The sequence below is a fragment of the Coregonus clupeaformis genome, chromosome 18 (genome assembly GCF_020615455.1).
Source record: "Coregonus clupeaformis isolate EN_2021a chromosome 18, ASM2061545v1, whole genome shotgun sequence".
Classification (NCBI taxonomy): Eukaryota; Metazoa; Chordata; class Actinopteri; order Salmoniformes; family Salmonidae; genus Coregonus; species Coregonus clupeaformis.
Genome location: NC_059209.1, coordinates 46744464 through 46816552, shown reverse-complemented (window position 1 = coordinate 46816552; position 72089 = coordinate 46744464). Strand labels below are relative to the sequence as shown.

The 72089-nt window shown below is 43.0% G+C and overlaps 1 protein-coding gene across 1 annotated transcript; it reads right to left on the bottom strand.

Annotated features, from left to right (window-relative positions):
• Positions 1-49114: 49114 nt before the first annotated feature.
• Positions 49115-65153, bottom strand: LOC121530838 (zinc finger and BTB domain-containing protein 34-like). The gene is made up of 2 exons (XM_041836109.1): positions 65075-65153; positions 49115-50940 (listed from the first exon to the last, which is right to left on the bottom strand). The coding sequence occupies exon 2, from the start codon at positions 50905-50907 to the stop codon at positions 49375-49377; it is 1533 nt and encodes a 510-aa protein (XP_041692043.1). The 5' UTR covers positions 50908-50940; positions 65075-65153; the 3' UTR covers positions 49115-49374.
• Positions 65154-72089: the final 6936 nt, after the last annotated feature.

The window sequence follows — 72089 nt, the reverse complement described above, 5'->3', positions numbered from 1 at the left end:
TAAAACTCTATTCCACATCAAGTAACTCATGCAAGCAGTAAAATCTGATTGAAAAACCCCCAGATAAAAACACACCTTATGGAACAGCGGGGACTGTGAAGAGACACACACACAGGCACACGCATGCACACACACATGATAACATACGCACTATACACACACATACACATGGATTTTGTGTTGTAGATATGTGGTAGTAGAGTAGTGGCCTGCAGACACACACTTAATGTGTTGTGAAATCTGTTGTGAAATGTAATGTAATGTTTTTAATTGTATATATCTGCCTTAATTTTGCTGGACCCCAGGAAGAGTAGCTGCTGCCTTAGCAGCAGCTAATGGGGATCCATAATAAATGCAAATACAAATGTTGCTCCACAGACAAAGACATGCACCAGCACAGCTGTATGCTTGATTCTCTCCCTTTAAATGTTATTCAAATGTGTATGTTTACTTTACACTGAGTAAGATGTACTGCTGCCTTAGAACTGATGGAACGGTGTTATTCATGTGGGATAAAACTAAGTTAAAAACAAAAAGAGGAGAGTATGTCAGTTCACAGTACTTACACTAAGTAGCTTGGGATAGCAATCTTATATTGTAGTCTGTATGTGTTATAATGCAATATATATTTTTATGAGAATGAAGATGACACAGGACATTATATCCAGTGACTAGCCTTAATTTGTTTAAAGCAAGTTCTTCAGGTGAGTAATTTAAAGGAAACAATAATCACATTTCTTAAACCTTGGTACAGGTACTCTTATTATGTAGGCCTGCAATTCATTAGCCATTAGCCATCATCTTTGTCAAGATATACAATCTAATGTCTACCACTGATGTAAAAGGAGGCACAGATACAATGGTCTGGTACTGTCAACAGTCAACACCTGATATCTGTCTTACAAACTCACAGTAAACGATGATGTATACCATTCAACTATGCATAATGCTTGTGTGGCACAGTGCAAGGTACAGGGTGCAATAAAACCCAAGTACAATGACAACTGACTTGATCATAAGTCCAGATGGTAGAGTGATATTTTATAAAATATAATGGTTACATGCAGCTGTATTGCTTTATAACATGAAACCTCAATTTTATGTCCAGGTATTCATTTGCTTGCAACCAAGGAACAACGTATGTACTGTTTAATTAAATGTATTGTTGGTGTAAAATGACTCAACACATTTTGTCTGTACATAAAATATATGTGTAATATAATGTAACAAAGCTAATGTATCACTATACAGTTGCAATAAATGATGTGCAGCTTCTTTGCTTTTCTTTTTGAGTTCTTGCTTTATGTACAGACACAACTGTACATTCTGTTGTATGATGTTGTATATGTTCATGTGTCTCGGATATTGTATTACAGGCCATACACATACATACAGAGAGAGAGAGAGAGAGAGAGAGAGAGACAGAGAGAGAGAGAGAGAGAGAGAGAGAGAGAGAGACAGAGACAGAGAGAGAGATAGAGAGACAGAGAGAGAGAGAGAGAGAGAGAGACAGAGACAGAGAGAGAGAGAGAGAGAGAGAGAGAGAGAGAGAGAGAGAGAGAGAGAGAGAGAGAGAGAGAGAGAGAGAGAGAGACAGAGACGAGAGAGAGAGAGAGAGAGAGAGAGAGAGAGAGAGAGAGAGAGAGAGAGAGAGAGAATGTCAGTGAGGCCGAGCCAGACAGGGCAAGGCTCCACAGGAGCCATGGAGATTAGGCTAATTACAGGCAGTCCGCTCTCCTCTCCTGTGGACAATATTAGGCCACGTGTGACAGAGGAGACAGAACCACTGTCTCTGTCTCTGATGTAGCATTCATCAACCACAGGGCCAGTGGAACATGGGATGACAAATGAAACCTGACAGCCTGTAAAACGCCCGGCATGCTACAGTCCCTTACCCTCAGAGCAGACAGCGCTTTTATTTGACTGCACCAGGGATTTCCAAATCAGGGTGGAAAATGACGAGAGAGAGAGAGAGAGAGAGAGAGAGAGAGAGAGAGAGAGAGAGAGAGAGAGAGAGAGAGAGAGAGAGAGAGAGAGAGAGAGAGAGAGAGAGAGAGAGAGAGAGAGAGAGAGAGAGAGAGAGAGAGAGACAAACACGTTCATGGGCTAATGGCATACTGTTAAGCACGCCATTTGAAAATGCAGTCTGAAAATATTTCCCTTTAGGAGAGATATGACAGGACATTCATGCATTAAGAAACTATAACGGTATATCAAAACTTAGTAGATGGATATCGCCCGTCTCTAGAGAAAGGAAAAGCATGTTTACACTGCAATTAATGGAGTTTCATCCAATGTTTTTCATCTGAACATCCTTTTGCAACCATCCAATGAAATGTATGAAAAATAACCAGCCCACTGGGCAAAAACCGATTGAATGGTTGTTTCCATGTAATTTCAACACCCAAATTCTATGTGATGACGTTGAATCAATGTGGAAAACTAATTGGATTTGCAAAAAGTCATCAACGTAATGGCATTTCGTCTTTTTTTTCACTCACATTTCTACCTAAATCCAATGACAGTGCTTTTTTTTTGTGAATTCACGTTAGTTGTCAACTCAACCAAAAGTAAATCAAAACTAGACGTTCAACTGACATCTGTGCCCAGTGGGATCTGTTAACCAATGAGATGTGTCCAAGCGAATAATAAACTGAGCAAAATAAAAGCTTGTTGAGCGTGTTTATTCATAACAGCTCTTAAGAATCAAATCATCTAAAAGACTTTAGGACTGCCCGCTAGCATGGCTGTGCTTTTCTCCTGACAAGAAGACAGACCATGAAAAAAGAAAAGGATTCAGGAGAGTCACTGAACTGACTCACAAATCAGCAGCTTTGTTGCCTTATTCCCAGAGAAAAATAGGCTTTGGATGAGAATGAGATGAAGGAAGGCCTCCATCTCCAGTACTGTCACTGCTGTCAGCTGTGTGTTCACAGGAAATTAATGGGACAGTAAACCACTTCCCGTAGGGGGCTTCAGGGCCGGCCGTAGCCTTTAGGGGGCCCTAAGTGAGATTTAGTAGCCCCCCTCTTAAAGGCGGAGAGAAAAATGTAAAGGGCCAGTGAAGTAAAAAACGCATATTTCCACAATATGAGGTTGGAATATTACTGTGAAATTGTGAAAATTATGATAATGCCCTTTTAGTGTAAGAGCTGTTTGAACAGACCGCCTGAAATTTCAGCCTGTTTAGGCAGGATGGAGTTTTGGCCTGCCTGGTGACATCCCTGATCCAAGATGGCGTAGCAGTGCGGTTGTGTTCTTTGTTGTGTGTCCGTGTAAATAGCCTGTTTTTTATATGACCAGTTGTTGTCTTAGCTCTCTCTAATAACACCTGTGATTGCTTTATGCCTCTCTCCCATGTCAATATGCCTTGCCTATTGCTGTTCCAGTTAGTTCTTATTATACAATTTCAATATAGAACCCCAAGTCATTCTCAAACTGCCTCAAATAGCTCCTTTGTTCCACCCCCCATGCACGCCGAGACCGGCTAAATCGGTGCCTCCAGTGATGCTATCTCTTTCATTGTTACCCAACGCTTAGGTTTAACTCCACTGTACTCATATCCTTCCATATCCTTGTCTGTACATAATGCCCTGAATCTATTCTACAACGCCCGGAAATCGGCCCCCTTTATTCTCTGTACCCAACGCACTAGAATCCCAGTTCTTAAAGCCTTTAGCCGTATCCTTATTCTAGTCCTCCTCTGTTCCTCTGGTGATGTAGAGGCTAACCCAGGCCCTGCAGCCCCCAGTATCACTCCTACTCCCCGGGAGTTATCATTTGTTGACTTCTGTAACCGTAAAAGCCTTGGTTTTCTGCACGTTAACATCAGAAGCCTCCTTCCTAAGTTTGAGTTATTCACTGCGTTAGCACACTCCGCCAACCCTGATGTTCTAGCAGTGTCTGAATCCTGGCTTAGGAAGGCCACCAAAAACACCAACTACAACATTTTCCGTCTAGATAGAACTGCCAAAGGGGGTGGAGTTGCAATCTACTGTAGAGATAGCCTGCAGAGCTCTATCATACTATCCAGGTCTGTACCCAAACAGTTTGAGCTCCTACTTCCTAAATCCACCTTTCCAGAAATAAGTCTCTCACTGTTGCCGCTTGCTACAGACCACCCTCAGCCCCTAGCTGTGCCCTGGACACCATATGTGAATTGATTGCCCCCCATCTATCCTCAGAGTTCGTACTGCTTGGTAACCTAAACTGGGATATGCTTAACACCCCGGCCATCCTACAGTCCAAACTAGATGCCCTCAATCTCACACAAATTATCAAGGAACCTACCAGGTACAACCCTAAATCCGTAAACATGGGCACCCTCATAGATATCATCCTGACTAACTTACCCTCTAAATACACCTCCGCTGTCTTCAACCAGGATCTCAGCGATCACTGCCTTATTGCCTGCATCTGTAACGGGTCCGCGGTCAAACGACCACCCCTCATCACTGTCAAACGCTCTCCCTAAAACACTTTAGCGAGCAGGCCTTCCCTAATTGACCTGGCCCAGGTATCCTGGACGGATATCGATCTCATTCCGTCAGTAGAGGATGCCTGGTTGTTCTTTAAAAGTGCTTTCCTCTCAATCTTAAATAAGCATGCCCCATTCAAAAAAATCAGAACTAAGAACAGATATAGCCCCTGGTTCTCCTCAGACTTGACTGCCCTTGACCAGCACAAAAACATCCTGTGGCGTACTGCATTAGCATCGAATAGCCCCTGCGATATGCAACTTTTCAGGGAAGTTAGGAACCAATATACACAAGCAGTTAGGAAAGCAAAGGCTAGCTTTTTCAAACAGAAATGTCCATCCTGTAGCACTAACTCCAAACGTCCATGGAGAATAAGAGCACCTCCTCCCAGCTGCCCACTGCACTGAGGCTAGGAAACACTATCACCACCGATAAATCTACAATAATCAAGAATTTCAACAATCATTTTGCTACGTCTGGCCATGCTTTCCACCTGGCTACCACTACCCCGGCCACCAGCTCTGCACCAAACGTTTTTGAAAGCCAAGTTAACAAACAGATCACCGACCATTTCGAATCCCACCGTACCTTCTCCGCTATGCAATCCGGTTTCCGAGCTGGTCATGGGTGCACCTCAGCCACACTCAAGGTCCTAAACGATATTATAACCGCGATCGATAATAGACAGTACTGTGCAGCCGTCTTCTTCGACTTGGCCAAGGCTTTCGAATCTGTCAACCACCGCATTCTTTTTGGCAGACTAAATAGCCTTGGTTTCTCAAATGACTGCCTCGCCTGGTTCACCAACTACTTCTCAGATAGAGTTCAATGTGTCAAATCGGAGGGCCTGTTGTCAGGACCTATGGCAGTCTCTATGGGGGTGCCACAGGGTTCAATTCTTGGGCCAACTCTTTTCTCCGTGTATATCAATGATGTCGCTCTTGCTGCTGGTGACTCTCAGATCCACCACTACGCAGACAACACCATTTTGTATACATCTGGCACTTCATTGGACACTGTGTTAACAAACCTCCCAAACGAGCTTCAATGCCAAACAACACTCCTTCCGTAGCCTCCAACTGCTCTTAAACACTAGTAAAACTAAATGCATGCTCTTCAATCGAACACTGCTGGCACCCGCCCACCCGACTAGAATCACTACTCTCGACGGGTCTGACCTAGAGTATGTGGACAACTACAAATACCTAGGTGTCTGGTTAGACTGTAAACTCTCCTTCCAGACTCACATTAAGCATCTCCAATCAAAAGTTAAATCTAGAATCGGCTTCCTATTTCGCAACAAGCCTCCTTCATTCATGCTGCCAAACATGCCCTCGTAAAACTGACTATCCTACCGATCCTTGACTTCGGCGATGTCATTTACATAATAGCCTCCAACACTCTACTCAGCAAATTGGATGTAATCTATCACAGTGCCATCCGTTTTGTCACCAAAGCCCCATATACTACCCACCACTGTGACCTGTACACTCTTGTTGGCTGGTCCTCACTACATACAGTGGGGAAAAAAAGTATTTAGTTAGCCACCAATTGTGCAAGTTCTCCCACTTAAAAAGATGAGAGAGGCCTGTAATTTTCATCATAGGTACACGTCAACTATGACAGACAAAATGAGGGGGAAAAAATCCAGAAAATCACATTGTAGGATTTTTAATGAATTTATTTGCAAATTATGGTGGAAAATAAGTATTTGGTCAATAACAAAAGTTTCTCAAAACTTTGTTATATACCCTTTGTTGGCAATGACACAGGTCAAATGTTTTCTGTAAGTCTTCACAAGGTTTTCACACACTGTTGCTGGTATTTTGGCCCATTCCTCCATGCAGATCTCCTCTAGAGCAGTGATGTTTTGGGGCTGTCGCTGGGCAACACGGACTTTCAACTCCCCTCCAAAGATTTTCTATGGGGTTGAGATCTGGAGACTGGCTAGGCCACTCCAGGACCTTGAAATGCTTCTTACGAAGCCACTCCTTCGTTGCCCGGGCGGTGTGTTTGGGATCATTGTCATGCTGAAAGACCCAGCCACGTTTCATCTTCAATGCCCTTGCTGATGGAAGGAGGTTTTCACTCAAAATCTCCACGATACATGGCCCCATTCATTCTTTCCTTTACACGGATCAGTCGTTCTGGTCCCTTTGCAGAAAAACAGCCCCAAAGAATGATGTTTCCACCCCCATGCTTCACAGTAGGTATGGTGTTCTTTGGATGCAACTCAGCATTATTTGTCCTCCAAACACGACGAGTTGAGTTTTTACCAAAAGTTCTATTTTGGTTTCATCTGACCATATGACATTCTCCCAATCCTCTTCTGGATCATCCAAATGCACTCTAGCAAACTTCAGACAGGCCTGGACATGTACTGGCTTAAGCAGGGGGGACACGTCTGGCACTGCAGGATTTGAGTCCCTGGCGGCGTAGTGTGTTACTGATGGTAGGCTTTGTTACTTTGGTCCCAGCTCTCTGCAGGTCATTCACGAGGTCCCCCCGTGTGGTTCTGGGATTTTTGCAGATTCAGTCTTCCCAGCCTGGTGCAGGTCTACAATTTTGTTTCTGGTGTCCTTTGACAGCTCTTTGGTCTTGGCCATAGTGGAGTTTGGAGTGTGACTGTTTGAGGTTGTGGACAGGTGTCTTTTATACTGATAACAAGTTCAAACAGGTGCCATTAATACAGGTAACAAGTGGAGGACAGAGGAGCCTCTTAAAGAAGAAGTTACAGGTCTGTGAGAGCCAAAAATCTTGCTTGTTTCTAGGTGACCAAATACTTATTTTCCACCATAATTTGCAAATAAATTCATTAAAAATCCTACAATGTGATTTTCAGGAAAAAAAATTCTCAATTTGTCTGTCATAGTTGACGTGTACCTATGATGAAAATTACAGGCCTCTCTCATCTTTTTAAGTGGGAGAACTTGCACAATTGGTGGCTGACTAAATACTTTTTTTCCCCACTGTAGTCGTCGCCAAACCCACTGGCTCCAGGCCATCTATAAATCACTGCTAGGCAAATCTCCGCCTTATCTTAGCTCATTGGTCACCATAGCAACACCCATCCGTAGTATGCGCTCCAGCAGGTATATCTCACTGGTCATCCCCAAAGCCAACACCTTTGGCTGCCATTCCTTCCAGTTCTCTGCTGCCAATGACTGGAACGAACTGCAAAAATCTCTGAAGCTGGAGACTCTTATCTCCCTCACTGACTTTAAGCATCGGTTGTCAGAGCACCTTACCGATCACTGCACCTGTACACAGCCCTTCTGAAATTAGCCCACCCAACTACCTCATCCCCATATTGTTATTTATTTTGCTCATTTGCACCCCAGTATCTCTATTTGATGATGTCGTCCCCACAGTGACCGTACGTACATACCCCAACCAGAAGCCATGGATTACAGGCAACATCCGCACTGAGCTAAAGGGTAGAGCTGCCGCTTTCAAGGAACGGGACTCTAACCCGGAAGCTTATAAGAAATCCCGCTATGACCTCCGACGAACCATCAAACAGGCAAAGAGTCAATACAGGTCTAAGATTGAATCATACTACACTGGCTCTGACGCTCGTCGGATGTGGCAGGGCTTGAAAACTATTACAGACTACAAAGGGAAGCACAGCCGCGAGCTGCCCAGTGACACAAGCCTACCAGACGAGCTAAACCACTTCTATGCTCGCTCGAGGCAAGCAACACTGAAGCATGCATGAGAGCACCAGCTGTTCCGGACGACTATGTGATCACGCTCTCCGTAGCCGATGTGAGTAAGACTTTTAAGCAAGTCAACATTCACAAGGCCGCTGGGCCAGACGGATTACCAGGGCGTGTACTCCGAGCATGTGCTGACCAACTGGCAAGTGTCTTCACTGACATTTTCAACATGTCCCTGACCGAGTCTGTAATACCAACATGTTTCAAGCAGACCACCATAGTCCCCGTGCCCAAGAACTCTAAGATAACCTGCCTAAATGACTACCGACCCGTGGCACTGACGTCTGTAGCCATGAAGTGCTTTGAAAGACTGGTCATGGCTCACATCAACAGCATAATCCCAGAAACCCTAGACCCACTCCAATTTGCATACCGCCCCAACAGATCCACAGATGATGCAATCTCTATCGCACTCCACACTGCCCTTTCCCACCTGGACAAGAGGAACACCTACGTGAGAATGCTATTCATTGACTACAGCTCAGCATTCAACACCATAGTGCCCTCTAAGCTCATCACTAAGCTAAGGATCCTGGGACTAAACACCTCCCTCTGCAACTGGATCCTGGACTTCCTGACGGGCCGCCCCCAGGTGGTAAGGGTAGGTAACAACACATCTGCCACACTGATCCTCAACACGGGGGGCCCCTCAGGGTGCGTGCTCAGTCCCCCCCCTGTACTCTCTGTTCACCCATGACTGCATGGCCAGGCACGACTCCAACACCATCATTAAGTTTGCCGACGACACAACAGTGGTAGGCCTGATCACCGACAACGATGAGACAGCCTATAGGGAGGAGGTCAGAGATCTGGCCGTGTGGTGCCAGGACAACAACCTCTCCCTCAACGTGACCAAGACAAAGGAGATGATTGTGGACTACAGGAAAAAAAAGAGGACTGAGCACGCCCCCATTCTCATCGACGGGGCTGTAGTGGAACAGGTTGAGAGCTTCAAGTTCCTTGGTGTCCACATCACCAACGAACTATCATGGTCCAAGCACACCAAGACAGTCGTGAAGAGGGCACGACAAAGCCTATTCCCCCTCAGGAGACTAAAAGATTTGGCATGGGTCCTCAGATCCTCAAAAAATTCTACAGCTGCACCATCGAGAGCATCCTGACTGGTTGCATCACCGCCTGGTATGGCAACTGCTTGGCCTCTGACCGCAAGGCACTACAGAGGGTAGTGCGTACGGCCCAGTACATCACTGGGGCAAAGCTCCCTGCCATCCAAGACCTCTATACCAGGCGGTGTCAGAGGAAGGCCCTCAAAATTGTCAAAGACTCCAGCCACCCTAGTCATAGACTGTTCTCTCTCTGCTACCGCACGGCAAAAGCGGTACCGGAGTGCCAAGTCTAGGTCCAAAAGACTTCTCAACAGCTTCTACCCACAAGCCATAAGACTCCTGAACAGCTAATCATGGCTACCCGGACTATTTGCACTGCCCCCCACCCCATCCTTTTTACGCTGCTGCTACTCTGTTAAGTATTTATGCATAGTCACTTTAACTCTACCCACATGTACATATTACCTCAACTACCTCAACTAGCCGGTGCCCCCGCACATTGACTCTGCACCGTTACCCCCCTGTATATATAGCCTCCCTACTGTCACTTTATTTTACTTCTGCTCTTTGTTTTTCTCAACACTTTTTTTTTTTGTTGTTGTTTTATTCTTACTTTTTTTGTTTAAAATAAACGCACTGTTGGTTAAGGGCTGTAAGTAAGCATTTCACTGTAATGTCTGCACTTGTTGTATTCGGCGCATGTGACCAATAAAATTTGATTTGATTTGATTTATTTGCACATCATCTTTTACACATCTATCATTCCAGTGTTAATACTAATTGTAATTATTTTGCACAATGGCCTATTTATTGCCTTACCTCCATAACTTGCTACATTTGCACACACTGTAAATATATTTTCTGTGGTATTTTTGACTTAATGTTTTGTTTTACCCCATATGTGTAACGATCCCGGCAGTCTGAGTCGGGTCCTGTCTGGTGACTAGTTTTTCTGTTCGTGATCTCCAGTTTCCCGAGGGTTCGGGAACGCTCCGGGGAGCTCTCTTGATTTCCGCACCTGCATCCCATCAGCAATCTGCACACCTGGTCCTGATCATCACCCTTCTTAGGCTCTGGCCTAACATCCAGTCCCTGCCGGATCGTTAGCCATGAACAGTAGGTTTACCAGAGTATCAGTCTTAGAGCCTAGCGTTAGTTTTGTTGTTTTTTGCACCGTGTTGGTTTGTTGCTTACTTACCCCCGTTTTGTTCCATCTGCAGTCACCCGTCCGGAACCTTCATCCAACCTCTGCCTGGTGGTCGGCGGCTGCCGACCCAGGATGGGATCAACCACTGCACCCCCAACAACTAATCAACGCCGCCCGCTCTGTTCCCTGGATTATTCAGCATCACTCTTGAATTTGTAATAAACACTCACCTTCGTTTCAACTTACCTTGTCCTGGTCTGCTTCTGGGTTCTGGCTTAGCAACTCGTGACAATATGCAACTCTGTGTTGTTGTTTTTATCGCTCTGCTTTGCTTTATCTTGGCCAGGTCGCAGTTGTAAATGAGAACTTGTTCTCAACTGGCATACCTGGTTAAATAAATGTGAAATAGAATAAAAATCACCAGGCGGTAAATTATTTAAGAGACATATAAGAAAGAAAGTTCCAAACCTCTATGCCAATAACAGCTAGTTTTCTCCTCCAAACTCAGACCAGTCCCAGACAGTCCTAGTTTGAGAAATTGCGCTTTTCTAAGAAGCTCTTTTTGTTTGCTTTTGACCATTTTAATTTAAAACAAGGTAATTAATTGTTACCCAGAAATTATTTGATATTGAGATAAAAATGGCTGCATTGGACCTTTACGTTTTAAGATGAATTTCCTGCAATTCTATACATTTTACCATGGGGAGTAGCAAAACTGTTGCCGTTTTAAAGCAAGCTTTCTGCATTTGTACACATTTTGCCATGGGGCAGAAATAAAACATTAGCAGTTTTACAGCTAACGGTATGTATTCGGCCATGATTACTACAAGTTTAGATACCTGGCTAGACCAATTTACCAATCTACCAAAATGTAGCTGACATGGCTAATTGAGTGACTGTCTGTGACTGACATAACAAGAGAAAAACGCCTGATGCACAACCACATTTTTTAATTGCAACTTGTGTATTCTACTATTCTTTTTTTGTACGATTACTTTTTTCTCAAACAATAATCAAATCAAATCAAATGTATTTGTCACATGCGTCGAATAAAACAAGTGTAGACCTTACAGTGAACTGCTTAGCTTAGTGGGTAAGAGCGTTGTGCCAGTAACCGAAAGGTCGCTGGTTCTAATTCCCGAGCCGACTAGGTGAAAAATCTGTTGATGTGCCCTTAAGCAAGGCACTTAACCCTAATTGCTCATGTAAGTCGCTCTGGATAAGAGCGTCTGCTAAATGACTAAAATGTAAATGTAAATGTATAAGCCCTTAACCAACAATGCAATTTTAAGAAAAATAAGTGTTAAGTTAAAAATAGATAAGTAAAAATACAAATACAAAATTAAAGAGCAGCAGTAAAATAACAGTAGCGAGGCTATGTACAGGGGGTACCGGTACAGAGTCAAATGTGTGGGGGCACAGGTTAGTTGAGGTAATTGAGGTAATATGTACATGTAGGTAGAGGTAAAGTGACTATGCATAAATAATTAACAGAGTAGCAGCAGCGTAAAAAGATGGGGTGGGGGGGCAGTGCAAATAGTCCAGGTAGCCATGATTAGCTGTTCAGGAGTCTTATGGCTTGGGGGTAGAAGCTGTTGAGGAGCCTTTTGGACCTAGACTTGACATTCTGGTACCGCTTGCTGTGCGGTAGCAGAGAGAACAGTCTATGACTAGGGTGGCTGGAGTCTTTGACAATTTTGAGGGCCTTCCTCTGACACCACCTGGTATAGAGGTCCTGGATGGCAGGAAGCTTGTCCCCAGTGATGTACTGGGCCGTACACGCTACCTTCTGTAGTGCCTTGCGGTCGGAGGCCGAGCAGTTGCCATACCAGGCGGTGATGCAACCAGTCAGGATGCTCTCGATGGTGCAGCTGTATAACTTTTTGAGGATCTGAGGACCCATGCCAAATGTTTTCAGTCTCCTGAAGGGGAATAGGCTTTGTCGTGCCCTCTTCACGACTGTCTTGGTGTGTTTGGACCATGATAGTCCGTTGGTGATGTGGACACCAAGGAACTTGAAGCTCTCAACCTGCTCCACTACAGCCTCGTCGATGAGAATGAGGGCGTGCTCAGTCCTCTTTTTCTTCCTGCAGTCCACAATCATCTCCTTTGTCTTGGTCACGTTGAGGGAGAGGTTGTTATCCTGGCACCACACGGCCAGGTCTCTGACCTCCTCCCTATAGGCTGTCTCATCGTTGTCGGTGATCAGGCCTACCACTGGGTGAACAGGGAGTACAGGAGGGGACTGAGCACGCACCCCTGAGGGGCCCCCGTGTTGAGGATCAGCATGGCATATGTGTTGTTACCTACCCTTACCACCTGGGGGCGGCCCGTCAGGAAGTCCAGGATCCAGTTGCAGAGGGAGGTGTTTAGTCCCAGGATCCTTAGCTTAGTGATGAGCTTTGAGGGCACTATGGTGTTGAACACTGAGCTGTAGTCAATGAATAGCATTCTCACGTAGGCGTTCCTCTTGTCCAGGTGGGAAAGGGCAATGTGGAGTGCAATAGAGATTGGTGTTGATATGAGCCATGACCAGCCTTTCAAAGCACTTCATGGCTTCAGACGTCAGTGCTACGGGTCAGTAGTCATTTAGGCAGGTTATCTTAGTGTCCTTGGGCACGGGGACTATGGTGGTCTGCTTGAAACATGTTGGTATTACAGACTCATTCAGGGACATGTTGAAAATGTCAGTGAAGACACTTGCCAGTTGGTCAGCACATGCTCGGAGTACATGTCCTGGTAATCCGTCTGGCCCTGCGGCCTTGTGAATGTTGACCTGCTTAAAAGTTTTACTCACATCGGCAACGGAGAGCGTGATCACATAGTCATCCGGAACAGCTGGTGCTCTCATGCATGCTTCAGTGTTGCTTGCCTCGAAGCGAGCATAGAAGTGGTTTAGCTAGTCTGGTAGGCTTGTGTCACTGGGCAGCTCGCGGCTGTGCTTCCCTTTGTAGTCTATAATAGTTTTCAAGCCCTGCCACATCCGACGAGCGTCAGAGCCAGTGTAGTACGATTCAATCTTAGTCCTGTATTGACTCTTTGCCTGTTTGATGGTTCATCTGTGTCATCTGACCACTTTTTTATTAAACGAGTCACTGGTGCTTCCTGCTTTAGTTTTTGCTCATAAGCAGGAAGCAGGAGGATAGAGTTATGGTCAGATTTGCCAAATGGAGGGCGAGGGAGAGCTTTGTATGCGTCTCTGTGTGTGGAGTAAAGGTGGTCTAGAGTTTTTTTTCCTCTGGTTGCACATTTAACATGCTGGTAGAAATTAGTTCGAACGGATTTAAGATTCACTGCATTAAAGTCCCCGGCCTCTAGGAGTGCTGCCTCTGGATAAGCGTTTTCCTGTTTACTTATGGCCTTATACAGCTCATTGAGTGCAATCTTTATGCCAGCATTGGTTTGTGGTGGTAAATAGACAGCTATGAAAAATATAGATGAAAACTCTCTTGGTAAATAGTGTGGTCTACAGCTTATCATAAGATACTCCACCTCAGGCGAGCAAAACCTCGAAACTTCCTTAGTATTTGATTTTATGCACCAGCTGTTGTTTACAAATATACACAGACCGCCACCCCTTGTCTTACCGAGTCAGCCGTTCTATCCTGCCGATGTAGCGTATATCCCGTCAGCTGTATGTTGTCCATGTCCCGTGTAGCTCTGTTGGTAGAGCATGGTGCTTGCAATGCCAGGGTTGTGGGTTCGATTCCCACAGGGGGCCAGTATGAAAAAATAAAAATAAATACATGTATGCACTCACTAACTGTAAGTCGCTCTGGATATGTAATGTAAAATGTCGTCATTCAGCAACGACTCGGTGAAACATAAGATATTACAGTTTTTAATGTACCATTGGTAGGATAACTGTAATCTTAGGTCATCTAATTTATTTAGGATTGATGGAAGAGGCAGTTTAGTCGCTCAACGTCGGATCCTTACAAGGCACCCCGACCTACCTCCACAATATCTCCCTCTCTTTCTCCTGCGAATGACGGGGATTTGGGCCTTGTCGGGTGTCTGTAGGATATCCTTCGCGTCCGACTCGTTGAAGAAAAAATCTTCGTCCAATACGAGGTGAGTAATCGCTGTCCTGATATCCAGAAGCTCTTTTTGTTTATAAGAGACGATGGCAGAAACATTATGTACAGAATAAATTACAAATAACGCGAAAAAACACACATAATGGTACAATTGGTTAGAGGGCTGTAAAACGGCAGCCATCCTCTCCGGCGCCATCATCCACATGTTTTCGAAAAATAAAAAAAAAATATTTACATAAGTATTCAGACCCTTTGCTATGAGACTCGAAATTAAGCTCAGGTACATCCTGTTTCCATTGATCCTCCTTGAGATGTTTCTACAACTTGATTGGAGTCCACCTGTGGTAAATTCAATTGATTGGACATGATTTGGAAAGGCACACACCTGTCTATGTAAGGTCCCACAGTTGACAGTGCATGTCAGAGCAAAAACCAAGCCAGGAAGTCGAAGGAATTGTCTGTTGAGCTCCGAGACAGGATTGTGTCGAGGCACAGATCTGGGGAAGGGTACCAAAAAATGTCTGCAGCATTGAAGGTCCACAAGAACACAATGGCCATCATTCTTAAATGGAAGAAGTTTGGAACCACCAAGACTCTTCCGAGAGCTGGCCTCCCGGCCCAACTGAGCAATCGGAGGAGAAGGGCCTTGGTCAGGGAGTTGACCAAGAATCCGATGGTCACTCTGATAGAGCTCCAGAGTTCCTCTGTGGAGATGGGAGAACCTTCCAGAAGGACAACCATGTCTGCACCACTCCACCAATCAAGCCTTTATGGTATAGTGGCCAGACGGAAGCCACTCCTCAGTAAAAGGCACATGACAGCCCGCTTGGAGTTAGCCAAAAAGCACCTAAAGGACTCTCAGACCATGAGAAACAGGATTCTCTGTTCTGATGAAACCAAGATTGAACTCTTTGGCCTGAATGCCAAGTGTCGCGTCTGGAGGAAACCTGGCACCATCCCTACTGTAAAGCATGGTGGTGGCAGCATCATGCTGTGGGGATGTTTTACAGCGGCAGGGACTGGGAGACTAGTCAGGATCGAGGGAAAGATTAATGGAGAAAAGTAAATAGAGATCCTTGATGAAAACCTGCTCCATAGCGCTCAGGACCTCAAACTGGGGCGAAGGTTCACCTTCCAACTGGACAATGACCCTAAGCACACAGCCAAGACAACGCAGGAGAGGCTTCAGGACAAGTCTCTGAATGTCCTTAAGTGGCCCAGCCAGAGCCCGGACTTGAACCCGATCGAACATCTCTGGAGAGACCTGAAAATAGCTGTGCAGCAACGCTCCCCATCCAACATGACAGAGCTTGAGAGGATCTGCAGAGAAGAGTGGGAGAAGCTCCCCAAATACAGGTGTGCCAAGCTTGTAGCATCATACCCAAGAAGACTCGAGGTTGTAATCGCTGCCAGAGGTGCTTCAACAAAGTACTAAGTAAAGGGTCTGAGTACTTACGAAATGTGATATTTGATTTATTTATTTTCTGTAAATGTGTAAAAAAAATATTAAAAAACGGTTTTTGCTTTGTTATTATAGAGAATCGTGTGTATATTTATGAGGGGGAAAAACAATTTAATCAATTTTAGAATAAGGCTGTAACGTAACAAAATGTGGAAAAAGTCAAGGGGTCTGAATACTTTCCGAATGTACTATAGGCCTAGGTGTAAAACAGCCGAGGTGATAGAGCAACGACCCTGGAATACAAACAAACTGGTTTTACAGGTTTACCCGCTCTGGATTGTCAGTACTGCATGTATTCTTGGCTATTGTGCCATGGCTGTGTCAGGGTCGATTGTAAGTTAAACTTAGGTATTCCTTTATGGATAGTGTGATGCCTAAGATGCATTTATCCTGGCAGTAATTAGCGGCCGTTAAAATCTATGTTCCTTTTTCCTTCTTCCTTTTGTGTCGGAATAAAACAGGATATAATGAGGACTACATTAAATATGTCTGGCATGTAATGGACATGAAGAACTGGTCTTGGGATATATGTAGGTAGATTTCTTTTAATTTTTTTTCTATTTTTTTCTCTCGAACAATTGGATCCAATGAACTGAGCAGGCTGGGCTGACATGCTTATAGCCTTGCAAGGACTTTCTAAATATGAGCATGACTGTTTTCCATGTTATTTGGTTAGTTCTCTTAAAAAGCACCCTCATAGATATACAATAGACCTATGGGGCTTTGAATGTGTTAGTGAAGGGTGGCAGTGTTGAATTATGTTATCATGGGACTGCCCATATTTCCCTCTGGCCTACGCCAATTGGCGGCCAATGGTTTGCCTTAGGACGCAAAGGTGCGTCATGAGTCAAGGAGATGGTCTGATGGTCTTAGTGACAACAGACCTAGATATGGGCGGGGGTTTTAGTGGGTGGAATATTAGGACAATTGGAGATTTACAAAGTTGCAGCTACGGTATGCTTAACATTGCAAATATTATGGTACAGCTATATGGACACTTAACCATCATGGTGCTTTGTAATGGTGAGTTTACAAACATTGGTTGTGGTAAGTATAATTGAAACTTGGGTATCATTATGGTAAGTAGGGAAATAAGTATAGCCAGTTACAATTGTAATGGCTTAGCAGATCATAAATAAAGAAGATACATTTTTACCTGGCTAAAAGAGAAAGAATATAATATATATTGTTTACAGGAAACTCACTCTACAAATATAGATTAGGTTGGGTGGAAAAAAGACAGAGAGAGAAATATGTTTTTGTCATGGGCAAAGAAACTCAAAAGGGGTGATTATACTAATTAATACAAATGTTAATCTGATTGTGCAAACTGTGCAAACAGATCCTCAAGGAAGATGGATTCTATTAAATATGCTATTGGACCAAAAACAGATCTGGCTAATTAATCCATATGGGCCATATAATGATGATCCACACTTCTTCTAAAATATATATAATAATCTATTGAGCTCACAAGCAACGAATGAATCTATTATTATGGTGGGAGATTATAATACAGTTTTAAGTACCTCAATGGATCGTAAAGGAAATCACACTACAAACTATCACCCTCAAGCGCTTAAGGAGATCACCAATATCATCGATACATTAGAACTAGTGGATATATGGAGGCTGAAAAACCCTGACCTAGCTAGCCGTCTTGATTACTTCCTGGTCACATTTTTGCTGGCATCAAAAGTTTAAAAAGTATTAATAGGAGACCGAATGCGATCGGACCACCATCTAATTGGCCTCCATGTAACTCTTACAGAATTTTCACGTGATATTGGAAATGTAATCAAAGCCTATTGGATGACAATTTGTTCTTAACTAAGACAAAATAATTAATAATTGACTTTTTTTCTGCACAACATAGGTACAACAGATCCCCTTATTGTTTGGGACACTTTTAAATGTACTTTTAGAGGCCATTCAATACAATACTCATCATTAAAACAAAAGCAGTTTAGGTCAAAAGAGATTAGACTAATAAAGGAAATAGAGGAAAAAGCAGCGCAGGTAGATGGTAATGAAAACTGTACTATAGAGGCACAAAATAGGTTAGAGGAAAAACTAAAAGAATTGGAGGTACTTATTCAAGAATGATCAAGTGTAATGTATTACAAAAATAAAGCGATTTGGATGGAAAATTGTGAAAATGCACAAATGTTTTCTTGAATCTTCAACATAGAAATGCTACCAAAAATAATTTACAGAAACTTGTTACAAATGATGACATCCATGACTAACCAAATTATATTTTGAAAGTGGAAGTATTTTAAGCATACAGTGCCTTGCAAAAGTATTCATCCCCCTTGGTGTTTTCCTATTTTGTTGCATTGCAACCTGTAATTTAAATTTATTTTTATTTGGATTTCATGTAATGGACATACACAAAATAGTCCAAATTGGTGAAGTGTAATGAAAAAAATAACTTGTTTCCAAAAATTCAAAAAAATAAATAACGGAAAAGTGGTGCGTGCATATGTATTCACCCCCTGTCACGCCCTGGCCGTGAGAGGCCTGTTGTCTTTAGTTGGTTTGGTCAGGGCGTGAGTTTCTATGTTATATATTCTATGTTTACGTTCTAGTTAGTCTATTTCTATGTTTCAGTTCTAGGTTGTGTGTCTATGTTTGGCCAGGTGTGATTCCCAATCAGAGACAGCTGTCGCTCGTTGTCTCTGATTGGGGATCATACTTAAGTAGCCTGTTTGCCTACCTTAGATGTGGGATCTTGTTCCGTGTTAGGCTTGTATGTGTATAGCCTGAGGATTTCACGTTTCGTTGTTTCTTGTTTTGTTTATGTTTCTTGAGTTTAATAAACATGTACGCTTTTCACGCTGCACCATGGTCTGACCCGTCTCTCAACGTTCGTGACACCCCCTTTGCTATGAAGCCCCTAAATAAGATCTGGTGCAACCAATTACCTTCAGAAGTCACATAATTGGTTAAATAAAGTCCACCTGTGTGCAATCTAAGTGTCACATGATCTGTCACATGATGTCAGTATATATACAGCTGTTCTGAAAGGCCCCAGAGTCTGCAACACCACTAAGCAAGGGTCACCACCAAGCAAGCGGCACCATGAAGACCAAGGAGCTCTCCAAACAGGTCAAGGACAAAGTTGTGGAGAAGTACAGATCAGGGTTGGGTTATAAAAAAATATCTGAAACTTTGAACATCCCACGGAGCACCATTAAATCCATTATTTAAAAAATGGAAAGAATATGGCACCACAACAAACCTGCCAAGAGAGGGCCACCCACCAAAACTCACAGACCAGGCAAGGAGGGCATTAATCAGAGAGGCAACAAAGAGACCAAAGATAACCCTGAAGGAGCTGCAAAGCTCCACAGCAGAGATTGGCATATCTGTCCACAGGACCACTTTAAGCCGTACACTCCACAGAGCTGGGCTTTACGGAAGAGTGGCCAGAAAAAAGCCATTGCTTAAAGAAAGAAAAAAGCAAACACGTTTGGTGTTCGCCAAAAGTCATGTGGGAGACTCCCCAAACATATGGAAGAAGGTACTCTGGTCAGATGAGACTAAAATTGAGCTTTTTGTCCATCAAGGAAAACGCTATGTCTGGCGCAAACCCAACACCTCTCATCACCCCGAGAACACCATCCCCACAATTAATCATTGTGGTGACAGCATCATGCTGTGGGGATGTTCTTCATCGGCAGGGACTGGGAAAATGGTCAGAATTGAAGGAATGATGGATGCCGCTAAATACAGGGAAATTCTTGAGGGAAACCTGTTTCAGTCTTCCAGGGATGTGAGACTGGGACAGAGGTTCACCTTCCAGCAGGACAATGACCCTAAGCATACTGCTAAAGCAACACTCGAGTGGTTTAAGGGGAAACATTTAAATGTCTTGGAATGGCCTAGTCAAAGCCCAGACCTCAATCCAATTGAAACTCTGTGGTATCACTGTGCGTGCAGATGCAGTCACACCTGCCTGCTGCCATTCCTGAGAAAGCTCTGCACTGGTGGTGCCCCGATCACACAGCTGAATCAACTTTAGGAGACGGTCCTGGCGCTTGCTGGACTTTCTTCAGGGGCGCCCTGAAGCCTTCTTCACAACAATTGAACCTCTCTCCTTGAAGTTCTTGATGATCCGATAAATGGTTGATTTAGGTGCAATCTTACTAGCAGCAATATCATTGCCTGTGAAGCACTTTTTGTGCAAAGCAATGATGACGGCACGTGTTTCCTTGCAGGTAACCATGGTTAACAGAGGAAGAACAATGATTTCAAGCACCACCCTCCTTTTAAAGCTTCCAGTCTGTTATTCTAACTCAATCAGCATGACAGAGTGATCTCCAGCCTTGTCCTCGTCAACACTCTCACCTGTGTTAACGAGAGAATCACTGACATGATGTCAGCTGGTCCTTTTGTGGCAGGGCTGAAATGCAGTGGAAATGTTTTTTGGGGATTAAGTTAATTTTCATGGCCAGGAGGGACTTTGCAATTAATTGCAATTCATCTGATCACTCTTCATAACATTCTGGAGTATATGCAAATTGCCATCATAAAAACTGAGGCAGCAGACTTTGTGAAAATTAATATTTGTGCCATTCTCAAAACTTTTGACCACGACTGTACTAGAGTGGCTCTCAGAAACAGGCCTAAATATTTCATTTCTTCAACCTTTAGCAAGAACTGATATGCTCAGGTCAAAGCAGATCTGTTCATCTTCTAATTTAATCTCGGTAAGTGAAATGGTATAAGAGAGTTCCATTCATGGATATAAATCTGAGGAGCGAGGAATATCATGGACATGAATGTGAGTGTAGCCTAACTGTCAGCTAAATATAGTGCCAGCTCAGAAGCCAGCTTCAACTTTGCCAAAACAGAGTTACAGTAAGTGTCTCATCGTCTCCATAAACAGAACAGCCACTCCGGCTGCCGCTGCGTCTGTGTGAGGAAACACCACAATGGAAAAACCCATTCAGTGTGACTGACAGAGTCCCCACCCCCAAATAATCCTCCCAAACAGACAAAACCATGTTATAGTGTTGAATCTGTATATACACATATTGAGCAGAGAAACCCTGCAAGAATCAGTTCAGATGCCTAATCTTTTCAATAATGACGCTGACTGACTCATATTGCTGTGCAGGCTCATTGACGCCAGTATCTCACTGAGGTTCCAAGTGATCTTAATACCTCATACATCAATGACTGTGGCAGGGCATTGAGATATAATTTCCATTAGATGCATTTCATGCCTCCCTGCAGTTAGTCGTTGTGGCTTGGGGCCTAAAGGCTATATAGCAGGAGTGTATCAGTACATGTCTGTCTGTAGAGCAGTGTACGTGTAGTAAGGATAAGGAGTGGAACCACACAATAATGTAATATATACTGAACAAAAACATAAACGCAACTTGTAAAGTGTTGGTCCCATGTTTTATGAGCTGAAATAAAAGATCCCAGAAATGTTCCATAGGCACAAAAAGCGTATTTCTCTCAAATGTTGTGTACAAATTTGTTTACATCCCTGTTAGTGAGCATTTGTCCTTTGCCAAGTTAATTTATCCACCTGACAGGTGTAGCATATCAAGAAGCTGATTAAACAGCATGATCATTACACAGGTACACCTTGTGCTGGGGATAATAAAAGGCCACTCTAAAATGTGCACACAACACAATGCCACAGCGTGCAATTGGCATGCTGACTACAGTAATGTCCACCAGAGCTGTTGCCAGAGAATTTTATGTTTATTTCTCTACCATAAGCAGCCTCCAACGTCATTTCAGAGAATTTGGCAGTACGTCCAACCGGCCTCACAACCGCAGACCAGTTGTAGCCAGCCCAGGACCTCCACATTCGGCTTCTTCACCTGCGGGATCGTCTGAAACCAGCCACCCAGACAGCTGATGAAACTGTGGGTTTGCACAACCAAATAATTTTTGTACAAACTGTCAGAAACCATCTTAGGGAAGCTCATCTGCGTGCTCATCGTCCTCACCAGGGTCTTGACCTTTCTGCAGTTTGGCGTCGTAACCGACTACAGTGGGCAAATGCTCACCTTCGATGGCCACTGGCACACTAGAGAAGTGTGCTCTACACGGATGAATCCCGGTTTCAACTGTACCGGGCAGATGGCAGACAGCATGTATGGCGTTGTGTGGGAGAGCAGTTTGCTGATGTCAACGTTGTGTACAGAGTGCCCCATGGTGGTGATGGGGTCATGGTATTGGCAGGCATAAGCTATGGACAACAAACACAATTGCATTTTATCGATTGCAATTTCAATATGCAGAGATACCATGATGAGATCCTGAGGCCGAATGTTGTGCCATTCATCCGCCGCCATCACCTCATGTTTCAGCATGATAATGCACGGCCCCATGTCGCAAGGATCTGTACACAATTCCTGGAAGCTGATAATGCCCCAGTTCTTCCATGGCCTGCATACTCACCAGACACCTCACCCATTGAGCATGTTTGGGATGCTCTGGATCAACATGTATGATATTTCCCGCCAATATCCAGCAACTTTGCACAGCCATTGAAGAGGAGTGGGACAACATTCCACAGGCCACAATCAACAGCCTGATCAACTCTATGCAAAGGAGATGTGTCACACTGCATGAGGCATATGGTGGTCACACCAGATACCAGTGGTGTAAAGTACTTAAGTAAAAATAGTTTAAAGTACTACTTAAGTCGTTTTTTGGGGTATCTGTACTTTAGTTTTTATATTTTACTTCACTACATTTCTAAAGAAAATAATGTATTTTTTACTCCATGCATTTTCCCTGACAACCAAAAGTACTCGTTACATTTTGAATGCTTAGCAGGACAGGAAAATGGTCCAATTCACGCACTTATCAAGAGAACATCCCTGGTCATCCCTACTGCCTCTGATCTGGTGGACTCACTTCGTTTCTAAATGAAAATGGTGCCGTCTGGTTTGCTTAATATAAGGAATATGAAATAATTTATACTTTTACTTTTGATACTTAAGTATATTTAAAACCAAATACTTTTAGACATTTACTCAAGTGGTATTTTACTGGTTGACTTTCACTTTTATTTGAGTAATTTTCTATTAAGATAACTTTACTTTTACTCAAGTATGACAATTGGGTACTTTTTCCACCACTGCCAGATACTGACTGGTTTTCTGATCCACGCCCCCACCTTTTTTTTAAAGGTATCTGCGACCAACAGATGCATATCTATATTACCGGTCATGTGAAATCCATAGATTAGGGCTTATTGAATTTATTTCAATTGACTGATTTCCTTATGAACTGTAACTTAGTAACACCTTTGAAATTGTTGCATGTTGCGTTTATATTTTTTGTTCAGTATAGTTCAAAAGGCATTTGACTCTATACACTGCTAAAAGCAGCCTGCAGTAGTATATCATCAATCTTTATGCAAGCACACCCTCATCTCTCTCTATCACTCTTTCTGTCACTCTCCCAAAATAAATGCAATCTCTGACGAGACAGGCTCTCCTCCATCTTACGTTACAAACACTACGCAGTGAGATAGATTCAGCCACTTGCGAAGTGATGGAAAATTATTAAACACAAAAAGACGAAAAATTATAATTGTTTCATAATTATTTTTTTATTGACTTATCTGACCAGTAGTGGGGCAAGACTGCATGAAAAGGACGTACAGCCAACGGAATTCCATCCATTTGTGTATGAGGCGTTAGGCATGTGTAAATGTTTTCCCCAAAATGCAACAAAGAAAGGCCCAATGAAATCTGAAAGCATTCATGCAGCACAATGTAAAACACAGATACTGTAAATCAGTCAAAGCTGTCAGGCCAGACAGTTATGGAGTCATTTGCACAGACCACAGATTGAGAAATGCATGGACAATATGATCTCATAGGCCTATTGTTGAGAGGCATCAGTGGAAGTTGAAGGAGGCCTCTATCAAGAATGTCTATAGGCCTATATCTTACAACTTTACCAAGATCATTTACTGCAAAGTGCTCTGATGTTATCTACCTATTTTCATATAGAAGCTTAAAAAGCCAAAGAGTACCATATTCCACTCTTAATGGTGACATGCAGTTATGGGCAATGTGAAGAACATTCCTCAGCACAGTCTGGTCATACTAGAGTATTCTTCTTTGACCTTTGTTGCCATATATAGACAAATATGCCCTATAGAGTACATCAGACTGGGAAAAGGAAACTGGCTTTGGCATGTAACAAAGATAGTGCACAGAATGGTACCACTTCACTAACTCATTGCAAGTCAGCAAAAACACAATTCTAAACAGCATGGATGGAATTATTCTAATAATAGATTGTGTGCAATAAAAGACTAACCAGTATATTTTTCCCTGTCTATATCCAAACCACACCAAATGATGGTCACAAAAGTATTATCATCCATATGGTAGTCATTGGAAACATTTAGAAACAGAGAATCACACATAGTATCTTGGCTATTGCAGTGTAGCTGGTTAATATTGTCACGTTCGTTCAATGACGGGACAGACCAAGGCGCAGCGTGATATACGTACATGTTTATTTACACTGAATAAACACACGACAAAACAACAAACAAACGAAACGTGAAGTCCTAAGGTTGTACATACAACAAACCTTAACCGGAACAAGATCCCACGACACACTAGTGCCAATAGGCTGCCTAAGTATGATCCCCAATCAGAGACAACGAGCGACAGCTGCCTCTGATTGGGAACCACACCGGCCAACATAGATATACACCTACTAGAAAAACAACATAGAACATACACAACAAAGAATATACACACCCTGACTCAACATATAAGAGTCCCCTGAGTCAGGGCGTGACAGTACCCCCCCCAGAGGTGCGGACTCCGACCGCACAACATAAACATAACAGGGTAGGGGCCGGGTGGGCATTCCGCCTCGGAGGCGGATCCGGCTCGGGGCGTGACGACCTCTACCTCTCCGCCTCCCTGTTGCGCCCCTGGTCTGGTCTGGACCTCGGCGCGCTCCTTCCCCTCTCCTTCCTCCCACGATACGCCAGGACCTGTCTGGACCCTGGTGTGGGAGACCCCGAACCTGGAGAGGGGCTGACGTCATGGTCTGGACTGGAGCCGCTGACCGGAGCTGGACTAAGCACCGGTGGAGCGGACTGCTCTGGCTCCGGAGTGGAGCCGCTGACCGGAGCTGGATCAGGCACCGGTGGAGCGGACTGCTCTGGCTCCGGAGTGGAGCAGCTGACCGGTGCAGGCAGTGATGCAACCAGTCAGGATGCTCTCGATGGTGCAGCTGTATAACTTTTTGAGGATCTGAGGACCCATGCCAAATCTTTTCAGTCTCCTGAGGGGGAATAGGCTTTGTCATGCCCTCTTCACGACTGTCTTGGTGTGTTTGGACCATGATAGTCTGTTGGTTATGAGGCACCAAGGAACTTGAATCTCTCAACCTGCTCCACTACAGTCATCTACAATCATCTCCTTTGTCTTGATCATGTTGAGGGAGAGGTTGTTATCCTGGCACCACACGGCCAGGTCTCTGACCTCCTCCCTATAGGCTGTCTCATCGTTGTCGGTGATCAGGCCTACCACTGTTGTGTCGTCGGCAAACTTAATGATGGTGTTGGAGTCATGCCTGGCCATGCAGTCATGGGTGAACAGGGAGTACAGGAGGGGACTGAGCACACACCCCTGAGGGGCCCCCGTGTTGAGGATCAGCGTGGCAGATGTGTTGTTACCTACCCTTACCACCTGGGGGCGGCCCGTCAGGAAGTCCAGGATCCAGTTGCAGAGGGAGGTGTTTAGTTCCAAGGTCCTTAGCTTAGTGATGAGCTTTGAGGGCATAATGGTGTTGAACGCTGAGCTGTAGTCAATGAATAGTATTCTCACGTAGGTGTTCCTTTTGTCCAGGTGGGAAAGGGCAGTGTGGAGTGCAATAGAGATTGCATCATCCGTGGATCTGTTCGGGCCGTATGCAAATTGGAGTAGGTCTAGAGTTTCTGGGATTATGGTGTTGATGTGAGCCATGACCAGCCTTTCAAAGCACTTCATGGCTACATACGTGAGTGCTACAGGTCTGTAGTCATTTTGGCAGGTTACCTTTGTGTTCTTGGGCACAGGGACTATGGTGGTCTGCTTGAAACATGTTGGTATTACAGACTCAGTCAGGGAAAATGTGGTGATGTCTAGATCTATTGATAGCTTTAAAGCCTGGGGTAAAAACTGATGCAATGACCAATGTTTCAAGTTCTTCCAACCCACTTCTGTTCACTTTTCTCAGTGTGGAAACTCTTATCTGTCCTGGGTTTGAATAGACTATTCAATCATGTACTTCTTGAAACAGTTAGAGCAGGGTGCGATGCAGTGAGCAACTTCTTACTGTCCTACCATGTCTTGCCGTCCAAGTCTGTCTGAGTCTGGCGATCTAAAGGGCAGAGATAAAAGAGAGCATAGGTTATTCAGTTCCAGGATAAACGGAGAAGTTCATCAAGCTTTCAAAATGAGACAGCTATTAATGCATTATATGGCTTGCTATAAGCATACACAACAGTGTATGGCTTTGTAGCAGACTAACAAAAATAATACAATATTACAAGTTCAAATGCATTTAATTTTAATACTGAGACTCTGCTTTCATCCCACTTCCTTACATCCTCAATAAACTCAATTATTTATTGACCTCTGTGCAATCTTCAGTCGTTTGTTCCTTTCCAGATTTTTGTGGTGGATGATCTTTGTTCCTTTCCAGATTTTTGGAGTGGATGATGTCATTCTTCTGCCACGTTCTTCATTTCCACAGGGTGACCGGTCTGTAGCACTGTGCTGGCTTTCGTTGTAGGAGAAAAGCCAGAAGGATTTTGTTGTCAATGTGCCTGCTTTAACCATTACCTTTAACACACTCATGCTAACTGACACGTGATGATCAAAAGGAGAAGAGAAATTAGGACTTAGAAAGAGTCATAACACAGATATAGTACTCACTGTTGTTGTACCCTTTAGAGGTGAACTTATTGTATAGTAGAATGGTATACCAATGTGTTACTGTAAACATTTTTTTAAAATCAAGCTATCAGCTCTTGTAGTCTGTTGCTGACATGGAGCACATTGTTGCACTAAATCCCATTTTCATAAGTGTTCCCATGACAGCTGCAAGTCCAATAAAACACATGAATTAGATTTTCCCTTGAAATGGAAATAACACTTAAAGGAATGTTTTGCCTACAAGAGAGAAAAGGAAAAATAGAAGATACAAGATCAACAGTATAAGACCATTTTCTTGACCCCTTTCAATGTCCATCAGTTAAGAGCAGAACGTACTGTTGTTTTGTGTCACACTGTAACCCATACTGTAACGGAAAACTATAAATGATACACTCATTTTTATCAACAGTAACATACGTTGAAATGTTTTACTGTAGCATACTGTAAATTATGGTGCATTGTGGGAAAATATTGGTGGCAGGGAAATAATTGCTGTATTTCGAATGGTACTGTAATTCCACCCCACAGAATACAATAGCGTACCGTATCTTTGGAGCGCCAAAAAACCTTTTGACCACTAGTGGGTGCATGGTATTGTAGTTTCCGGTCTCATTAACGTATTTTGAAGTGTGCTGTACCAATTTAGCTCCTATGTGGTTATAATTCCCCATTAATTTAAGCTGTATAGGGGACAGATTGGAGTGGCAGCAAGTCTTGAACCTTAAATGGTTGCGCATTTTACCATGTCCTTTTGGTCTGTTTTGCCCTGCGGTCGCTTCCAGTTTGGAAGCCTTTGTTAAGGCCTCTAGAAGTGCAAGTGATATAAAACACAAAATATTAATTAATATGCTGTAATGTTTGTAAACACTTTGCCTAGCAGCCAGCTTGCTTGCACCAATCCCTTGTAATTACAGTAAAATACTGTGAAATACAAACCCCTCAACGAATTTAATTCATTATTCCATCCATCCATTCATTCCAATACCAGTAGCATTTACTTTTTTACAATATAATAGAGTACATTTTAAGGTACTGTACTGTATGTCATTACACAGTACTTGCTTTGATACCGTATTTATATTACAGTAATATGAAATACATAATTTTACTTTCCATCGAGCAGCCTGTAAGCTACTTTCAAATTCACGGTACCTTGACTTGCCATCGAGCAGCCTGTAAGCTACTGTCAAATTCACGATTACCCCTTTACAGCGCAGCAGGTTCCATGCAGTTAGTAGGGTCTGAAACAATATGAGTGTTCTATGGTTCTTGACAGATCATACATTACCAGTCAAAAGTTTGGACACACCTACTCATTCAAGGGTTTTTCTAGATTTTTTACTATTTTCTACATTGTAGAATAATAGTGAACACATCAAAACTATGAAATAACACATATGGAATCATGTAGTAACCAAAAAAGTGTTAAACAAATCAAAATTGTATATTAGAGTTTCTTCAAATAGCCACCCTTTGCCTTGATGCACACTCTTGGCATTCTCTCAACCAGCTTCACCTGGAATGCTTTTCCAACAGTCTTGAAGGAGTTCCCACATATGCTGAGAACTTGTTGGCTGCTTTTCCTTTACTCTGCCGTCCGACTCAACCCAAACCATCTCAATTGGGTTGAGTCGGGGGATTGTGGAGGCCAGGTCATCTGATGCAGCACTCCATCACTCTCCTTCTTGGTAAAACAGCCCTTACACAGCCTGGAGGTGTGTTGGGTCATTGTCCTGTTGAAAAACAAATTATAGTCCCACTAAGCCCAAACCAGATGGGATGGCGTATTACTGCAGAATGCTATGGTAGCCATGCTGGTTAAGTGTGCCTTGAATTCTAAATAAATCACAGACAGTATCACCATCAAAGCACCCCCACCCCATAACACCTCCTCCTCCATGCTTTACGGTGAGAACTACACATGCAGAGATCATCCATTCACCCACACCGCGTCTCACAAAGACATGGTGGTTGGAACCAAAAATCTCCAATTTGGACTCATCAGACCAAAGGACAGATTTCCACTGGTCTAATGTCCATTGCTCATGTTACTTGGCCCAAGCAGGTCTCTTCTTCTTATTGGTGTCCTTTAGTAGTGGTTTCTTTGTCTTAAAGTAATGATGGACTGTCGTTTCTCTTTGATTATTTGAGCTGTTCTTGCCATAATATGGACTTTACCAAATAGGGCTATCTTCTGTATACCCCCCCACCTTGTCACAAGAAGGAAAGAAATTCCACAAATTAACTTTTAAGAAGGCACACCTGTTAATTGAAATGCATTCCAGGTGACTACCTCATGAAGCTGGTTGAGAGAATGCCAAGAGTGTGCAAAGCTGTGGTCCTCTGTAGCTCAATTGGTAGAGCATGGCACTTGTAACGCCAGGGTAGTGGGTTCGATCCCCGGGACCACCCATACGTAAAAATGTATGCACACATGACTGTAAGTCGCTTTGGATAAAAGCGTCTGCTAAATGGCATATTCTTTTTTTATTATAAAGCTGTCATCAAGGCAAAGGGCGGCTATTTGAAGAATCTAAAATATATTTGTATTTGTTTAACACTTTTTTGGTTACTACATGATTCCATATGTGTTATTTCATTATTATTATACAATGTATAAAATAGTAAAAATAAAGAAATACCCTTGAATGAGTAGGTGTGTCCAAACTTTGGACTGGTAGTGTATGTAGGATCTTAATTTAACCCAGTTTGCTACAGCATGAAGATAATACTGCAACAACAGGAAATTTGAATTATTATGTGGATTACAATTAATTAATGAACATTTTTGTAGGGGTTGATACATTTATTGTGAGGGAAAATCAAAGTCTGAAATTTCAAAGTGGAAATGACAAACCTCAAGTGTTTTTAAACTTCAACTACACTACACGTTTTACATTTCCTGCATTGGAGGAAAGTTCTCCTGCAACAGGGTGATCAAATGAAGATCTTACATCTGTAGTGCCACACAGCTGAAGGTCTGTGGGTTTACTGGAAGTGTTGGCAGCTTACCCATGGTCTTCTCCATTCCAGTCTGTGCCAGTATGTACAGAGCCAGTCTGGGCTGCAGCTTTTACAACACCCTGTCGCTGAGGTAATACAGACAGTCTTACAGCAACTCATAAACATCAGTCAGACATTGGGGTCTGACATATGGAGTACGTTTATAACTGTCTGACACAAATCTTTTACCACTTATATCTCATACTGGAAACGTCTAAGCAAACCATTACAAACCTAGCACAAATGTAGCAAGAAGTAACTCACCTTGGTGGTTTTAAGAGATGACTCCTTATTTATTTGAGCATTTTTCTGTAAATATGTCTCTCATTACCCATAAACTGACCTGCACTAAATGGAATAGCCTATGACACATTCAAAGATTCACTAGCCAAGTGTAAACATGCTCCTCATTACTATAAGCATCTGCAGGAAGAGATGCTATAGAAGCTGAAAATCTGTCTCTTGGCAAAGAACATAAATTGACTATTTACATTTGACATTTTAGTCATTTAGCAGACGCTCTTATCCAGAGCGACTTACAGTTAGTGAGTGCATACATTTTCATACTGGCCCCCCGTGGGAAACGAACCCACAACCCTGAGCTACAGGGGATCCTTGTTCTAAATTATATACAGTATAATATAGTTGTTAACAGGCCTACCTGATGGAAGCGGAGGGAGAGATGGACGCTCATATTTTCATCAAGATACCTAGGTCTCCATCTTCCCCTCTTATTCTGTCATGTGAAAATAGTAAGTAGTCAGAAATGCACTCTTACGGGACCTCCCGAGTGGCGCAGCGGTCTATGGCACTGCATCGCAGTGCTTGAGGCGCCACTATAGACCCAGGTTTGATCCCAGGCTGTGTAATAGTCGGCTGTGACCGGGAAAGCCATGATGCAGCGCACAATGGGTGCGTCGTCCGGGTTAGGGGAGGGTTTTGCTGGCTGGGACTTCCTTGTCCCATTGCGCTCTAGCGACTCCTTGTGGCGGGCCTGGCACCTGCAAGCTGACTTCAGTCACCAGCTGGACGGTGTTTCATCCAACACATTGGTGCGGCTGGCTTCTGGATTAAGCGAGCAGTGTGTCAAGAAGCAGTGCGGCTTGGCAGGGTCGTGTTTCGGAGGACCCATGGCTCTTGACCTTCGTCTCTCCCGAGTCCGTAGGGGAGTTGCAGCGATGGGACAAGACTGTAACTACAAATTGGATATCATGAAATTGGGGAGAAAAAGGGGTCAAAGTACAAAAAACTAAAAAATACTCTAACGAAAGCAAGTGAAGTCAACCACCCTGCAAATGATTGGCGTGATGTGGGCTACATGGTTCTCGGGCACAGTTGACGTATGGTTATGATGACATAGGATTCTACATTTCCAAATGGTTTAATACCTAATTATCTATTCCCAATGTCTACGGTTGGAATTTATGTGTAATTGTGGAAATGGTCTGAGACCGGCTCAACATACACTACCGGTCAAAAGTTTTAGAACACCTACTCATTCAAGGATTTTTCTTTATTTTTACTATTTTCTACATTGTAGAATAATAGTGAAGACATCTTAATTATGAAATAACACATATGGAATCATGTAGTAACCAAAAAAGTGTTAAACAAATACAAATATATTTGACATTCTTCAAATAGCCACCCTTTGCCTTGATGACAGCTTTGCACACTCCTGGCATTCTCTCAACCAGCTTCATGAGATAGTCATCTGGAATGCATTTCAATTAACAGGTGTGCCTTCTTAAAAGTTAATTTGTGGAATTTCTTTCCTTCTTAATGTGTTTGAGCCAATCAGTTGTATTGTGAAAAGGTAGGGGGGTATACAGAAGATAGCCCTATGTGGTAAAAGACCAAGTCCATATAATGGCAAAAACAGCTCAAATAAGCAAAGAGAAACGACAGTCCCATCATTACTTTAAGACATGAAGGTCAGTGAATACGGGAAATTTCAAGAACTTTGAAAGTTTCTTCAAGTGCAGTTGCAAAAACCATCAAACGCTATGATAAAACTGGCTCTAATGAGGATCGCCACAGGAATGGAAGACCCAGAGTTACCTTTGCTGCAGAGAATATGTTTATTAGAGTTACCAGCCTCAGAAATTGCAGCCCAAATAAATGCTTCACAGAGTTCATCACAGACACATCTCAACATCAACTGTTCAGAGGAGACATTGTGAATCAGGCCTTCATGGTCGAATTGCTGCAAAGAAACCACTACTAAAGGACACCAATAACAAGAAGAGACTTGTTTGGGCCAAGAAACACGAGCAATGGACAATGTAAATTAGACCGGTGGAAATTTGTCCTTTGGTCTGGAGACCAAATTGGAGATTTTTGGTTCCAACCACCGTGTCTTTGTGGGATGCGGTGTGGGTGAACGGATGATCTCCGCATGTGTATTTCCCACCATAAAGCATGGAGGAGGAGGTGTTATGGTGTGGGGGTGCTTTACTGGTGACACTGTCTGTGATTTATTTAGAATTCAAGGCACACTTAACCAGCATGGCTACCACAGCATTCTGCAGCGATACGCCATCCCATCTGGTTTGGGCTTAGTGGGACTATAATTTGTTTTTCAACAGGACAATGACCCAACACACCTCCAGGCTGTGTAAGGGCTATTTTACCAAGAAGGAGAGTGATGGAGTGCTGCATCAGATGACCTGGCCTCCACAATCTCCCGACCTCAACAACATTGAGATGGTTTGGGACGAGTCGGACTGCAGAGTGAAGGAAAAGCAATCAACAAGTGCTCAGCATGTGTGGGAACTCCTTCAAGACTGTTGGAAAAGCATTCCAGGTGAAGCTGGTTGAGAGAATGCCAAGAGTGTGCAAAGCTGTCATCAAGGCATATGGTGGCTATTTGAAGAATCTCAAATATAAAATATATTTTGATTTGTTTAACACTTTTTTGGTTACTACATGATTCCATATGTGTTATTTCATAGTTTTGATGTCTTCACTACTATTCTACAATGTAGAAAATAGTAAAAAATAAAGAAAAACCCTTGAATGAGTAGGTGTTCTAAAACTTTCGACCGGTGGTGAATGCCACAATTATAAGAATAACATGTTAACTAAGAATCTGGACAATAACATTCCACTGTCCATCTTTGGGTTTGCGTGACATCCCAAAATCAGTCAAGCTTAGCTTTGTGGTTGCGATTCAGGCAAAATGTGATAGATGGTATACACAACAGTTAAACAATGTCTTGAATTCCACAGCTACTATAAACTGTAGCCTAACATCCAATCAAAGTTATGTTTTAATGTCCCGGTGGTGAATGAGCTCATTTATTTAGATGTGAATGCACATCAGTAAACGATTCATGATCTTTTGCACATTGCTGCAATAACTCTGTCTGTCAAAGGCAAATAAATATTGTTAGCACTATCCCTTGTTCCTTGTTCATGCCTAACGTTCACAGCTTTCATTCATGAATGATCGTATCAAAATATTAACACTATGAATTCCAGTTTATGACATGGTAGATCACTATTAGGGGTGATGTTTTTCTGTCCATGGCCAAGCTATCAATCTACTTTACTGTTGTACTAACACAAACCTGATTCTCAGGCAATTAAATGTATAGGGCTACGTTCATGCATGTTCTGGTGATTAAAACAACATCTTAAGAGACTAATAAAGGCGGGGATGGGGTGAATAATTTAGAGCCTCATCGATGAATAGAGTTCCTAATAATGATTTAACAGGCAAAATCAGAGGGTGGCATCATGTCTATAATTTCAGCACAACCACTCCTCCTATTAAGCAGGCCATGAATAATGCCTGTGTCACTCCTCAAATACAGCGACAACAAGTACAAATCTGAAAATGTCAAATGACACTTGGGTTACAGAAAAATATGGAAAATATGACTGGAAAAAGTGCCAACTATGGAACCAAAACACTTTTGTAATGCCACAAAATATCAAAGTGGAATAACCAGAGAAATTAGCCCCTTCATTAAGTGCCATTAGAAATACTGCACCAGCAGGACCCATAAACATACTGTACTGGAGCACAAGGAAAAAGGCCAGCCGCAATTTAACATGGTAGGCCCAACAGCACTTTCATATACTCCTTAGGTTTAGGCACAGCTCAAAAGTTACCAAACTGAGCATGGATAGCCTACTATATAGCCTATTGCCTGCCTTTAATTTATTACCCATTTGCCCACATTCACCAAATAAAGACTGGATGGCACAAAAGCTATGCTGTGCTCTAACAGTGAGGGTACGTCAGCATGGGCAACAGGAGACAGCCCGGAGCAGGAGATGAGGGATTTAATATAAAGGGAGGTATAGCATAGGCCAGGGGTACTCAATTACTATTTCAGAAGGTTCGGTCACACAAATTTCCTAGGTGCCAAAGGTCCGGATGGATATTGTCATTTTGCGACCCCAAACGGTTCAAACCCCTCTTGTTGGTGGAATGAACATTTTGTAGTTTTAAAGCACATTTTCTGCAATTCTACACATTTTGCCATGTCATATGTGTGTTTATATGATACAGTACCTGAATGACTCAACAAAATCAATGGAGGCCCCCATGGGCACATCATCTGGCCATGATAACTGCAAGATTTAGATAACTGGTTAGCCTAATTTATCAACCTAGCTAACATGGGCTAGTTGATCAACTGGACATTTCTGACAGGTTCTAAATTGCTCTCTAAGATCTGTCAGTTAATGACATAACAAGATGAAAACTGCCCATGCACTGCCAAATTCCGAAAATGCGTTCCAAGTACTATTACAACTCTCAACGGCGTTAAATTGAAAGCAGGATCCGGACCGCGGTCCACTAGTTGAGTATGGTTGGCATGTTTTACCAAAGGGGTTTTATCACCAAGCTACATCTGAATCAGGCAGTCATAAACATTTCCTCTTCATGAGCAAAAGTCCTCACTGTTTCTCCAATGTTCTGAAGAAAATATTTAGACACCTCCAGACTTGGCCATTGCAGTGACATCTAACTCCATAGTGCTCTGACTATGTAAACGTGGAACAACTGGCAACCAGCTGCTATAGTCTGTTCTAACAACCCCTATTATGACTATTCATCTCAATAATAAAAATAATAAAAATAATAAAATAAAAAAATAAAATGATTTCACTTAGATTTAAAACAGCTTTATAACACCTGTGACCAGATGAACAGATTAGGGGGACCCAACCACAACTGCTACTGACGGTAGGCTAAACCCTCCTGTCCTAGCCTGAGAAGGCCTGTGAAATTCTAACATCAGGTTTACAGTATGTAATGTTTAGAGCAGCCATGGCCAGTACAGTACATCACCGTCTGAGTGCTTATTTGAACCCTGTTAGCTAAATAAAACACCACTACAGGGATTCCTAGGCTTTCATTGTGTGGTGCGTTTGTATTCTTTATTTCACTGCACAGAGTGATTTAAAGTGTCATTTCAGGATCAGTTTTTACGGCTACAACACAGTATCCATTTAATGATTTAGTAACTGAGTAGTATGCAACCTCAACTTTACTGAAAGCACATTTCACATCTGCTTTGTCAAATGTAGGCTACTGCTGCTGATACATTACTAAACAATGACATAGCCCATAATATGATATAATGCCAACAAAAGCATACATAAATACAGTCATATACATGCCAAAAAGTAGTTGGGGGAAACCAATCTGCATCAACAAAAACTCATACTTTTATTACAATAAATGTCAGAGTTGGCGAGGTTATAGGCCTAGGCTAGCCTATACAATGATGTAGAGTGGAGTCAGCACTCTCAGATGGGAATATAAATGATTTCCCCCAGTTTCTGAACTCAACATGGACAAACCATATTATTATGATTGAATACATTTTCACATAATATATGACCTTATGTTATGGCAAAAGCAGGACGTCCCTAATCAAATAAACTAGTACAGTAGTAGGAGTAAATTAACACGCAAATCATTATCTGCTTAAAAATAATGAACTCCCAAGACAACTAGGCTTAGTAGAAACCAATTTTGGAGAAATTAAACATTGGCAAGCTATGGAATACTAACAGTGGGATGTGACAACTGCGAAATCCACTTCTGTAAAGGTGATAGAAAACCATTTATGGCAGATGACAGATGTGGGAAGGTCTCCCTGACATTTACTCCATTTTAGTCCAATTCATTCCCAGATCGAACGATTTGGACCCAAACTCATAACACACTCACAGCACACTAACACTGTCTGCATGGGCCCTAGTTGTTGCATAGCTGTGCAACTTGATGAATCTACTGTATCTCCCCCTGTAGATGCATATTTGAACACTATGGGGACAGCAGAAATAACACTGCAGAACATTGAACAGAACATTCAACTGGAGACTGAGAAGAAAATAGGGGCTGCTGGTAGTAAATGTACTTTATGTTACGCTCTAACATTAAGCCTCATAAGTCAAAGTAATGTGGGACAGCTCAATGCCAGCTAGGCTTCACAACCAAAAGCTCAGCGACTGGGATTCCACAAACTCAGGTTTCAGCTGCCTCAGGTTATGTTATCCTGTTATTTCGGAAACAAATTGATACTGAATTTCACCATAAGCATCCATTTATTTTCTAAAGCAAAACAAAGCAAGCACAGTACAAAACGAATAGGCCTATTGGTCTACTAAATATTAGTAAATAGTAAATGATGTCATCTCACTATTCTCTGATCTTGAGTACCTCAATCAGAGCCATCCTCTCCTCGTCTGGATCAAAACAGAAAATAGAGCGGTAAGTCTATCCACATGCAACCACTTTAAAATCGAGCATAATATCCGGTGTAACCTCATTATCCTCCTCTAGATAGGCTACTCAATGACGTCAATATAGACAGTCTTTCATCTTGTCATACTGCCTTTGAAGTTTGTTATCTATAACTAGGCTTAAAGCTAGAATCATTAGTTGCTACATACATTTTTGGACATATGAATGAATTATATACCCATTGATTTTTGAAGAATATAACTTATAAATGCTTCATGAGCTTAGTTAAACTGTCATACCCCATCAGAACACAACATATAAGCCTGTTACACATGTAAACAAACACTTTATAGCCTCAAAACATGGTTTAAACTATAATGTTGATATGATGTATGGTCAGTTCTTGCATACATAACTCTCACTTTGAATTTGAGAGTGGTTACATTTCTTCAGGTTCATCCCTCAGCTTTACCAAAACACAGGCAGGGTGACCACTTTGTTATTGTTTCAATTAAGGATTCCAGCTTTAATTAAACCAAAAGAGGAAGAGTAGCCTATAAGGCCAGGAGTTTGTCCTGACCGACCCTCTTTATGATCACTGCCTTGTCTAGCATCATAATCAAAAAGGGGAGAATAACAATTCATTAATTCCTGTTGCTCTCCTCAATCAATGCATAGCAAGGAACGTCGCATAAACTACTGACATACAGGTAGCCTACTACAACCACATCTTAGTATTCTGCAATTCTGCATCAACAGGGCACTGCCATTTATGTTTAACCTCTAGCCCCCCCTGGTGGCATTGTCAATACATCAGCTAAAAAGGACAGGCATACAGTACTTCAGACAAACACTACCATGGTTACTGATCACTGTTCATTAGGAGGGGAGGAGACATGTATGACTTTATAAAACTGATATCATGGTGAAGGATAATGCAGGTAAATTAATCTCTCCATGACAACCAAAGCAATAACCATTAATTCAACACCTGAAGGCAGTGGCTTGGACTCAATTTATCAACTCGAATAATGGAATGACTAATATTAGCTCACTTGTCATAAATTCTACATTTAAAGGGTAAAATGGTTTAAACAACAAGCATTCAGTAAATGAGTTGAGGACGGCAGACTCATTCACACTTCAAGCTGAGGATCTCTGCTGTACAGGTAAGACATCTCCTGTAGTCATATCAACCCAGAAACAGATGAAATTTAGTAAGAGAATACCATCATATTTTTATTTCCATTTCAAAAAATCTAAATGTAACATATGCTGAGTCTGCTTAAGACTGCCATGTGATTTGTGCTGTAGGCTATTCTGAGATGGTGCACTTACTACTGATTGCCCTCATCATCAGAACCTCTTTGTGGGGCTCTTGCATTGCTACATGTGTGGATAGAGATGACATAGAAGGCCCAAGGGGTGTGAGGATGAACCCCTTTCTGTTCCAGAGGTCAGACAGATCCAGGACCAGCCATGTCCTCCTGCTCCCCAGTACAGGGAGGTGACTGGCCACACTCCTATCATCCAGCACCTGGCCCACTGCTTAGGGGTCCCAGTGAGAGGAGAGCTGCAGCAACACAGTGGCCATGGAAGCCTTCCTGGAGCTGGCTGGGATCCAGAGCTATAGCAGCTGGACATGGGCCAGGAGGCTGGAGTACAAGCTGCCTGGTGGTGACTGCACACTGGTGGTGCAGAGGAGCCACAGCATGGGACGATCAGCAAACACTGACACTGCTGTCCATGATTGCAGACGTTTTACATATTGGCCATGAATTGGAGAAGTTGGAAAGAGGGGCAGCAGAGCTTGACCCAAGGCACTCATCTCCCAACTGACAATGTTACAGGCTAGTGTGTATAGGGTATCTAAGCAATTGAAACATCAGCAATTCATGTCAAGAGGACAAATAACCCAATTTAATAAATGTTTATTCATCTAGATTGGTGTCCCATTTCTTTTACAGCCAGCCCGCCTACGATTGACCACAGCATTCAATTTGCAGAATTCCACATGATGATCGTGTTGCATGATGCACGTACCTTTTTGCGCTGCATGAGTAATCATATACCGCAATAGAGAGCAATAGTAATGGCGTCTTTTTGTAGGCACTAACAGAGGCTAACTTGGCCATGGCTCGTTGGCCAAAGCCTATGGGGAAATTGTATTTTTTTGGGATAAATGCGGAAAATAAGGTCAGTGGTACATTGTCAGTCAGTTACTGCTCAAATTCAACGTTGTCTACAAAGTTGTTGGCTATTAGCTAGCTACTGCACTAACTTTGCTTTTTATCCTGATTGTGTGCAACATCTCCCTCTGCGGGACAGGTCCTATCTGCACCCAAAAATGTAATTGCTGTCCTATAAACAGCTTGCTCGCCTCTGCCACCACTGCAAGAAAATCACTGGACAAGAGTGCCAAATCAGCATCTTTATTTTACAAACAAATGCATTTTCTATTGACATTTCTTTGTATCATAAAAAAAGCAATTTACAAGCATAAGAACCCCCAAAAAGCAGCACAGAATGATTGAGTAAAATATAATTTGAATAAATATATCATATATTTCATGCTATAAAATAAATTCATAAATGGCAAGTTAATAGTTCAGCTCTAGCTAGCTTCATTTACTTCATAGTTGTACATAACAGTAGAGTTCTGAGGTTCACAGTTGGGTTGTATGTAGAGTGGACTAGAGGGAGGTGGACTGACACCTGGCCAAACTAAAAGGTCTCCCCTGTTCCTCAACATTGAAGCTCTGTGCTTGTCACACGCATGCAGAGGGGAAACGGAAAACATGGGTTCAGTGAGACCCTTGAGGCAGAATGTTTGGGAACCACTGAATGAGGATTTGTTTCCCCACCTGAAGAGAAGTGCACATTGAATTCTATGCATATGAGCTGTATGCCCAGTGACCACTTTATAACACTAGTATAAACCCTGAGTACCACTTTTTTTTTTTTTGCCATATCACCAAATACATGATATCCAGACACCACAGAACGTCAGACCAAGGAGTTTCATATCCAAGAAGGAAACAGGCCAGTCTTAACATGTAGTTAAAGCAGCACTGACCACTTTCACACTGACCAGCTGAAACTTCAGTCTCAGTACTCGAGGGGAAAGGGGAGACCTTTAAATTTTAGCATGAACACAGGTCGCCACTCCCAATGTGGCTTTGCAGCCCAAAATCCCTTTCAGTATTTGACACAGATGGAGGTGCAATTTTAAAACCAGTGCCATTGAGTTTGACTGAATCACATGCTTAGCTTTTGCATTGCAGTTAATTGACAGTCATAGGCTTTGGATGCGTACTTAGAAGACCAGCAATACCAGTCTCACCTAATGAGCATTTTCACTCAACCTGTCCAAAGACTCACAAAATATATAAAAAATAAATCAATATCAAATTGTCCTTGTCCTACTTCAATTCAACAGCTCCCTGACATTCAATTTTTAGTTGCGACATGACAGGCCCAGAATTAGATTAGGCTCACTGATAACAATACATCCCTTTTAAAAAGGTTATTGCTTTTGTATATTACACAGTGGAGAAAGGTTGAGAGAAGCTATGGAAGACTTTCAGATTTTTTAAAAGTCTATATCAGTGTTCATAAACTACCTGAAGTTAGTCTGTTTAAAAATTCAAAAAGTAGTCAAACAGCCTTCCCTGTAAACACTAACTTTCGATTACTTCGGGCCCACAAGCATCTCCCTCCCACTTTTTCTGTGAATAGTTTTGAACAAACAGAGTGAATGCAAATCAGTGTCAGGTTCAGTTGGTTGGTGAGTGTTGTGGCATTAGTAACCAAAGTTTATAAAAGCATTTACACAAATATCCCCCCCATTCCCCTATAACGTATATATGCATGTGTATAGTCTTTTGTATATCAAAATCTATAAATAAACAGACCAGTCTAGAAGCACCATTTAAGGGTAAAAAGGTCCCTAAAGATAAAGTAATAGAGTCCCTTGAGGTGGAGACTAAAATGATGAGTAGATCCCCTCTGGAATATCAATGTATCAAAGACAGGTTATTTCTAAGTGCATGCCAGATGAGAAAAAAACAAGAACTAATGTTGAGTTCCAAAAACAGCCATCGGGCATTTCAAAAACTATTTTGTGGGTGAGTGACATGCAATACGGCTATAACAGGGTAAGCTTGCCATTTTTCACTCCACAAATGTCATGATTTTTAAATCTGCTCATTCTCAAGCAGCTGTCCCCCTGGCCAGATGTTACAAAAGGAATCTTGAGAGGGTAAGAGTCTAGCTGTGCTCTCTCCTCTCTCTCACTCTCCGAGACTGAAGGAGATGCCTTCGATTGTCTTCAGTGCTAACAGAAAGACTACAGTATACATACAAAACAGCTTCTGGAGAGAGGAACAAAACAGCTCACGACCGTGATTAGATGCCATGCAAGTCACCATATTACCATTAACACAATTCATCACATTATTAATGGATACCAAAAAGGGGTCTGATGACAAGGAAATGGTACAGCTGAATAAAAATGGAGGTGGCATGTTAGCCTAACTTAAGAGATCAACATGGCCATATATCTAAACACACGATTCTCCTCACTGCTGAATTAATCTAAATTCTGTGCCCATTCCCTTTCAGACATAAAATTTTTGCATAAACTAATCACAGGAAAGATTTATCCAAATTAAAGTGAAATCTACAGTATTTTATCAATAGATATACCTTTCCCTTGACCCATTTAATTATTTACATTGAAGGCAGGCACAAAACAGAAGTATACTGTAAGTGCCAGAGTCAGGGATATAAAGCTAGTGATAGTTTGTGTGGCAAGGCACAGATCACGATCCAAAAGCCTTTTTTGTTCTTCAAAATATTACTAGGATTTATATGGTTGGCATCTTACATATCATATCTGGCAACATGCTCAACACTATGTGGGATTCAACTGTAAGAACATCAGTTGGAAATAGCAAGGAATTGGAAAATAGGAACTAGGCTACATCTTATGTAGAAAACTAATCTTGCCTCTTGTCAGCCAAATGTATAGACAGACCTTTGTCTTTCAGTATTAGTTTTCTATGGAGGAATATCTATTAGGCTATTGATGGTTGGACTCCTGGCACAATAACCTATAGTAGTCTGCCCCTGTTCTAATAACACGAGACATCATGAGAAGGATCATATTATATGATGGAGGTCAATTCCCTCTTATAAATCGGGAGGGGGACAGATCCAATATGAGCAGGGTTATAATACTTTACAAAGACGGTTACCACACAGAACAGGACATCATAGACTTCTGCCTAGTAGGCATTCAGACAGCAGAAAATAGATTGTGGCTGACTTTGGGCCACAACACTGTCAAGCATGTTATGTTGGAGAAAAACAAAAATCTAACTGGGAAAATCAAAGGGAAGGGCCTGTCACGGATCTGCAAAAGCGGACAAGATCAGTAACAAGACATGAAGACAGCGAATCAGAATTCACTAAATCTGAGAAGGGTCCTTTTGGTTGTAAACGGAACAGTTTCCATGGCAACTGGTGTAACAAGACGATGGACATCAAAACAATGAACCCATTGTATAGTGAGCATGGAGAAAGACTATTGGTGAGCTAACAATATACGATATGGACATCAGTTTCCCCTAATATTTTTTTCCAACACCGGTGGTAAAGGAAGCGGGGAGGGTGGTCAGGTTCTCTTTGCTGGCTGTGAGAAAGTCCCTTCTGTTCACTTCAAGACATTCTACTCCAAAATGCATGAACATGTAATTATGTTGACACCATCGGAAATAGAACTGATGCGCGCTACTGCAGCACTGTAGGGAGATGAGGAGCATGCGCTCTGTTCACTACAAATATCAGTTACAACTTATCACACTGATCTTAAAGGGATAGTGTGAGATTTTGGCAACTAAGCCCTTCTACTTACCCAGAGTCAGATGAACTCATGGATACAATAGAGTACCACAGTGTGAGTCATAATACCCATAAAACCTAGAGGTCAAACAGGGAAATGGTTCCACTCGTTTTTTCCACCATTCAAATCCCATAGGGGATTTTAGAAACACTTAAAATAAGGGCTGTGTTTCATGTAGGCTTACCCTGGCGTGACGTTTTGATAAACGTGTAAATCTCTCTAGGACAAGGTGACTTATCAATATATTCACCTGTATTTACCCCCCAAAATGAAATGCTAAATAGATGCTAATGTGGCTATCATAAAGAACTACAAATGCCATGATGATCTGGGCGAGACTGCAGAATCGAGGCAAAGGTAAAAATCTCTGGATTAAATATCTAATGTTAGCTAAATGTAGTAATGAATAAATAGGCTACATTTCTTAAAATTGACAATACCTGTTAGCAAAGGTATCAGCTAGAGATGATGTGCAGGAGCTTGCAGAGATGTAGTTTAGCATGATGTCTACTTTGATGAAAATTTGCATTTTGAATCAGAGTAAATAAAGCCAAATATATTGATAAGTCACCTTGCCCGAGAGAGATTTATATACACTGCTCAAAAAAATAAAGGGAACACTTAAACAACACAATGTAACTCCAAGTCAATCACACTTCTGTGAAATCAAACTGTCCACTTAGGAAGCAACACTGATTGACAATACATTTCACATGCTGTTGTGCAAATGTGGGTTGTAGACTCCGTCTCATGGAGACAACAGGTGGAAATTATAGGCAATTAGCAAGACAAACCCAATAAAGGACTGGTTTTGCAGGTGGTGACCACAGACCACTTCTCAGTTCCTACGCTTCCTGGCTGATGTTTTGGTCACTTTTGAATGCTGCCGGTGCTTTCACTCTAGTGGTAGCATGAGACGGAGTCTACAACCCACACAAGTGGCTCAGGTAGTGCAGCTCATCCAGGATGGCACATCAATGCGAGCTGTGGCAAGAAGATTTGCCGTGTCTGTCAGCGTAGTGTCCAGAGCATGGAGGCGCTACCAGGAGACAGGCCAGTACATCAGGAGACGTGGAGGAGGCCGTAGGAGGGCAACAACCCAGCAGCAGGACTGCTACCGCCGCCTTTGTGCAAGGAGGAGCAGGAGGAGCACTGCCAGAGCCCTGCAAAATGACCTCCAGCAGGCCACAAATGTGCATGTGTCTGCTCAAACGGTCAGAAACAGACTCCATGAGGGTGGTATGAGGGCCCGACGTCCACTGGTGGGGGTTGTGCTTACAGCCCAACACTGTGCAGGACGTTTGGCATTTGCCAGAGAACACCAAGATTGGCAAATTCGCCACTGGCGCCCTGTGCTCTTCACAGATGAAAGGAGGTTCACACTGAGCACGTGACAGACGTGACAGAGTCTGGAGACGCCGTGGAGAACGTTCTGCTGCCTGCAACATCCTCCAGCATGACCGGTTTGGCAGTGGGTCAGACATGGTGTGGGGTGGCATTTCTTTGGGGGGCCGCACAGCCCTCCATGTGCTCGCCAGAGGTAGCCTGACTGCCATTATGTACCGAGATGAGATCCTCAGACCCCTTGTGAGACCATATGCTGGTGCGGTTGGCCCTGGATTCCTCCTAATGCAAGACAATGCTAGACCTCATGTGGCTGGAGTGTGTCAGCAGTTCCTGCAAGAGGAAGGCATTGATGCTATGGACTGGCCCGCCCCTTCCCCAGACCTGAATCCAATTGAGCACATCTGGGACATCATGTCTCGCTCCATCCACCAACGCCACGTTGCACCACAGACTGTCCAGGAGTTGGCGGATGCTTTAGTCCAGGTCTGGGAGGAGATCCCTCAGGAGACCATCCGCACCACCTCATCAGGAGCATGCCCAGGCGTTGTAGGGAGGTCATACAGGCACGTTGAGGCCACACACTACTGAGCCTCATTTTGACTTGTTTTAAGGACATTACATCAAAGTTGGATCAGCCTGTAGTGTGGTTTTCCACTTTAATTTTGAGGGTGACTCCAAATCCAGACCTCCATGGGTTGATAAATTTGATTTCCATTGATAATTTGTGTGTGATTTTGTTATCAGCACATTCAACTATGTAAAGAAAAAAGTATTTAATAAGATTATTTCATTCATTCAGATCTAGGATGTGTTATTTTAGTGTTCCCTTTATTTTTTTGAGCAGTGTATGTTTGTATATATGTACAGTTGAAGTTGGAAGTTTACATACACTTAGGTTGAAGTCATTAAAACTCATTTTTCAACCACTCCACAAATTCCTTGTTAACAAACTACAGTTTTGGCAAGTCGGTTAGGACATCTACTTTGTGCATGACAAGTAATTTTTCCAACAATTGTTTACAGACAGATTATTTCACTTATAATTCATTGTATCACAATTCCAGTGAGTCAGAAGTTTACATACACTAAGTTGACTGTGCCTTTCAACAGCTTGGAAAATTCCAGAAAATGTCATGGCTTTAGAAGCTTCTGATAGGCTAATTGACATAAATGGAGTCAATTGGAGGTGTACCTGTGGATGTATTTCAAGGCCTACCTTCAAACTCAGTGCCTCTTTGCTTGACATCATGGGAAAATCAAAAGAAATCAGCCAAGACCTAAAATGTTTTGCAGACCTCCACAAGTCTGGTTCATCCTTGGGAGCAATTTCCAAATGCCTGAAGGTACCACGTTCATCTGTACAAACAATAGTACGCAAGTATGAACACCATGGGACCATGCAGCCGTCATACCGCTCAGGAAGGAGACGCGTTCTGTCTCCTACAGATGAACGTACTTTGGTGCGAAAAGTGCAAATCAATCCTAGAACAGCAAAGGACCTTGTGAAGATGCTGGAGGAAACAGCTACAAAAGTATCTATATCCACAGTAAAACGAGTCCTATATCGACAACCTGAAAGGCCGCTTAGCAAGGAAGAAGCCACTGCTCCAAAACCTCCATAAAAAAGCCAGACTACGGTTTGCAACTGCACATGGGGACAACCATCGTACTTTTTGGAGAAATGTCCTCTGGTCTGATGAAAAGAAAAATAGAACTGTTTGGCCATAATGACCATCGTTATGTTTGGAGGAAAAAGGGGGATGCTTGCAAGTCGAAAAACCCCATCCCAACCGTGAAGCACGGGGTGGCAGCATCATGCTGTGCGGGTGCTTTGCTGCAGGAGGGACTGGTGCACTTCACAAAATAGATGGCATCATGAGGAAGGAAAATTATGTGGATATATTGAAGCAACATCTGAAGACATCAGTCAGGAAGTTAAAGCTTGGTCACAAATGGGTCTTCCAAATGGACAATGACCCCAAGCATACTTCCAAAGTTGTGGCAAAATGGCTTAAGGACAACAAAGTCAAGGTATTGGAGTGGCCATCACAAAGCCCTGACCTCAAACCTATAGAACATTTGTGGGCAGAACTAAAAAAGCGTGTGCGAGCAAGGAGGCCTACAAACCTGACTCAGTTACATCAGCTCTGTTAGGAGGAATGGGCCAAAATTCACCCAACTTATTGTGGAAGGCTACCCAAAACGTTTGACCCAAGTTAAACAGTTTAAAGACAATGCTACCAAATACTAATTGAGTGTATGTAAACTTCTGACCCATTGGGAATGTGATGAAATAAATAAAAGCTGAAATAAATCACTCTACTATTATTCTGACATTTCACATTCTTAAAATAAAGTGGTGATCCTAACTGACCTAAGACAGGGAATTTTTACTAAGATTTAATGTCAGGAATTGTGAAAAACTGAGTTTAAATGTATTTGGCTAAGGTGTAAACTTCTGACTTCAACTGTATATACGTATTTCTGCCAAGACGCGCTTTTAAAGGGATAGTGTGAGATTGACCAATGAAGCACTTTTTCTACTTACCCAGAGTCAGATGAACTCATGGATACTATTTGTATGTTTCTGCATGCAGCTTAAAGGAAGTTTCTAACTAGCGTTAGCGCAATTGCTAACTAGCGTTAGTGCAATGACTGGAAGTCTATGGGAACTTTTACTTTTGAAGTGGCTGCCACTGCTAAATGAATATAGGGGAAACACTGGACATGTATGAAAAACTGCTCAATTCCAATATGAAAACAAAATCACTGCAAAATAATAAAACCAAGTAAAAAAAAAAAAATAGAAAAGAGGAACAAACAACCGAAAAATAACAGGCATCATAAATGGTGGTGCTACATTAAATGAAGAGGAAATGCTCCTTCCCCGCACCCACCTGGACCTCTGGGCTTTTCAGGACACTTCTCTCTAAACAGTGAAGCATGTGACAAATTAAAATTTGATTTGAGCCTGCTACCACCTTGTATTACTGTAGTTATGGTAGTGTGTGATCATGTGTAAAAAATAAAAAAGGTAAATGGTATACAAGGAAAGCTTCACACTGCTGAAATAGCAAATCAGCAAGAAGAGGGATAAGGGGGCTTTCCACCTGATCTTAAAGGCCCAATGTAGCGGTTTTTATATCAATATCAAATCATTTCTGGGTAACAATTAAGTACCTTACTGTAACGGATTTGTATAAAAACTATTTCTCAAGCAAGTATTTTGCTAGGACTGTCTGGGAGTGGTCTGAATGGGAGGGGAAAACTAGCTGTTATTGGCAAAGAGGTTTGGAACTCTTTGTTATTGGTCTATTAACCAATTTACCGCATGGTGATGTCACCATGGAAAGCCAAAACTCCCACCCATGCAAACCTGCTGATTAGAAAATCCTGTGTAGATTGCATTTTCAACAAGCAACTATCAAGAAACACTGTTGGACAATATGATATAAAACACAGGAAAATTACTTTTTTGACTGCACTGGGCCTTTAAAAACATCTTAATCTGGACTAGCACATTGGAGCAATAATTATCTGAATTTATTCCTGTATTAAATCAAAACTACTGTAGTTAGAAGCATTTCAATACAATAAGAATGTCGAAAGCCAGTTCAGCTAAACCCTGGGCCCTTACTACGCAATGGCATTCTGCATTGCAATGCTTAGCCATGTAATGCAATATAAATCTGACAAACATCCCCACCATATATGTGCATTAGTGAGTTATGACGATATGAACAATGGAAATGAACGTTTTGAAATGTGGTCAATGACATCCGTCCAACTGCTGACCCGACAGCCCAGCTAATCTCTAAACAAGCAGAGCACCAAGACCAACACTGCCTTTGATGATTATTTACCAAACAACACTGAAATAGCTAGCTACCAACATCAGTTGTTAAATGGGCTTACACTGACCGATGCAATTCTAATTTGATTCTTGAGTATTAAAAAGCAGTAGCCTAGTTTTTCGCAGAATACATTTATGGTCACCAGTCACCACTGCTCTTCAAGACATCACAAAATGAACACAACTATCACCAAATCACCATTCTACTTGAAACACAAAAAGTGCATCATTACTTTGGATCACAAGCTTCTCTCAAAATACCCTCTCCTCTGTCCATGAAGTGCTTAATTTCTAATGAGGCATCAATGTGCTTTCCAATTTGATCCCCTCATCTCAACAGTCATGTCAGATCAGGAAAGGGCAGAAACAGTGAATGAAAACACATGAGAGCAGAACATGAGTCCTCATGAAATGGAGAGTGAATAAAGAAATGCCATGACAAGATGGCTGATGTTCCTTTGTTCTTACCGTTTGCATATTGTGAGCATATTGATTCCATGCACAGATTCAGGGCAGGACTGCTCCTGCTGTGCCAAGCTAATGAGTGGGACTCTGCACTGGGCATAATCTCCACACAAATAAACAAACCGTTTCACATAAACAGGTTGAGAACAACAAACTAAACGTCATGAGATTGGAAGACACTCCAAATCACTTCACTGTGTATGAGGATCAAATCATTGATCCCATATGGATTAAAATATAGAATAGCATGTACAAAACACTGTGGCCAACTGCATGTGACCTTCAGTGGTGGAAAGAGACAGACAAGAGGAATTTGCTCCTGTGTGTTCTAAAAAGATAACTAGATATTGGCTACAGAGACAGTGGAAATCATATGCCATGTACTATCCTCTATTTTTGTACTCTATCCACTCTCCTCTTTGCGCACGCTCAATGCAAACACACAACATACTTAATATTTCTTATACACATCAATATAGCACCTTCATTCTTTGCCCACATTACATCCTGTCTGACCATGAAACGATGGACAAGGACACGGTCCAGAGTTCATACAATCAGCAAGGAATATTAGTCTAAAGTATCAAGGCTTAGTGTTGAGACTGAGGATGTTCTGTCTAGGGTTTGGCAAATGAAACTGAGACCCTAAAGAAAAACGGTTTGTTTTTAAAACTGAGAACACTTCTATTCCTGTTAGGTTCTTGGATATGAGGTAGAACCCGGTGGAGTTTCATAAAAACTAAAACACTATCTGTTATGAGTATGTAGTTGTATCATGAGGTATTGAACGGATATGTCACACAAAGCTTTGCACTGGCAGAAAAATTATTCCTTGGGAGTAAAGTGACCTCCTTTGGCCACGTGTGCAAAACACGTCAGGTAAAAACATGATATGATACGCATCTTATCAGAGCTTTCACATTATCAATTATTGCAACATGCCTATATTACTCTGTAAATATGTTTTAAAAACATGGTAAAAAAGAGAAAACAAAGGCCTTGTTTACTGAGGGCACCTTATCAATAGCAAGTTGATACCCCTTCCCTTTGAAATCATCTAATTTTTAAAAAGCACCCCTTTCTTCTTCTACATTAAGCAACAGTTGACTTTCACAAAAATGGATGGACAGGCAGAAAACTTGGATGCACAATGTAGGTTCAACATTGGAAGGAGCCGGTTCCAAAACAAATCCTAAAGGTTTAAAGAACATATCTTAAAGCTTCCTCAACCAGAGCCAGGACCTAAAAATCATTTCTGGACGCCTCGGCTTCCTCAGGACTGCACTTTGAGCTCTCCTCCATGTTGTTGGCCGGAGCCTCCTCAGTATACTGTGTCTCAAAGGCCATCCCCTCTGAGGCATCCTCTGGGTCTTTCTGACCAGAGATACCCTCCGTCCTCTCTGGAGAGTCCATATGGTTGGGGCCCTCTGAGGCCCCCAAGTGCTTCTTCCTCAGGTGCTGGTTGAGGGTCCCCTGGAAGGGGAAGCACTTGCCACAGATCTGGCAGTGGAAGGGCTTGTTGTCCGTGTGGCCACGGATGTGGTACTCCAGCTGGTCTTTGCGCGTGTACTTCTTGCCGCAGAACTTGCAGACGAAGGGTGTGATTCCCATGTGCAGGCGCATGTGGCGGTCCAGGCTGCCCTTCTGATTGAAGGACTTGCCGCAGTAGATGCAGATTAGCCTCTCGTTGTAGGGGTACCACTGGCTGCGCAGGCTCCGCTCTCGCACATCGTTCTCAAAACCTGCTTGGCCCAAAACTGCCTCACTGCTGTCCTCTGTGTTTCCTGGTTTGAGCTGACTCAGGATCTCTGCTGGGATGGTCACTGGGGGGCGCTTGGCTCTGGCCCGGCCGCCCCTGAAGCCACTGAGCATGGAGCGGGAGGGGCTGGAGCTGCTGAGGCTCACGAAGCAGGGGGACGACAGGCCTGAGTAAGTGTAGCCGGCCGGCTGGATGACGGGACCGTAGGAGCCAACACTGACAGCCAGCACCTGCTCTCCATCCACCAGCTCTGTGTGGTAGCCATCGTCGCCTGCCGAGGAGCTGTCCGAGTAGCTGGGCCTGTCTGTCTTCTCCAGCTTCACATGCACGTCAGTCACCTGGCCGTCCTTCCCAATCAGCTCCACCTGCTCTGTCTCTCCCTCCATGGCTGCCTCCTGCTCTGACACACCATCACTGCTGCCACGGTCTGACTGGCCCTCCTCCTGGTACCGCGCCCTACCATGGCCTTTCCCTGCTGCCAGCTCAGAGCGGGCCTCTATGCTGTGCCTGGAGTAGTACGGGGGGGAGATCTGTGTGGGGTTGATGAAGAGGCTGCTGTCTTTGACACCGTTACGGCTGGCCTGGGAGCCCTCCTTTTCTGGGCTGGTGGCGCTGGAGGGGATGCTGATCTTGGAGTGGATGCCCTCCAGGATCTGGGTGCACTTGTCGATGATGGCCTGCATCTGCAGGAAGCTTGCTGCTGTGAGGAAGCTGACGACATCCTTAAGCTGCAGGGACATGCGGCCAGTGTAGCAGAAGGCCAGCAGCTGCTCAAACACCTCAGGGTTCTTGATGACGGAGATGGACAAGCCACTCATGGTGCCCAGGGCTGAGTGGTCGCGGAAGTACGGCGAGCTGGCCGCCAGCACGGCCTTGTGGGCACGGAACGGCTGGCCCTGGATGTGAACGATGATGTCACATAGCTTCCCCTGCAGTCGCAACTCATTGAGCTGGTTGAGGACGGTGTTGCTAAACTCCGGCACGTCAAACTCTATGTAGGCACTGCCGTCGTCCATCTCTTAGATAGGTCTCTCCAGTTTGTAGACTGCCTGTGGCAGAAACAGAGAAAATAAAATAAGAATTAGAACACCAGTCATGCAGTCATCCACTGAATCAGTACCTAGTGTTTTCAAGTTTAATTTTCACATACAAAATATATGTTCATTGACAGTTAAAGGTGAGGTTAATTCTATTTTAAAAGTACAATCTTGATGTGCCACAACAGCCAAATCGAAACAAGCACGCTATATGAGCAAACTTTAGCCATCTGTGCCAGAAATATGCCAACACTAAGCAACCTAGACTACAGAATTTCACATTCACACTGGCCTGAGAAAAAAACGGTATGCTTTCGACATGGTTAATACAAGTTACCCTCTCATTCTTTAGCAGCAAAAGCATAAAAGGACGTCCATTTGTTTTTATGAAAAAAACCAGTAGTGTACACTTCCCTGGTACTTCATCAAATGAACTTTCTGGACAAAAATAATCGAGTGCATTTGACCTATTGCTGCAATAAGCATTGAGAGTTGTAGCCCAGTTAAGGGTTGACCTTACTGACTCTCTTAAAATAACAATCTGGACTTTAAATAAGATCCAGCAGCTGGGCAATTTCACAGTAATTTAGCAAAGGAATGACTGTAGGGATAACTGCAGCCTCATCCAAGTTTGGAGATGGTGTGCAAGAGCATACTTATTTCCATCCATTTCAGGATTTTATTGTTGGGCGTGCATAAGATCAAAACACAAAAGCACTCAGAAAACAAGTAACCTGCACCACAGCAAAACAACTAACCTGCACCACAGCAAAACAACTAGCAACCAAAAACTAAACAAAAATACAAGCTGATGTTTAATCTGAGTGAAAATCCTCACTGCACTAACATAGCAGGCCCTTGAACCTTGAGCGGTGAGAACAGATAGGCTACCATGCTACAGCACTGTCTGATGCAATTTGAAATGAATCATCAAATTACTGAATTATTCAGTAGGAATATGACAAGAACAGTAGTCCTCCATTTGAAGTAGAACGTGTTCTAAAAGCGTTTCTACATTTTGATTACACTTTCTTTTTAAAATCTGTTTTGGCAAAGAAAGTGGTAGCCGAACCAGCCTAGCTGTAAATGTCAGCAAATCACTTGGTCACACCCAGAGCGGGAATGAACACTGTTTCATTATGATGTGGCAAGTGAGACTTTGCTTCTTGAAAATCCTATATCTTGAAAACTTGACGTGCAAATCATTTACATTTACATCATTTAGCAGACGCTCTTATCCAGAGCGACTTACAAATTGGTGCATTCACCTTATTTGGTGTGTTCACCTTATGATAGCCAGTGGGACAACCACTTCACATTTTTTAATTTTTTTATTATTTAAAATCATGTTGAGACTGTGGACTAATTAAAAAAATACAAAAAGATAAACTATCTCCAAAGGAAAAATCCACTCAAGGGAAAAATTATGTGGCAGACACCATCAGAATGAACTAGCACAATCACCCCAAGCTCACAGAACGGGACCGCCGAGTGCTGAAGACCGTAGCGCGTAAAAATAGTCTGTCCTCGGTTGCAACACTCATTACCGAGTTCCAAACTGCCTCTGGAAGCAACGTCAGCACAAGAACTGTTCGTCGGGAGCTTCATGAAATGGGTTTCCATGGCCGAGCAGCCGTACACATGCCTCAAATCACCATGCGCAATTCCAAGCGACGGCCGGAGTGGTGTAAAGCTCGCCGCCATTGGACTCGGGAGCAGTGAAAACGCGTTCTCTGGAGTATTGAATCACGTTTCACCATCTGGCAGTCCAAAAGGACAGATCTGGGTTTGGTGGATGCCAGGAGAATGCTACCTGTCCGAATGCATAGTGCCAACTGTAAAGTTTGGTGGAGGAGGAAATATGGTCTGGGGCTGTTTCTCATGGTTCGGGCAAGGCCCCTTAGTACAGCATACAATGATATTCAAGACGATTCTATGCTTCCAACTTTGTGGCAACTGTTTGGGGAAGGCCCTTTCTTGTTTCAGCATGACAATGCCCCCGTGCACAAAGCGTGGTCCATTCAGAAATGGTTTGTCGAGATCGGTGTGGAAGAACTTGACTGGCCTGCACAGAGCCCTGACCTCAACCCCACCGAACACCTTTTGGATTCATTGGAACGCCAACTGCGAGCCAGGCCTAAACGCCCAACATCAGTGCCCGACCTCAATAATGCTTGTGGCTGAATGGAAGCAAGTCCCCGCAGCAATGTTCCAACATCTAGTGGAAAGCATTCCCAGAAGGGTGAAGGCTGTTATAGAAGCAAAGGGGGGGGGGGGACCAACTCCATATTAATGCCCATTATTTTTTTATGAGATGTTCAACGAGCACGTGTCCACATACTTTTGGTAATGTAGTGTATGAGGCGCAAATGTATCCCGTTTTAGCAACTAGGCCTGAGCTATTTTACAAAAACGTCTGTCTCAGTCCGTTCTCCAGTTCTGCCCTCTTCTCCCCCCACTCCATCGGCCTCCCTCTCCCATCTCTCCACCACCCTGCCTGCCTCTCCCTGGCAATTCAGCATGATCTTCAGCGCATTGAGTGTCAGCAGTTTGAGAACGTAAACACTTTCTCCGATTGCCTAGGCTTGCCAAGACACCTGTGTCACTACCCATATGTTCTCATCCTGGTTGGCACAGGAGACTGAGGGAAAAAGCAAGACAGAAAGAGAAAGGGAAAATGGAGGTGCAGTCTTACAGTATTTTCCCTCTGCCATCATGACGCTTTCAAATATAGCATGCATATTAAACGTGTCAGTGGCCTGTCTCACTCCCAACACCATGTATTGCAAACTGAACTGAGAGCCAAGTTGAAGGGCAGCCAAAGAATGTAGCCTATGCTCATGCTCAGTGGCTGAGCTGAACCCAAAGGGGTGAGGGTCATAGAAGCAAGGCTCAAAATGGACTGGATTGGAAACACAAACACTCACTTTAGTTTAGCAGTAGGGATGGGGTTTTTAAATAATTTCACTAGTGTGAGATGTGACTGAGCCGAGCAGACGAAGGGAGAGAGGGATTAAGTAAATGTTAGCCAAGGCAACTTGGCTACAGCCAAGACGAGCTAACTTGTTGCTGCCACAATGTTATTTATCATCCCATATAACAGGGCCTGTCTTGACTAGAGTAGAGAAGCCAGCTACGCCATTCGGATAAAACGAGCAACCAACACAATGAGCCTCTGATATTTTGATTGGTCAACATAAACAACAAGCTACACATGTGAAGCCTACCGGTCTGCTGCCGGTCTTTTAATGGGGCGCAGGTCATAAAAACGACATTGAAAAGTTTGTTTTATTAAATCCATGGTATATCCTTGTAGTGTGTAACAATGTCACATGGATATTTTGAATTACATTTAGAAAAATGCCTTTTCAATCTTAATAGGCCCCTTTTTCTTTAGCAAAAAATTAATACCCACAAATATTCTAAATACTAATGTCCGTTTGGATATTCTAATATTTGAATAACCATACGCATCCCTATTTAGCAGGTTTGATTAAGCCCAAAATTAAAGATCGAAATCTTAAGCTAAAAGTGAAATCAACTTTGACCAGCGTAACACCCCTTTTCTAGTCATATTGCTTTGTCTGAGTACAGGAGAAACTGAGGTACCAGGAAGTGACCTGACACCAGCCAAGTGGAACTCTGGTGTTTCATCTGCTGTAGGTAGGCCTATGACTAGTCGGAATGTGGGCCTGTGACTGAACAAAAGACTGCACTTCAAAGACAACATACAAAACTGGCTCATCACTCAATTTAAAAAAGCATGTTGTAAAAACAGGAATGTCAGCACTGGCAAACAACAAGCAATTAATGTTTACTTCAAGATAAGCAGTGTTTTGCCTATTTTGCAAAACAGCATGCAGCCCGAACCAAGCCAAAATTGCAAAACAAGCAAGACATGGCAGTGCAATATGAAATGGGCGGGAGTGGGAGACTTCTGAGAAAAATGGATCTTGTGAAATTGGAGGGGGAGAACGTGGGGGGATTAGCTTATTTGCCCTGGTGTGAGCAGAAAAACATGCAAGCACACTGATGTATTTTGAATTTGAGCACTGGAAATAACAAGGAATTAATACATTTAGCATTGACCCACAGGAAATTGGGATTCTGGGTTGATTAAGATATCAGAAAGAGTTCCATCATCCATTAGCCTATAATCTAATTCCTATCATCCATGCACTGGAAGACAACGCAATCCTTTCGATACTAGCCTAATCAAAATGTGACCAACACCATGAAAATAATACATTCGGGATGTCACTGCCGGCATCATCCCGTTGACAGGTCATCACTAACCTATTTTTTACTGTCAATTACTGACATGGGCTGCTATTTCCGCCATTCAATAATTTCTGTTCTGGCCAGTCCCTTTGGGTAAAGAACATTTCAATGACCAGAGAAACTGATAACCAAGCTGCCGTGGAGTGACTGCAGCACAATTACAAGAAGTACAGGCCTAATTAACAAAATGGCTATTACAAAATTAGCAAGGGAAATCAGGCTTTGCATATTTGCTGAGCATAGCCTAATCAGAACAGATAAAAATACTTCCCCGGTGCTTGTAAGTCATTGGGCAGAGAAGTCAAATTAGTCTATTTTATACTCAGCCAAACTGAGTGCTGAGCTGAGTAAATCACTATGCTAACTACTGGTAATAACCATAACTTCCTTCAGCTGTTTTTTTGCTACTGTGGGTAGCGTTAGTCGGCTGTACCTGCGCCAAACCCCGGTATTTTTCATCCTATAGCTCATTCTCCATCTTTTTCAATAGTGAGCCAACATGCTTGCAGCGCTTCTTTTCCTGACTGATCAAAAATTGTTTTCTCATGCTCTCTCGTCTCTCTGCAGCAGACATATAGTGAGCAATATCTTAATATCGAATCACAATAGATAATCGTATCGACACCTAAGTATCATCATAATTTCATATTGTGAGGTCCCTGGCAATTCCCAGCCCTACTGCTCTGTCAAAACTAGGCTTAGGCGTTATCCAGATTTTCATACCGTCCTTGTGACATCCCGGGATATACGGTATTAACAACCCTGCCTATTTTATACAGCCTCTGACAAACTATTTGCAGGACAGACATCCCAGCTCATAGTTATTTACATTTTAGTCATTTAGCAGAGGCTCTTATCCAGAGTGACTTACAGTAGTGAGTGCATACATTTTCATACTTTTTATTCCCATACCGGTCCCCCGTGTGAATCGAACCCACAACCCTGGCATTGCTATCGCCATGCTCTACCAACGGTAGTAAATGAGAGAACATAGACAGGCGGTAAGCGTCAAGCGCTTCAAATTAGAAAGCAAGTCTTTTACTCCCGTCTACACGAAGCAATGCTGGTAAAGTGAGTGGGTACATTGCCAGAAAATAGACTGTTTGTGCATCGTTAAGTCTGGAATAGTGACATGTACAGTGGGGGAAAAAAGTGTTTAGTCAGCCACCAATTGTGCAAGTTCTCCCCCTTAAAAAGATGAGAGGCCTGTAATTTTCATCATAGGTACACGTCAACTATGACAGACAAACTGAGAAAAAAACATCCAGAAAATCACATTGTACGATTTTTAATGAATTTATTTGCAAATTATGGTGGAAAATAAGTATTTGGTCACCTAAGAATGCTGAGTTGCATCCAAAGAACACCATACCTACTGTGAAGCATGGGGGTGGAAACATCATGCTTTGGGGCTGTTTTTCTGCAAAGGGACCAGGACGACTGATCCGTGTAAAGGAAAGAATGAATGGGGCCATGTATCGTGAGATTTTGAGTGAAAACCTCCTTCCATCAGCAAGGGCATTGAAGATGAAACGTGGCTGGGTCTTTCAGCATGACAATGATCCCAAACACACCGCCCGGGCAACGAAGGAGTGGCTTCGTAAGAAGCATTTCAAGGTCCTGGAGTGGCCTAGCCAGTCTCCAGATCTCAACCCCATAGAAAATCTTTGGAGGGAGTTGAAAGTCCGTGTTGCCCAGCGACAGCCCCAAAACATCACTGCTCTAGAGGAGATCTGCATGGAGGAATGGGCCAAAATACCAGCAACAGTGTGTGAAAACCTTGTGAAGACTTACAGAAAACGTTTGACCTGTGTCATTGTTATATACCCTTTGTTGGCAAAGTATTGAGAAACTTTTGTTATTGACCAAATACTTATTTTCCACCATAATTTGCAAATAAATTCATAAAAAATCCTACAATGTGATTTTCTGGAAAAAATTCTCATTTTGTCTGTCATAGTTGACGTGTACCTATGATGAAAATTACAGGCCTCTCTCATCTTTTTAAGTGGGAGAACTTGCACAATTGGTGGCTGACTAAATACTTTTTTTCCCCACTGTATGGTTAAAAAGTGTCTATTTAGTGTTGATAAGTTTAGCTGCCTGTGCCAATAATACATATTTGAAAACAACTTTATGCCAACCTTTGTTGATTTCGAGCACAGGCATATAGGCTAGCCAAGCTGCGGCTGGGAAACCTGAGAAACTCCTTTCAAGAGAGAATACTGTTATGTAGAAAGAACGAAACTACATAAGAGACTAGACAAATTCTTTATAAACTGCTAGGGTGTATTAGCTACAATTCTCCTCATGTTCATGAGCCAACATAACACGAGGCAGGTACGGTGGCTCCCGTAAGGTGTGTCAAAAGGAACACACAACAATAATTCACAAGGGCTACATTTTTTTAGTCATTTTTTAGCAGACGCTCTTATCCAGAGCGACTTACAGTTAGTGAATACATATATATATTTTTTTCATACTGGCCCCCCGTGGGAATCGAACCCACAACCCTGGCGTTGCAAATGCCATGCTCTATCAACTGAGCTACATCCCTGCCAGCCATTCCCTCCCCTACCCTGGACGACGCTGGGCCAATTGTGCGCCGCCCATGAGTCTCCTGGTCACGGCCGGCTGCGACAGAGCCTGGATTCGAACCAGGATCTCTAGTGGCACAGCTAGCACTGCGATGCAGTGCCTTAGACCACTGCGCCACTCAGGAGACATACAGTTAGTGAGTGCATACATTTTTCATACTGGCCCCCCGTGGGAAACGAACCCACATCCCTGGCATTGCAAGCGCCATGCTCTACCAACTGAGCTACAGGAGGCTCAGTTGTACATAGCAAACATAACAAATACAACTGCTTATTATGGATTCTCAAGACAAATAAGTTGATATACGCTACGCAGTGTATGTGGTCCTCTGTAGCTCAATTAGTAAAGCATGGCGCTTGTAACGCCAGGGTAGTGGGTTCGATCCCCGGGACCACCCATACGTAAAAATGTATGCACACATGACTAAGTCGCTTTGGATAAAAGCGTCTGCTAAATGGCATATTGTTATTATATTATTATGTAAATTGACGCTCTACGCTCGCACACAGGTTTTGACGCCATTGACGGCGTCTCTGTGTGGTTTGGGCTTTACGAACAGCTGACTGAAGATGGGACCGCCAGGCATTCCTGTGGTTGAGTCCGTTTCTGCTCTTACGGACTCATGAAACGTTGTAATGTAGAATGTTCTTCAAATGACGTTAACTGATGTGGCTCATGCAATGGAATTTATTTTTGTCATGTATATTGAGTTGAATCAAATCACAGCACATATTTTACTTCCTGCTTTGCTCCTATGGGTACACTCCCAATGGCCGCCAGTCCACCCATTATGCCATCATTGACTTGAATGGGGATGCCCCCCCCTTCTACTCATTCTATGTCTATGGCAGCTAGGGCTGACCCCATTTAGTCGACTGGTCGATTGTTTGGTCAATAGGCTGTTGGTTGACCAATCTTTTTTTGTTGAGCAGTTGCAAAAAAACTATTTTTTTCTTGATTGATGCCTTTCTCAGCGGACTAATCCATTGCGGAGGCCGCGGGGATGGCACACCAGTATCACCACTAGTACATTTACCCTTAATTCCCATCATTTATCAACTACAATGTTTGGTTACCATAATTTCTGTTAATGGATTCCATATATTATTACAGTTCTCATTAACGGAGTGGACACGTTGTTTGCACAGTGCACAACCTAGGCTACACTTGTGAGAAACAAGTTTTGGTTTATTTCATTCCATTTACGAGTTCTCAATTTATTCATTGTGTTTCGTTTGGAGTGCTCCTGTCAATGTTGAGTGAGGATGCGCACCTGATTACACATAGAAGTAGGCCTAGGCTACCTGGCCTGCACGCAAATGTAGGCTTATAAATGTGCCCATTTGGGGATCTGATAGTATTCCTGATTTTCTTAACTCACCACCACAAATGAGCTGTGGAGCTTCAAAGTAATTATTTCTTCACCTCAAACAACAAGTAAACAAAGTCTGTTTTTACATCCATTGAGAATGACAATAGTAACCCATTTGAAAAATCTTTCCAGCTCTCTCCCTTTCGATAACCACTCGGCGTGAAAGGGGAAAAAAACTGTCATGCTCTGATCCTGTGGAAACGTCATAAAATAGACCTACCTGATTACTTCTTATCCCTTGCACAAATACAGCTGTGTCTGTCAGGAGCCCACTGGCGCAGGAAACTGAGGATCCAGAATATTTTATACAATGTTGCAAGTTTGTTAGAGCAAGCTTAGGCCTGGACCAAGTTGATACTCAAAATAATGTTTCAAGTTCCTTGCAGAGAGGCCATGCGTAGGCAATGTGAGTTATTTTTAATCCGAATATTTTACCTGCAGGCTGCAATTATAATTTTTTTAGGCTATTTTTACATAGTTGGCAATGGCAATAGAAGTTACTTTTAGATTTGTATAATTTTCATTTAGATTTAGATATAATTTGTATTAAATCACATGACAATGATTTTGAGATACGAAGAAACCGTTCCACAAATATGTGCATATGAAAATCATAACTGGCACGCAGATTGGTAAAAACTTTGGCATTACAAATGGAAAAAAGTTGCCTACCCCTGGAGTAGCCTATTACCGGCAACTCCGGGAGCATAATGGCAGAATTTGCAAAGGCCAGCAGCAGCGGGAGGTGGTGGTTGGGGAACAGTTTTTTCTTCTTCTGGTTAGGCTATCTTGATCTCTGGCTCCCTCAAGTCATTTGTGTGTCTTAATTATTTAATCACACAGTGTGCTTAAAGCATCAGACAAGCTCAGTAACCTACATATAGTTGATTTTATTAAAACATAGGGTGAGTCTACAGTGGGGGAAAAAAGTATTTAGTCAGCCACCAATTGTGCAAGTTCTCCCACTTAAAAAGATGAGGCCTGTAATTTTCATCATAGGTACACGTCAACTATGACAGACAAAATGAGGGGAAAAAAATCCAGAAAATCACATCGTAGGATTTTTAATGAATTTATTTGCAAATTATGGTGGAAAATAAGTATTTGTTCAATAACAAAAGTTCTCAATACTTTGTTATATACCCTTTGTTGGCAATGACACAGGTCAAACGTTTTCTGTAAGTCTTCACAAGGTTTTCACACACTGTTGCTGGTATTTTGGCCCATTCCTCCATGCAGATCTCCTCTAGAGCAGTGATGTTTTGGGGCTGTCGCTGGGCAACACGGACTTTCAACTCCCTCCAAAGATTTTCTATGGGGTTGAGATCTGGAGACTGGCTAGGCCACTCCAGGACCTTGAAATGCTTCTTACGAAGCCACTCCTTCGTTGCCCGGGCGGTGTGTTTGGGATCATTGTCATGCTGAAAGACCCAGCCACGTTTCATCTTCAATGCCCTTGCTGATGGAAGGAGGTTTTCACTCAAAATCTCACGATACATGGCCCCATTCATTCTTTCCTTTACACGGATCAGTCGTCCTGGTCCCTTTGCAGAAAAACAGCCCCAAAGCATGATGTTTCCACCCCCATGCTTCACAGTAGGTATGGTGTTCTTTGGATGCAACTCAGCATTCTTTGTCCTCCAAACACAACGAGTTGAGTTTTTACCAAAAAGTTCTATTTTGGTTTCATCTGACCATATGACATTCTCCCAATCCTCTTCTGGATCATCCAAATGCACTCTAGCAAACTTCAGACGGGCCTGGACATGTAATGGCTTAAGCAGGGGGACACGTGTGGCACTGCAGGATTTGAGTCCCTGGCGGCGTAGTGTGTTACTGATGGTAGGCTTTGTTACTTTGGTCCCAGCTCTCTGCAGGTCATTCAATAGGTCCCCCCGTGTGGTTCTGAGATTTTTGCTCACCGTTCTTGTGATCATTTTGACCCCACGGGGTGAGATCTTGCATGGAGCCCCAGATCGAGGGAGATTATCAGTGGTCTTGTATGTCTGTATGTCTTTTTTTTCCTCAATTTGTCTGTCATAGTTGACGTGTACCTATGATGAAAATTACAGGCCTCTCTCATCTTTTTAAGTGGGAGAACTTGCACAATTGGTGGCTGACTAAATACTTTTTTCCCCCACTGAATATATAGAAAAACACGTTAAAATTTTTTGACCAGTCTATGGTTGAAAGAACAGACGACCCTTGGTCGAAAATGGCTTCAAAGGGAAACCCTCTGCTGGTGATTGGTGGAATGTACAATCCTAAAGGAGGGCTGTGATTGGTTAGTGACCTATAATGTAAATTTAAAATGTATAAAATGTGTAATATCTTTAAAAAAGTACCAGAGAGTCCACTCTGGAAATGTGACGTGTTTTATATTGTCAAACAAGGTCTACAAATAAGCACAATAAATAAAAGGGTACTTTTGAAGTATATTTATGTAAAATACATTAATGTGAAAAATTGTGTTTCAGAATCTACTCCATATTTTAGAGCACTCTATAAGGAGTATAAGGACACCCAAGATGACCATCATGTACGGTTCTCAGACCATAAGGTCTTACAGGAGGCATGTATAGGCCTAGGTCCAGAAATTGCCTAAAATTGCCACTTTCATCATGATTTTATCAACAACAAAAAATATACAAATGTAAAAAGTATCCCAAACATCCTTGCTCCCAATGCAGTTTATACATTCAATAGCCCGTTTATTCAGTACACCCATCTAGTACCGGGTCGGACCCCATGAAGGGATGCACCTGGTCAGCAACAATGTTCAGATACGCTGTGGCGTTCAAACATTTCTCAATTGGTATCAAGGGACCTAACGTGTGCCAGGAAAACATTCCCCACACCATTACACCACCAGCCTGCACTGTTGACACCAGGCAGGATGGGGCCATGGAATCATGTTGCTTACGGCAAATCCTGACTCTGCCATCAGCATGACTCTGCCATCAGCATGACTCTGCCATCAGCATGACTCTGCCATCAGCATGACTCTGCCATCAGCATGACTCTGCCATCAGCATGACTCTGCCATCAGCATGACTCTGCCATCAGCATGACTCTGCCATCAGCATGACTCTGCCATCAGCATGACTCTGCCATCAGCATGACTCTGCCATCAGCATGACTCTGCCATCAGCATGACTCTGCCATCAGCATGACTCTGCCATCAGCATGACTCTGCCATCAGCATGACTCTGCCATCAGCATGACTCTGCCATCAGCATGACTCTGCCATCAGCATGACTCTGCCATCAGCATGACTCTGCCATCAGCATGACTCTGCCATCAGCATGACTCTGCCATCAGCATGACTCTGCCATCAGCATGACTCTGCCATCAGCATGACTCTGCCATCAGCATGACTCTGCCATCAGCATGACTCTGCCATCAGCATGACTCTGCCATCAGCATGACTCTGCCATCAGCATGACTCTGCCATCAGCATGACTCTGCCATCAGCATGACTCTGCCATCAGCATGACTCTGCCATCAGCATGACTCTGCCATCAGCATGACTCTGCCATCAGCATGACTCTGCCATCAGCATGACTCTGCCATCAGCATGACTCTGCCATCAGCATGACTCTGCCATCAGCATGACTCTGCCATCAGCATGACTCTGCCATCAGCATGACTCTGCCATCAGCATGACTCTGCCATCAGCATGACTCTGCCATCAGCATGACTCTGCCATCAGCATGACTCTGCCATCAGCATGACTCTGCCATCAGCATGACTCTGCCATCAGCATGACTCTGCCATCAGCATGACTCTGCCATCAGCATGACTCTGCCATCAGCATGACTCTGCCATCAGCATGACTCTGCCATCAGCATGACTCTGCCATCAGCATGACTCTGCCATCAGCATGACTCTGCCATCAGCATGACTCTGCCATCAGCATGACTCTGCCATCAGCATGACTCTGCCATCAGCATGACGCAACAGGAATCGTGAGTCGTCAGACCAGGCAATGTTTTTCCACTCAATTGTCCAGTGTTGATGATCGTGTGCCCACTGGAGCCGCTTCCTTGTTGTTTTTAGTTCATAGAGTGGAACCCGGTGTGGTCATCTGTTACAATAGCCCATCCGTGACAAGGACCAGTGAGTTGTGTTCCAAAATGCTGTTCTGCGCCGTTATTTGCCTGTTTGTGGCCCGCCTGTTAGCTTGCACAATTCTTGCCATTCTCCTTCGACCATATCAACAAAGGGTTTTTGCCCACAGGACTGCCGCTGACTGGGTGTTTTTTGTTTTATCGCACCTTTCTCTGTAAACCCTAGATACTGTTGTGCATAAAAAGCCCAGGGGCTAGGGCAGGAGTATTCAAATCTCACCCTACGAGGACCGGAGTACTACAGGTTCTGTTCTTCCTGATAATGAATTGCACACACCTGGTGTAATCAGTCCCTGATTACAGGGGAAGAATGAAAAAATACTGGCTTTGAGGTCCAGATTTGAATTTCAGGGGGCTTGGGTGTGTTTCTGTCTTCCCTTTCATTTGAAAAACAACTGTTACATTGCACTTCCCTTTATGTTTGTGGTATTGCTCGACCAAGTCATTAATTAACACAGTATGCATTACCTAGTGAAAGGTACACCAAAAAATTGTACTGTCTATCAAGTTAATGTAACAAAGATTTGGAATACCCTGGAATTCAAGGACACCTGGATGACCCTAGATAGCACTGCACTTTGTACTGCTGTGTCCTTAGATAACTAGTGTTTACAACATACAACCAGACTACCAGTAGTTTTATCTGGCCTTTTATCAAAGCCAGATGCTCCACATAGAGATGACTACCGAAAAAAAACACATACCTATCATTTATGTGTAATCCAATAACATTAAACTACATTTTATATATTTCAGTTTAAAGGTTTGTTTTCAATCAATGCAGCTAATTCGCATGTTATTTAGCTACATGCCTATCAATTGACTGAATACAGGAGACGAGGTAGCTAGTCCCAAACTAAAGGCAACTTTACTTACAAATTGCAACAATAGCTAACTAGATAACTAGCTAGCTACTATAGTTACTTGTTTTACAGCGGTTTCCCACAAATGTCAACCAACTAAAGCGACCGTTCCATTTCCACAACACGAGCATTTTTATGGCGCCGCTTTGGGTTCCTGCAAAATTAAATGGAACATTGTTTTAGCCTAACGTTACCTACACGAACTAGCTAGGCTATTCGTTTTCTTGATACACTGTCTGTCTGACAAGATAATCATGTTGAGAAAGTTATATTTGACTTTTCTTCTAGTGGGGGCTAACAAGGCAGACAGAAGTTGTAGCTAACGTTACTTACTATAACTTCTGTACTACTGTATAACGTTACTGTGTATGTCTCTAGAGACAAGCTTGCTGCCGCCCGATCTGACATTAGCTACTTAGCCTGCAACAAATTCTGACAGTCTAGTTAGCTAGCTAGTTAGCTAGCTAGCTAGCTAGCTAGGTAGCTACATCAAACGGCATAAAACACAAGGCTGACAGTTAAGGCTAGCAAAATAAGTTACTATTGGTTAGCGAACTAGCTAGCTAATTTACGTTATTTGACTAACGTTAGCAAGAATGCTAGCTAGGTAGGTGATGCAGAACAAATAAAACAGTGCGGGCTGCGCAGAGATCATGGCTGTTAACGGATATCGAAGATGACTAGCTAGCTTAGATAACTTGGAAGCCTTGTTTTACAGGCAAATTCCCCGAAAATTAGCTAGGCGTGTGCGCTAGCTAGCTAATGTTACCGTTGGACAGCAACCTAGCGCGAGCCGCTAGCGGGCAACCTTTTCAGAAAATGACACAAGCAGCAACAACGTTTTGATGATGAGATTATCTTCGATTTGTGTCCAAATCAATGCTGAAGTCTGTCGAACTCACCTTTTCCCGATCAAACGTCGCCCATTCCCCCCAGTAGCTCGCTTTCACTAGAGCCAGGCCTCCCCCTACTCCAGCTGTGTCAGTCACTGCAAATAAAATAAAACCGGAAGTGTAGCTATACGTTTCTGTACGGAGCTGCTGGGTCTACTACTTTTGCACCATATAGGGTTTGCACAAAAATACCATTTTTGATTTACAATTTTTCCACCCAGTATCATATCAGATCTTTTCACATCAAGCTATTTCTGCGTGCTGATCTGATTGGTCAAAATACTAATTAGTGAAAAAATATTTTTCTCTCTGATCCATGGCAGCATGACATTTATTATAAAATTGCAAAGTTTTCTCTCTGCTCTTTGGATAAATGTGTAGAATTGCAGAAAACTTGCTTTAAAACTGCAACATTTGCTCTACTGCCCATGGCAAAATGTTTAGATCTGCAGGAAATGAACTTTAAAACTAAAAAAAATGTCTCCACTGTCAAGAGGGGGGCCACAAAAATGCTTTGCCAGGAGGTGGGGAGCCCCCCAACCATATCTCGTTTATGGCCCCCAAAAGGCTAGAGACCACTCTGCTAGATTGACAACCAACATAAACCAAATATGCCTACACAGCCTACCTCATCAAAACATCTGCTATGCTAGATCAGCAGGGCGCAACTTTGGTTTAAGAAGTGGGGGGGATATAATTATATTTTAATTTTTTATCAATTTTGACATTTAGCAGACACTCTTATCCAGAGCGACTTACTGTTAGTGAGTGCATACATTTTCATACTGGCCTCCCGTGGGAAACGAACCCACAATCCTGGCGTTGCAAGCTCCATGCTCCACCAACTGAGCTACAGGTCGGATAAACACTCCAAACAGCCTCCCCGCCACTCGGAGGCGTCCGCATGCTCTTAAAGTACACATTTGCCTCATTTTGTATCACATTTCAATGAAAAAACTTGGGGGACAAAAATGCAATTTCAGAATGTGGGGGGGACGACGACACACATTTGTAGCATATCCTATTCTTGAATCTATATAATAAGGTAGCGTTACAACATATATGTACCTCTGTTTGAGGTACGATCAACGTTTTTAATCACAGTATTTAAGACCTTTATTTGTGGGGTGTGGGACCACAGAAAGCATTTCTGTATTGCTTTTTAGATTCCATCCTTACAGGCAAGCAGATAGCATATATGGCCTGCCCTACAAAATATCATTCATACATAGAAGACCCTGGAAATTACAGTGTAGCAATCCTTGCTATATGAGCCACGTTACAATTTCCACCATGCGGGTTAACCCTATTGGCGCGATGTGTAGTGTGTTTGCTCTTTGTGCCAGCAACCCGAGTTCGCTTCCCTGCCCCGTTGTTCGCTACATTGGTGTCAGAAGTGGGATAGCGGCTGTGATGTCATCAGAACACTGAGGGGGCTGAGCGATGCGTAAGGTGTTTGCCTTTCACGCCAGCAAACATGAGATCGCTTCCCTGCCCGGCCGTTAGCTACAATATTAATAAGGCTTACCTACAGCATATCACAACATACAACTCCAAGAAAAATAACATTTGGGATTTGTAAAGAGAATCCTCTCACAGTTGATGAGTATTTTCAGAGAATTACAGGTTGGGCCAGGAGTGCAAAACTGTTTGAAAGTGGGGGTCAGAGGCTGCATTTGGACAAGAGGTCAAGGCCAAGGCCCCTATATTGGGGACACCTCTTCTATCATACCACATATGTGCTGATCTATTCCTGCCCAGAAATCATTAACCCTCATTTCAAAACACAATGTCAAGCAGATGTCCTGACTGCAATGACATGTAATAGGCTATGTCCTACTGTCTGGGGATTTATGTAACGCAAACTCAATGAACCACCCTTTATGAACCGGTCATAAAGGTACTTCATGTAGTTCTGTAGTCTCTCCAGCATGGGGTGCCACAAACTAAATAAAGAAAGGGCTGTGAAACAACTGTACTATACAGGTAACTGCCAACATAAAGGAAACACTTGAGTAACTGAGGGATACAAAGTACACTAAACAATAACATAAACGCAACATGCAACAATTTCAGGTTACAGGTCATATAAGGAAGTCAGTCAATTGAAATAAATTCACTGGGCCCTAATCTATGGATTTCACATGACTGGGAATACAGATATACATCTGTTTGTCACAGATACCTTAAAAAAAAGGTAAGGGTGTAAACCAGTCAGTATCTGGTGTGACCACCATTTAACTCATGCAGCGCGACACATCTCCTGCATATAGAGTTGATCAGGCTGTTGATTGTGGCCTGTGGAATGTTGTCCCACTCAGTGGCGACCCATCATTCAGGGCAGTTGGGGCAGAGCCCCACCTGTTTTGAGCCCCACCTGAAAATACAGAGCATAAGGGTTGGTAATGCTCTCTAGTTGTTCCGTGATTGGCTCAGTGTTCTGTCACTCATGGGGACACTTAGTCACCGCAAAATCTATGGAGTGAGCTTGAAAATTCAAGCCCCTTGGGTGCTGCCATAGAGTTATATTAGAAGTGCCCTTCCAAGAAAACTCAAGGTCATTGGACACAGATACAATTACTTCAAATCATGTTATATTTACCATAGCTGTGATTGGACTGATCATGTCAACATCATACCTTCAAAAGCTTAGCCAACAAGACAAGCAGTCATCATCATGAATCAAGTCGACAATCTACTGGCAAATCCTTTTCAATCCTTGTCATATGAAGAGAAATTATAGATAAAATGTATCGGTGCCCATCGGCCATTGGACATAAACATAACACAACAAGTTGGAAATCGCAAATTCAACAATGGGTGGTTTGGAAGGAATCAGTGGGTAACTGCAAGCGTTGCAAAGCAATCACTAGCCTGCTATTCAGTGGAGTGGGTGTTTGGTCCATGTCTGGGTTTAAGGGTCTCTTTTCCAAGCTTAAAAGGATAGACATTCATGCTGTCAATCCAACATGACTTCTGTCGCGTTCAAAACAACTAGAAACTCGGAACTGGGAAATCTCAGACTTAAGTGAGTTCAAGACAACTGGGAACTCTGAAAAAACTAGCTCAGACTGGGAAAATACGTTTTGAACGGTCATCCAACTCGGAATTCCAAGTCGGAAACGCTGGCCTCTTTCTAGAGCTCTGACCTGAAGATCACTGACGTCATGATTCTACCTTGTTTTTTTCAGAGTTCCCAGTTGTCTTGAAAGCACCATAAATCCAGAGAATGCCAGACTTCGATGAAAAAGTTTGAATGATATAATATGCCAGGGGGATATGTGTACTGCAGCTAAGAAAGTAATACTAAGTGTATGTTGTGTGGTAAGCTGTTGTAGCCGATGTGCCTCACCCTAATCATTTGGTCCCTTTCCCCCTCATAACTTAGCCTACTGTTCTGACTTGGTGGTGCACATGTAGCCTATAGCCTGTTATAGAGAAATGCAATCATCGAATATTGTAATAATATTCATTGTCTGCTTATATTCCCCCTTTATTTATCCTACGGTTCTGACTAGGTGTACAGGGAGAATACTTTAAGAACGGCCCATGTTCTGAATTCTGTCACTGTACATTTCAAAAGTGCTGAACAAATAGTGATATTGACTACGTCCGTCCTAGCTCGCTCATTAATGTCTTAATCAAAATTACGGATTGACTCTTATCCGCTCTTCATCCCGTTATACCAGAGTTTGTACATCTCAATTGTCAGTAGAAACCACATTTGTTTAAGCAAGTCAGCCATATCAGCTATGTTTTTTTAAAAGACAGTAAATGAGGCTGAATTAACTGTTTCGCTGCCAGACAAGGCTCCGCTGATAGCCAGGTGTAGTGGTGGTAAGGATTCACTCCATGGTGCTGAAAAGAAAGCTCTGCTGTTGGGACAGCTTTATGTAGGCCCTAACAGTTTGTGGGCACCGTTTGCCCCATTTGCTACTGTTATTTTTACTGCTGCTCTTTAATTATTTCTTATTTATTTTTATTTTATTTTTACATAACACTTATTTTCTTAAAACTGCATTGTTGGTTAAGGGCTTGTAAGTAAGCATTTCACTGTAAGGTCTACACCTGTTGTATTCGGCGCATGTGACAAATACAATTTTATTTGATATTTTCTGTTATAACGCAATTAATGTATTGTTTAGTGCTTTGCTGGCATGCATAAAAAAAAAAATTGGGGGAGTTTGCCCCATCAAGATTTACATGCTAAAATGGCCACTGGTCCCACTCCTCTTCAATGGCTGTGCGAAGTTGCTGGATATTGGCGGGAACTGGAACACTCTGTCCTACACGTCGATTCAGAGCATCCCAAACTTGCTCAATGGGTGACATGTCTGGTGAGTTTGCAGGCCATGGAAGAACTGGGAAATGTTCAGCTTTCAGGAATTATGTAGAGATACTTTGCCCACTAAAGTCGGTTACGACGCCGTACTGCAGCCAGGTCAAGACCCTGGTGAGGACGACGAGCACTCAGATGAGCTTCCCTGAGACAGCTTCTGACAGTTTGTGCAGAAATTCTTTGGTTGTGCAAACCCACAGTTTCATCAGTCAGCTGTCCGGGTGCCTGGTCTCAGACGATCCCGCAGTTTAAGAAGCCGGATGTGGAGGTCCTGGGCTGGCGTGGTTACACGTGGTCCGTGGTTGTAAGACCGGTTGGACGTACAGTGCCTTGCAAAAGTATTCATCCCTCTTGGCGTTTTTCCTATTTTGTTGCATTACAATCTGTAATTTAAATTGATGTAATGATGTATAATGTAATGATGTAATGGACATACACAAAATAGTCCAAATTGATGAAGTGAAATGAAAAAAATAACTTGTTTCAAAAAATTCTCACTAATAAATAACGGGAAAGTGGTGAGTGCATATGTATTCACCCCCTTTGTTATGAAGCGCCTAAATAAGATCTGGTGCAACCAATTACCTTAAGAAGTCACATAATTAGTTAAATAAAGTCCACCTGTTTGCAATCTAAGTGTCACATGATCTCAGTATATATACACCTGTTCTGAAAGGCCCCAGAGTCTGCAACACCACTAAGCAAGGGGCACCACCAAGCAAGCGACACCATGAAGACCAAGGAGCTCTCCAAACAGGTCAGGGACAAAGTTGTGGAGAAGTACAGATCATGGTTGGGATATAAAAAAATATCAGAAACTTTGAACATCCCACGGAGCACCATTAAATCCATTATTAAAAACTTGAAAGAATATGGCACCACAACAAACCTGCCAAGAGAGGGCCGCTCAACAAAACTCACGGACCAGGCAAGGAGGGCATTAATCAGAGAGGCAACAAAGAGACCAAAGATAACCCTGAAGGAGCTGCAAAGATCCACAGCGGAGATTGGAGTATCTGTCCATAGGACCACTTTAAGCCGTACACTCCACAGAGCTGGGCTTTACGGAAGAGTGGCCAGAATAAAGCCATTGCTTAAAGAAAAAAATAAGCAAACACGTTTGGTGTTCGCCAAAAGGCATGTGGGAGACTCCCCAAACATATGGAAGAAGGTACTCTGGTCAGATGAGTCTAAAATTGAGCTTTTTGGCCATCAAGGAAAATGTCTGGCGCAAACCCAACACCTCTCATCACCCCGAGAACACCATCCCCACAGTGAAGCATGGTGGTGGCAGCATCATGCTGTGGGGATGTTTTTCATCGGCAGGGACTGGGAAACTGGTCAGAATTGAAGGAATGACAGATGGCGCTAAATACAGGGAAATTCTTGAGGGAAACATGTTTCAGTCTTCCAGAGATTTGAGACTGGGATGGAGGTTCACTTTCCAGCAGGACAATGACCCTAAGCATACTGCTAAAGCAACACTCGAGTGGTTGAAAGGGAAACATTGACACGTCTTGGAATGGTCTAGTCAAAGCCCAGACCTCAATCCAATTGAGAATCTGTGGTATGACTTAAAGATTGCTGTACACCAGCGGAACCCATCCAACTTGAAGGAGCTGGAGCAGTTTTGCCTTGAAGAATGGGCAAAAATCCCAGTGGCTAGATGTGCTAAGCTTATAGAGACATACCCCAAGAGACTTGCAGCTGTAATTGCTGCAAATGGTGGCTCTACAAAGTATTGACTTTGGGGGGGTCAATAGTTATGCACGCTCAAGTTTTCTGTTTTTTTGTCTTATTTCTTGTATGTTTCACCCCAAAAATTATTTTGCATCTTCAAAGTGGTAGGCATGTTGTGTAAATCAAATGATACAAACCACCAAAAAATATATTTTAATTCCAGGTTGTAAGGCAACAAAATAGGAAAAATGCCAAGGGGGATGATTACTTTCGCAAGCCACTGTACTGCCATATTCTCTAAAACGACGTTGGAGGTGGCTTATGGTAGAGAAATAAACATTACATTCTCTGGTAACACCTCTGGTGGACATTCCTTCAGTCAGCATGCCAATTGCACGCTCCCTCAAAACTTGAGACATCTGTGGCTGTCACAGCGACGTGTATGCGGTAGGCGAAATCAAGAGCAGGACACCGAGCTACTGGCAGAAACTTTACTTTACTTTAAAATACAAAGTACACAGGCAACCTCAAACAGCGAGGAAAATAATAAGACCCGCACACATGGGCAACTGCCGCAAAGACCAAAACAATAACGCACAATACACAATGAGAATCAGAGGGTTATAAAGGGAACACAATAAAACATAATTGGAAACAGGTGTAAACAATAAAGACCAAACAAGACAAACACCGAAACATCGATCGGCAGCAGCTAGTACTCCGGGGACGACAAACGCAGAAGCCTGCCCGAGCAAGGAGGAGGAGCAGCCTCGGCTGAATCCGTGACAGTACCCCCCCCCCCTTGACGTGCGGCTCCAGCCGTGCGCCAACTCCGGCCTCGGGGACGCGGAGCAGGGCGGGTCGGATGACTCCGGTGGAAATCCCTCAACATGGAGGGATCTAGGATGTCCCTCCTAGGGACCCAGCACCGTTCCTCCGGACCGTACCCCTCCCACTCCACGAGATACTGCAGGCCCCCCACCCGACGCCTCGAATCCAAGATGG

Bases quoted from the DNA above. Each gene is read 5' to 3' on its own strand.
- LOC121530838 (XM_041836109.1), bottom strand. From the start codon at position 50,907: ATGGACGACGGCAGTGCCTACATAGAGTTTGACGTGCCGGAGTTTAGC.